The sequence below is a fragment of the Idiotropiscis lumnitzeri genome, unplaced genomic scaffold (assembly GCF_059441095.1).
Source record: "Idiotropiscis lumnitzeri isolate Australia: NSW breed Sydney's pygmy pipehorse unplaced genomic scaffold, RoL_Ilum_1.0 HiC_scaffold_24, whole genome shotgun sequence".
NCBI classification, from domain to species: domain Eukaryota; kingdom Metazoa; phylum Chordata; class Actinopteri; order Syngnathiformes; family Syngnathidae; genus Idiotropiscis; species Idiotropiscis lumnitzeri.
In genome coordinates this window covers 3,299,968-3,372,056 of record NW_028283562.1, presented here as the reverse complement: position 1 = coordinate 3,372,056, position 72,089 = coordinate 3,299,968, and the positions used below count along the sequence as shown (strand labels likewise).

Sequence of the window (72,089 nt, the reverse complement as noted above, 5' to 3'; positions counted from 1 at the left end):
TCGCGCTGTACACATTTGCTATGAGAGGCATTATCTCATAAGGGAAATATTGGACAATCAAATTAATGACTGCCCAGGCTTCAGGATGTCTTTTTACACTATATAAAGGTGGAAATTTACATTGGAAACGTTTAGTTTAGCTGTTAATGAAGTTTCGTTTTTTTAGTGCTGAAAATTCATTGTCTGCTGGCGCTGTACACTTTTTCTAAGTGTTGCAATATCTCATGAAGGAAATACTGGACAATCAAATTAATGACTTTCCAGGCTTCAGGATGCCTTTCTACACTATATAAAGGTAGAAATTTACATTGGAAACGTTTGGTTTAGCTGTTATAAAAGTTTGGTTTTTTAGTGCTGTAAATGCATTTTCAGCTCGCGCTGTACACATTTGCTATGAGAGGCATTATCTCATAAGGGAAATATTGGACAATCAAATTAATGACTGCCCAGGCTTCAGGATGTCTTTTTACACTATATAAAGGTGGAAATTTACATTGGAAACGTTTGGTTTAGCTGTTATAAAAGTTTGTTTTTTTAGTGCTGAAAATGCATTTTCAGCTCGCACTGTACACATTTGCTATGTGAGGCATTATCTCATAAGGGAAATACTGGACAATCAAATTAATGACTTCCCAGGCTTCAGGATGCCTTTTTACACTCTATAAATGTGGAAATTTACATTGGAAACGTTTGGTTTAGCTGTTAATGAAGTTTCGTTTTTTTAGTGCTGAAAATTCATTGTCTGCTGGCGCTGTACACTTTTTCTAAGTGTTGCAATATCTCATGAAGGAAATACTGGACAATCAAATTAATGACTTTCCAGGCTTCAGTATGCCTTTCTACACTATATAAAGGTGGAAATTTACATTGGAAACGTTTGGTTTAGCTGTTATAAAAGTTTGGTTTTTTAGTGCTGAAAATGCATTTTCTGCTCGCACTGTACACATTTGCTATGTGAGGCATTATCTCATAAGGGAAATACTGGACAATCAAATTAATGACTTCCCAGGCTTCAGGATGCCTTTTTACACTCTATAAATGTGGAAATTTACATTGGAAACGTTTGGTTTAGCTGTTAATGAAGTTTCGTTTTTTTAGTGCTGAAAATTCAGTCTGCTAGCGCTGTACACTTTTTCTAAGTGTTGCAATATCTCATGAAGGAAATACTGGACAATCAAATTAATGACTTTCCAGGCTTCAGGATGCCTTTCTACACTATATAAAGGTGGAAATTTACATTGGAAACGTTTGGTTTAGCTGTTATAAAAGTTTGGTTTTTTAGTGCTGTAAATGCATTTTCAGCTCGCGCTGTACACATTTGCTATGAGAGGCATTATCTCATAAGGGAAATATTGGACAATCAAATTAATGACTGCCCAGGCTTCAGGATGTCTTTTTACACTATATAAAGGTGGAAATTTACATTGGAAACGTTTGGTTTAGCTGTGATAAAAGTTTGGTTTTTTTAGTGCTGAAAATGCATTTTCAGCTCGCACTGTACACATTTGCTATGTGAGGCATTATCTCATAAGGGAAATACTGGACAATCAAATTAATGACTGCCCAGGCTTCAGGATGTCTTTTTACACTATCTAAAGGTGGAAATTTACATTGGAAACGTTTGGTTTAGCTGTTATAAAAGTTTGGTTTTTTAGTGCTGAAAATGCATTTTCAGCTCGCACTGTACACATTTGCTATGTGAGGCATTATCTCATAAGGGAAATACTGGACAATCAAATTAATGACTTACCAGGCTTCAGGATGCCTTTTTACACTCTATAAATGTGGAAATTTACATTGGAAACGTTTGGTTTAGCTGTTAATGAAGTTTCGTTTTTTAAGTGCTGAAAATTCATTGTCTGCTGGCGCTGTACACTTTTTCTAAGTGTTGCAATATCTCATGAAGGAAATACTGGACAATCAAATTAATGACTTTCCAGGCTTCAGGATGCCTTTCTACACTATATAAAGGTGGAAATTTACATTTGAAACGTTTGGTTTAGCTGTTATAAAAGTTTGGTTTTTTTAGTGCTGTAAATGCATTTTCAGCTCGCGCTGTACACATTTGCTATGAGAGGCATTATCTCATAAGGGAAATATTGGACAATCAAATTAATGACTGCCCAGGCTTCAGGATGTCTTTTTACACTATATAAAGGTGGAAATATACATTGGAAACGTTTAGTTTAGCTGTTAATGAAGTTTCGTTTTTTTAGTGCTGAAAATTCATTGTCTGCTGGCGCTGTACACTTTTTCTAAGTGTTGCAATATCTCATGAAGGAAATACTGGACAATCAAATTAATGACTTCCCAGGCTTCAGGATGCCTTTTTACACGATATAAATGTGGAAATTTACATTGGAAACGTTTGGTTTAGCTGTTAATGAAGTTTCGTTTTTTTAGTGCTGCAAATTCATTGTCTGCTGGTGCTGTACACTTTTTCTAAGTGTTGCAATATCTCATGAAGGAAATACTGGACAATCAAATTAATGACTTTCCAGGCTTCAGGATGCCTTTCTACACTATATAAAGGTGGAAATTTACATTTGAAACGTTTGGTTTAGCTGTTATAAAAGTTTGGTTTTTTTAGTGCTGTAAATGCATTTTCAGCTCGCGCTGTACACATTTGCTATGAGAGGCATTATCTCATAAGGGAAATATTGGACAATCAAATTAATGACTGCCCAGGCTTCAGGATGTCTTTTTACACTATATAAAGGTGGAAATATACATTGGAAACGTTTAGTTTAGCTGTTAATGAAGTTTCGTTTTTTTAGTGCTGAAAATTCATTGTCTGCTGGCGCTGTACACTTTTTCTAAGTGTTGCAATATCTCATGAAGGAAATACTGGACAATCAAATTAATGACTTTCCAGGCTTCAGGATGCCTTTCTACACTATATAAAGGTGGAAATTTACATTGGAAACGTTTGGTTTAGCTGTTATAAAAGTTTGGTTTTTTAGTGCTGTAAATGCATTTTCAGCTCGCGCTGTACACATTTGCTATGAGAGGCATTATCTCATAAGGGAAATATTGGACAATCAAATTAATGACTGCCCAGGCTTCAGGATGTCTTTTTACACTATATAAAGGTGGAAATTTACATTGGAAACGTTTGGTTTAGCTGTTATAAAAGTTTGTTTTTTTAGTGCTGTAAATGCATTTTCAGCTCGCGCTGTACACATTTGCTTGAGAGGCATTATCTCATAAGGGAAATATTGGACAATCAAATTAATGACTGCCCAGGCTTCAGGATGTCTTTTTACACTATATAAAGGTGGAATTTACATTGGAAACGTTTGGTTTAGCTGTTATAAAAGTTTGGTTTTTTAGTGCTGAAAATGCATTTTCAGCTCGCACTGTACACATTTGCTATGTGAGGCATTATCTCATGAAGGAAATACTGGACAATCAAATTAATGACTTTCCAGGCTTCAGGATGCCTTTTTACACTATATAAAGGTGGAAATTTACATTGGAAACGTTTGGTTTAGCTGTTATAAAAGTTTGGTTTTTTAGTGCTGTAAATGCATTTTCAGCTCGCGCTGTACACATTTGCTATGAGAGGCATTATCTCATAAAGGAAATATTAGACAATCGAATTAATGACTGCCCAGGCTTCAGGATGTCTTTTTACACTATATAAAGGTGGAAATTTACATTGGAAACGTTTGGTTTAGCTGTTATAAAAGTTTGGTTTTTTAGTGCTGAAAATGCATTTTCAGCTCGCACTGTACACATTTGCTATGTGAGGCATTATCTCATAAGGGAAATACTGGACAATCAAATTAATGACTTCCCAGGCTTCAGGATGCCTTTTTACACTCTATAAATGTGGAAATTTACATTGGAAACGTTTGGTTTAGCTTTTAATGAAGTTTCGTTTTTTTAGTGCTGAAAATTCATTGTCTGCTGGCGCTGTACACCTTTTCTAAGTGTTGCAATATCTCATGAAGGAAATACTGGACAATCAAATTAATGACTTTCCAGGCTTCAAGATGCCTTTCTACACTATATAAAGGTGGAAATTTACATTGGAAACGTTTGGTTTAGCTGTTATAAAAGTTTGGGTTTTTAGTCCTGTAAATGCATTTTCAGCTCGCGCTGTACACATTTGCTATGTGAGGCATTATTCTCATAAGGGAAATACTGGACAATCAAATTAATGACTGCCCAGGCTTCAGGATGTCTTTTTACACTATATAAAGGTGGAAATTTACATTGGAAACGTTTGGTTTAGCTGTTATAAAAGTTTGGTTTTTTAGTGCTGTAAATGCATTTTCAGCTCGCGCTGTACACATTTGCTATGAGAGGCATTATCTCATAAGGGAAATATTGGACAATCAAATTAATGACTGCCCAGGCTTCAGGATGTCTTTTTACACTATATAAAGGTGGAAATTTACATTGGAAACGTTTAGTTTAGCTGTTATAAAAGTTTGTTTTTTTAGTGCTGTAAATGCATTTTCAGCTCGCGCTGTACACATTTGCTATGTGAGGCATTATTCTCATAAGGGAAATACTGGACAATCAAATTAATGACTGCCCAGGCTTCAGGATGTCTTTTTACACTATATAAAGGTGGAAATTTACATTGGAAACGTTTGGTTTAGCTGTTATAAAAGTTTGGTTTTTTAGTGCTGAAAATGCATTTTCAGCTCGCACTGTACACATTTGCTATGTGAGGCATTATCTCATAAGGGAAATACTGGACAATCAAATTAATGACTTCCCAGGCTTCAGGATGCCTTTTTACACTCTATAAATGTGGAAATTTACATTGGAAACGTTTGGTTTAGCTGTTAATGAAGTTTCGTTTTTTTAGTGCTGAAAATTCATTGTCTGCTGGCGCTGTACACTTTTTCTAAGTGTTGCAATATCTCATGAAGGAAATACTGGACAATCAAATTAATGACTTTCCAGGCTTCAGGATGCCTTTCTACACTATATAAAGGTGGAAATTTACATTGGAAACGTTTGGTTTAGCTGTTATAAAAGTTTGGTTTTTTAGTGCTGTAAATGCATTTTCAGCTCGCGCTGTACACATTTGCTGTGAGAGGCATTATATCATAAGGGAAATATTGGACAATCAAATTAATGACTGCCCAGACTTCAGGATGTCTTTTTACACTATATAAAGGTGGAAATTTACATTGGAAACGTTTAGTTTAGCTGTTAATAAAGTTTCGTTTTTTTAGTGCTGAAAATTCATTGTCTGCTGGCGCTGTACACTTTTTCTAAGTGTTGCAATATCTCATGAAGGAAATACTGGACAATCAAATTAATGACTTTCCAGGCTTCAGGATGCCTTTCTACACTATATAAAGGTAGGAATTTACATTGGAAACGTTTGGTTTAGCTGTTATAAAAGTTTGGTTTTTTAGTGCTGTAAATGCATTTTCAGCTCGCGCTGTACACATTTGCTATGAGAGGCATTATCTCATAAGGGAAATATTGGACAATCAAATTAATGACTGCCCAGGCTTCAGGATGTCTTTTTACACTATATAAAGGTGGAAATTTACATTGGAAACGTTTGGTTTAGCTGTTATAAAAGTTTGGTTTTTTAGTGCTGTAAATGCATTTTCAGCTCGCGCTGTACACATTTGCTATGAGAGGCCTTATCTCATAAGGGAAATATTGGACAATCAAATTAATGGCTGCCCAGGCTTCAGGATGTCTTTTTACACTATATAAATGTGGAAATTTACATTGGAAACGTTTGGTTTAGCTGTTAATGAAGTTTCGTTTTTTTAGTGCTGAAAATTCATTGTCTGCTGGCGCTGTACACTTTTTCTAAGTGTTGCAATATCTCATGAAGGAAATACTGGACAATCAAATTAATGACTTTCCAGGCTTCAGGATGCCTTTCTACACTATATAAAGGTGGAAATTTACATTGGAAACGTTTGGTTTAGCTGTTATAAAAGTTTGTTTTTTTAGTGCTGTAAATGCATTTTCAGCTCGCGCTGTACACATTTGCTATGAGAGGCATTATCTCATCAGGGAAATATTGGACAATCAAATTAATGACTGCCCAGGCTTCAGGATGTCTTTTTACACTATATAAAGGTGGAAATTTACATTGGAAACGTTTAGTTTAGCTGTTATAAAAGTTTGTTTTTTTAGTGCTGTAAATGCATTTTCAGCTCGCGCTGTACACATTTGCTATGTGAGGCATTATCTCATAAGGGAAATACTGGACAATCAAATTAATGACTGCCCAGGCTTCAGGATGTCTTTTTACACTATATAAAGGTGGAAATTTACATTGGAAACGTTTGGTTTAGCTGTTATAAAAGTTTGGTTTTTTAGTGCTGAAAATGCATTTTCAGCTCGCACTGTACACATTTGCTATGTGAGGCATTATCTCATAAGGGAAATACTGGACAATCAAATTAATGACTTCCCAGGCTTCAGGATGCCCTTTTACACTCTATAAATGTGGAAATTTACATTGGAAACGTTTGGTTTAGCTGTTAATGAAGTTTCGTTTTTTTAGTGCTGAAAATTCATTGTCTGCTGGCGCTGTACACTTTTTCTAAGTGTTGCAATATCTCATGAAGGAAATACTGGACAATAAAATTAATGACTTTCCAGGCTTCAGGATGCCTTTCTACACTATATAAATGTGGAAATTTACATTGGAAACGTTTGGTTTAGCTGTTATAAAAGTTTGGTTTTTTAGTGCTGTAAATGCATTTTCAGCTCGCGCTGTACACATTTGCTATGAGAGGCATTATCTCATAAGGGAAATATTGGACAATCAAATTAATGACTGCCCAGGCTTCAGGATGTCTTTTTACACTATATAAAGGTGGAAATTTACATTGGAAACGTTTAGTTTAGCTGTTAATGAAGTTTAGTTTTTTTAGTGCTGAAAATTCATTGTCTGCTGGCGCTGTACACTTTTTCTAAGTGTTGCAATATCTCATGAAGGAAATACTGGACAATCAAATTAATGACTTTCCAGGCTTCAGGATGCCTTTCTACACTATATAAAGGTAGAAATTTACATTGGAAACGTTTGGTTTAGCTGTTATAAAAGTTTGGTTTTTTAGTGCTGTAAATGCATTTTCAGCTCGCGCTGTACACATTTGCTATGAGAGGCATTATCTCATAAGGGAAATATTGGACAATCAAATTAATGACTGCCCAGGCTTCAGGATGTCTTTTTACACTATATAAAGGTGGAAATTTACATTGGAAACGTTTGGTTTAGCTGTTATAAAAGTTTGTTTTTTTAGTGCTGAAAATGCATTTTCAGCTCGCACTGTACACATTTGCTATGTGAGGCATTATCTCATAAGGGAAATACTGGACAATCAAATTAATGACTTCCCAGGCTTCAGGATGCCTTTTTACACTCTATAAATGTGGAAATTTACATTGGAAACGTTTGGTTTAGCTGTTAATGAAGTTTCGTTTTTTTAGTGCTGAAAATTCATTGTCTGCTGGCGCTGTACACTTTTTCTAAGTGTTGCAATATCTCATGAAGGAAATACTGGACAATCAAATTAATGACTTTCCAGGCTTCAGTATGCCTTTCTACACTATATAAAGGTGGAAATTTACATTGGAAACGTTTGGTTTAGCTGTTATAAAAGTTTGGTTTTTTAGTGCTGAAAATGCATTTTCTGCTCGCACTGTACACATTTGCTATGTGAGGCATTATCTCATAAGGGAAATACTGGACAATCAAATTAATGACTTCCCAGGCTTCAGGATGCCTTTTTACACTCTATAAATGTGGAAATTTACATTGGAAACGTTTGGTTTAGCTGTTAATGAAGTTTCGTTTTTTTAGTGCTGAAAATTCAGTCTGCTAGCGCTGTACACTTTTTCTAAGTGTTGCAATATCTCATGAAGGAAATACTGGACAATCAAATTAATGACTTTCCAGGCTTCAGGATGCCTTTCTACACTATATAAAGGTGGAAATTTACATTGGAAACGTTTGGTTTAGCTGTTATAAAAGTTTGGTTTTTTAGTGCTGTAAATGCATTTTCAGCTCGCGCTGTACACATTTGCTATGAGAGGCATTATCTCATAAGGGAAATATTGGACAATCAAATTAATGACTGCCCAGGCTTCAGGATGTCTTTTTACACTATATAAAGGTGGAAATTTACATTGGAAACGTTTGGTTTAGCTGTGATAAAAGTTTGGTTTTTTTAGTGCTGAAAATGCATTTTCAGCTCGCACTGTACACATTTGCTATGTGAGGCATTATCTCATAAGGGAAATACTGGACAATCAAATTAATGACTGCCCAGGCTTCAGGATGTCTTTTTACACTATCTAAAGGTGGAAATTTACATTGGAAACGTTTGGTTTAGCTGTTATAAAAGTTTGGTTTTTTAGTGCTGAAAATGCATTTTCAGCTCGCACTGTACACATTTGCTATGTGAGGCATTATCTCATAAGGGAAATACTGGACAATCAAATTAATGACTTACCAGGCTTCAGGATGCCTTTTTACACTCTATAAATGTGGAAATTTACATTGGAAACGTTTGGTTTAGCTGTTAATGAAGTTTCGTTTTTTAAGTGCTGAAAATTCATTGTCTGCTGGCGCTGTACACTTTTTCTAAGTGTTGCAATATCTCATGAAGGAAATACTGGACAATCAAATTAATGACTTTCCAGGCTTCAGGATGCCTTTCTACACTATATAAAGGTGGAAATTTACATTTGAAACGTTTGGTTTAGCTGTTATAAAAGTTTGGTTTTTTTAGTGCTGTAAATGCATTTTCAGCTCGCGCTGTACACATTTGCTATGAGAGGCATTATCTCATAAGGGAAATATTGGACAATCAAATTAATGACTGCCCAGGCTTCAGGATGTCTTTTTACACTATATAAAGGTGGAAATATACATTGGAAACGTTTAGTTTAGCTGTTAATGAAGTTTCGTTTTTTTAGTGCTGAAAATTCATTGTCTGCTGGCGCTGTACACTTTTTCTAAGTGTTGCAATATCTCATGAAGGAAATACTGGACAATCAAATTAATGACTTTCCAGGCTTCAGGATGCCTTTCTACACTATATAAAGGTGGAAATTTACATTGGAAACGTTTGGTTTAGCTGTTATAAAAGTTTGGTTTTTTAGTGCTGTAAATGCATTTTCAGCTCGCGCTGTACACATTTGCTATGAGAGGCATTATCTCATAAGGGAAATATTGGACAATCAAATTAATGACTGCCCAGGCTTCAGGATGTCTTTTTACACTATATAAAGGTGGAAATTTACATTGGAAACGTTTGGTTTAGCTGTTATAAAAGTTTGGTTTTTTAGTGCTGTAAATGCATTTTCAGCTCGCGCTGTACACATTTGCTATGAGAGGCATTATCTCATAAGGGAAATATTGGACAATCAAATGAATGACTGCCCAGGCTTCAGGATGTCTTTTTACACTATATAAAGGTGGAAATTTACATTGGAAACGTTTGGTTTAGCTGTTATAAAAGTTTGGTTTTTTAGTGCTGAAAATGCATTTTCAGCTCGCACTGTACACATTTGCTATGTGAGGCATTATCTCATAAGGGAAATACTGGACAATCAAATTAATGACTTCCCAGGCTTCAGGATGCCTTTTTACACTCTATAAATGTGGAAATTTACATTGGAAACGTTTGGTTTAGCTGTTAATGAAGTTTCGTTTTTTAGTGCTGAAAATTCATTGTCTGCTGGCGCTGTACACTTTTTCTAAGTGTTGCAATATCTCATGAAGGAAATACTGGACAATCAAATTAATGACTTTCCAGGCTTCAGGATGCCTTTTTACACTATATAAAGGTGGAAATTTACATTGGAAACGTTTGGTTTAGCTGTTATAAAAGTTTGGTTTTTTAGTGCTGTAAATGCATTTTCAGCTCGCGCTGTACACATTTGCTATGAGAGGCATTATCTCATAAGGGAAATATTGGACAATCAAATTAATGACTGCCCAGGCTTCAGGATGTCTTTTTACACTATATAAAGGTGGAAATTTACATTGGAAACGTTTGGTTTAGCTGTTATAAAAGTATGTTTTTTTAGTGCTGAAAATGCATTTACAGCACTAAAAAAACAAACTTTTATAACAGCTAAACTAAACGTTTCCAATGTAAATTTCCACCTTTATATAGTGTAAAAAGACATCCTGAAGCCTGGGCAGTCATTAATTTGATTGTCCAATATTTCCCTTATGAGATAATGCCTCTCATAGAAAATGTGTACAGCGCGAGCTGAAAATGCATTTACAGCACTAAAAAACCAAACTTTTATAACAGCTAAACCAAACGTTTCCAATGTAAATTTCCACCTTTATATAGTGTAAAAAAACATCCTGAAGCCTGGGCAGTCATTAATTTGATTGTCCAATATTTCCCTTATGAGATAATGCCTCTCATAGCAAATGTGTACAGCGCGAGCTGAAAATGCATTTACAGCACTAAAAAACCAAACTTTTATAACAGCTAAACCAAACGTTTCCAATGTAAATTTCCACCTTTATATAGTGTAGAAAGGCATCCTGAAGCCTGGAAAGTCATTAATTTGATTGTCCAGTATTTCCTACATGAGATATTGCAACACTTAGAAAAAGTGTACAGCGCCAGCAGACAATGAATTTGCAGCACTAAAAAAACGAAACTTCATTTACAGCTAAACCAAACGTTTCCAATGTAAATTTCCACATTTATATAGTGTAAAAAGGCATCCTGAAGCCTGGGAAGTCATTAATTTGATTGTCCAGTATTTCCCTTATGAGATAATGCCTCACATAGCAAATGTGTACAGCGCGAGCTGAAAATGCATTTACAGCACTAAAAAAACAAACTTTTATAACAGCTAAACTAAACGTTTCCAATGTAAATTTTCACCTTTATATAGTGTAAAAAGACATCCTGAAGCCTGGGCAGTCATTAATTTGATTGTCCAATATTTTCCTTATGAGATAATGCCTCTCATAGCAAATGTGTACAGCGCGAGCTGAAAATGCATTTACAGCACTAAAAAACCAAACTTTTATAACAGCTAAACCAAACGTTTCCAATGTAAATTTCCACAATTATATAGTGTAAAAAGGTCTCCTGAAGCCTGGGAAGTCATTAATTTGATTGTCCAGCATTTCCATTATGAGATAATGTCTCACATAGCAAATGTGTACAGCGCGAGCTGAAAATGCATTTACAGCACTAAAAAACCAAACTTTTATAACAGCTAAACCAAACGTTTACAATGTAAATTTCCACCTTTATACAGTGTAAAAAGGCATCCTGAAGCCTGGAAAGTCATTAATTTGATTGTCCAGTATTTCCTTCATGAGAAAATGCAACACTTAGAAAAAGTGTACAGCGCCAGCAGACAATGAATTTGCAGCACTAAAAAAACGAAACTTCATTAACAGCTAAACCAAACGTTTCCAATGTAAATTTCCACATTTATATAGTGTAAAAAGGCATCCTGAAGCCTGGGAAGTCATTAATTTGATTGTCCATTATTTCCCTTATGAGATAATGCCTCACATAGCAAATGTGTACAGCGCGAGCTGAAAATGCATTTACAGCACTAAAAAAACAAACTTTTATAACAGCTAAACTAAACGTTTCCAATGTAAATTTCCACCTCTATATAGTGTAAAAAGGTCTCCTGAAGCCTGGTAAGTCATTAATTTGATTGTCCAGTATTTCCCTTATGGGATAATGCCTCACATAGCAAATGTGTACAGCGCGAGCTGAAAATGCATTTACAGCACTAAAAAACCAAACGTTTATAACAGCTAAACCAAACGTTTCCAATGTAAATTTCCACCTTTATATAGTGTAAAAAGGCATCCTGAAGCCTGGAAAGTCATTAATTTGATTGTCCAGTATTTCCTTCATGAGATATTGCAACACTTAGAAAAAGTGTACAGCACCAGCAGACAATGAATTTGCAGCACTAAAAAAACGAAACTTCATTAACAGCTAAACCAAACGTTTCCAATGTAAATTTCCACATTTATATCGTGTAAAAAGGCATCCTGAAGCCTGGGAAGTCATTAATTTGATTGTCCAGTATTTCCTTCATGAGATATTGCAACACTTAGAAAAAGTGTACAGCGCCAGCAGACAATGAATTTGCAGCACTAAAAAAACGAAACTTCATTAACAGCTAAACCAAACGTTTCCAATGTAAATTTCCACATTTATATAGTGTAAAAAGGCATCCTGAAGCCTGGGAAGTCATTAATTTGATTGTCCAGTATTTCCCTTATGAGATAATGCCTCACATAGCAAATGTGTACAGCGCGAGCTGAAAATGCATTTACAGCACTAAAAAAACTAACTTTTATAACAGCTAAACTAAACGTTTCCAATGTAAATTTCCACCTTTATATAGTGTAAAAAAGACATCCTGAAGCCTGGGCAGTCATTAATTTGATTGTCCAATATTTCCCTTATGAGATAATGCCTCACATAGCATTTACAGCACTAAAAAACCAAACTTTTATAACAGCTAAACCAAACGTGTCCAATGTAAATTTCCACCTTTATATAGTGTAGAAAGGCATCCTGAAGCCTGGAAAGTCATGAATTTGATTGTCCAGTATTTCCTTCATGAGATATTGCAACACTTAGAAAAAGTGTCCAGCGCCAGCAGACAATGAATTTGCAGCACTAAAAAAACGAAACTTCATTTCCAGCTAAACCAAACGTTTCCAATGTAAATTTCCACATTTATATAGTGTAAAAAGGCATCCTGAAGCCTGGGAAGTCATTAATTTGATTGTCCAGTATTTCCCTTATGAGATAATGCCTCACATAGCAAATGTGTACAGCGCGAGCTGAAAATGCATTTACAGCACTAAAAAAACAAACTTTTATAACAGCTAAACTAAACGTTTCCAATGTAAATTTTCACCTTTATATAGTGTAAAAAGACATCCTGAAGCCTGGGCAGTCATTAATTTGATTGTCCAATATTTCCCTTATGAGATAATGCCTCTCATAGCAAATATGTACAGCGCGAGCTGAAAATGCATTTACAGCACTAAAAAACCAAACTTTTATAACAGCTAAACCAAACGTTTCCAATGTAAATTTCCACCTTTATAGAGTGTAGAAAGGCATCCTGAAGCCTGGAAAGTCATTAATTTGATTGTCCAGTATTTCCTTCATGAGATATTGCAACACTTAGAAAAAGTGTACAGCGCCAGCAGACAATGAATTTGCAGCACTAAAAAAACGAAACTTCATTAACAGCTAAACCAAACGTTTCCAATGTAAATTTCCACCTTTATATAGTGTAGAAAGGCATCCTGAAGCCTGGGCAGTCATTAATTTGATTGTCCAATATTTCCCTTATGAGATAATGCCTCTCATAGCAAATGTGTACAGCGTGAGCTGAAAATGCATTTACAGCACAAAAAAAACAAACTTTTATAACAGCTAAACCAAACGTTTCCAATGTAAATTTCCACCTTTATATAGTGTAAAAAGACATCCTGAAGCCTGGGAAGTCATTAATTTGATTGCCCAGTATTTCCCTTATGAGATAATGCCTCACCATAGCAAATGTGTACAGCGCGAGCTGAAAATGCATTTACAGCACTAAAAAACCAAATGTTTTATAACAGCTAAACCAAACGTTTCCAATGTAAATTTCCACCTTTATACAGTGTAAAAAGGCATCCTGAAGCCTGGGAAGTCATTAATTTGATTGTCCAGTATTTCCCTTTTGAGATAATGCCTCACATAGCAAATGTGTACAGCGCGAGCTGAAAATGCATTTACAGCACTAAAAAACCAAACTTTTATAACAGCTAAACCAAACGTTTCCAATGTAAATTTCCACCTTTATATAGTGTAAAAAGGCATCCTGAAGCCTGGGAAGTCATTAATTTGATTGTCCAGTATTTCCCTTATGAGATAATGCCTCACATAGCAAATGTGTACAGCGCGAGCTGAGAATGCATTTACAGCACTAAAAAAACAAACTTTTATAACAGCTAAACCAAACGTTTCCAATGTAAATTTCCACCTTTATATAGTGTAGAAAGGCATCCTGAAGCCTGGAAAGTCATTAATTTGATTGTCCAGTATTTCCTTCATGAGATATTGCAACACTTAGAAAAAGTGTACAGCGCCAGCAGACAATGAATTTGCAGCACTAAAAAAACGAAACTTCATGAACAGCTAAACCAAACGTTTCCAATGTAAATTTCCACATTTATATAGTGTAAAAAGGCATCCTGAAGCCTGGGAAGTCATTAATTTGATTGTCCAGTATTTCCTTCATGAGATATTGCAACACTTAGAAAAAGTGTACAGCGCCAGCAGACAATGAATTTGCAGCACTAAAAAAACGAAACTTCATTAACAGCTAAACCAAACGTTTCCAATGTAAATTTCCACATTTATATAGTGTAAAAATGCATCCTGAAGCCTGGGAAGTCATTAATTTCTTTGTCCAGTATTTCCTTCATGAGATACAGCAACACTTAGAAAAAGTCTGTGTGACAGCCTGGAGAGACTGCTGACAGGAGGGAATAGACCCCACTGGGGCTGACATGGGCTAGCTACCCATGCTGGCAGTCTCTGACACTGTGTTCAGTTTGTTGGAGACACCCGCCAAGTGCTACAGAAAGTCTACAAAGAATGACACCCCTACAGCCTGCGAGAGCGGGGGCGCAAGATGGCTCAATGACTGACCACACGGTTACAGACCTAGGAACAAACATGACTACGAGCAAGAACACGGTGCATGAGACAATGGCAGCAGGACACTCACTTCAGGTCTGCACCTGTGGCTGGGCAAAAGTAACATCAGTTACAGGGTTGAAGATCCACCAAGGAAAGAAGCGGTGTTTGGGAAAGCCGAGTCAAGGGCCTCGCATTGACCAATACTTCTTACGAAGTAATGCGTCAAATCAGTCGAGTGAAGCACAGCGACGGGAAAAAACCCAAAGTTCGCAGAGCATCAGCCCCCCTGTCACTGAGGAGGGTATTATAAACACAGAATTGCAGGAGGTAGAACCCACCCAGCCACAGAGACCTCCCAAAGAGAACAAGATCAAAGGGCACAGACAGATTGTGAGGTGGCCCAAAACTATTGAGAAGAGAGAGTGGGAAACCGTCAATAACGACCTGGTGAAAATGTTGGAGCAACAAGTGGGCACTGCAGAGAGAAAGCTGGAACACATCGGTGACATCATCTACCACTATGGAGAGGAGCGCTTTGGAGTGAACAGCTGGAAAACCACCAACAAAATACCACCACCAACCAAACCTAGGAGGCAACAAGAGATAGAGAGACTGATCAGGGAAAGAAGGGACCTGCGGAAACAGTGGAGAAAAGCCTCTGATCCAGAGAGAGAAGGTCTCATGCTGCTCCATGGGGACATCAAGCTCCGGTTGAAAACCTTACGAAGAGCAGAGAACTTGAGGAAACTTCGCAGGAAGAAGGAACACACAAGAACCCTGTTCTATAAAAATCCCTTCAAGTTTGTCAAAGATCTCTTCGCTAAGGACAAAAGCGGGTTCCTGCAAACTTCAAAGAAGGAACTTGAAGAGCACCTGGAAAAGGTCTACCAAGACACGAAAAGGCATGAACAGCTAGCCATCCCACATGATATCCCCCCCATTCGACCACCAGAGGTCAACATCGAGACCGGCCCTCCAAAATGGAAAGAAGTGGAGAACATGGTGGGCGTGCAAGATCAGGATCTGCACCAGGACCAAATGGAGTGTCATATAAGCTCTACAAGAACTCACCAGATGTCCTACGCTATCTTTGGAGGCTAATGAGAATCGTCTGGCAGAAGGGGATAATACCAAAGGCATGGCGAAGGGCTGGAGGTGTACTAATTCCAAAAGAGAAGGACGCAGATATCAGTCAATTTCGGCCAATCAGCCTTCTCAACGTTGAAGGGAAAATCTTTTTCAGCGTCTTGACACACACCACCTACCTGGAGAAAAAACGAGTACATTGACACATCCGTACAAAAGGCTGGAATTTCTGGATTCTCTGGCTGCTTGGAGCACACCAGTATGATCTGGCATCAGATTCAAGCAGCGAAGAAGAACAAAGGGGATCTTCATGTCATCTTTCTCGACCTAGCCAATGCCTTTGGTTCAGTTCCGCATAGCCTTCTCTGGGAGTCCTTCAACTTCTTCCGCGTTCCAACATCCATCACTACCTTGGTAAAATCCTACTTTGAAGACCTGCAGCTGTGCTTCACAACACCCGACTTCAAAACATCATGGCAGCAAGTAGAAGTAGGCATCATGGCAGGTTGCACGATCTCACCCCTGGCCTTTACAATGGCCATGGAGGTCATCATCAGGGCCTCAAAATGGGTGGCGGGGTGAGCGAACCAGGAACGGGATCCGCCTTCCACCGTCCGAGTATATATGGACGACATGACCACTCTGACCACCACTGCAGCTTGCACCAGGCGGCTACTTGGTAAGCTGCAGGAAAACATCAGCTGGGCCCGGATGAAAATCAAGCCGAACAAGTCACGTAGCATCTCGATAATCAAGGGAGAGCTAAAAGACGTGAAGTTCTGCATTGGTGACGAACCAATACCAACGGTGGCAGAACAACCTGTCAAAAGCCTGGGCAGATGGTATGACTCAAGTCTTAAGGATAAAAACCAGGTGCAGCAGCTAAGACAGGATATCATCAACGACCTGAACAACATCAACAAGACTCCACTACCAGGGAAGCTCAAGCTCTGGTGTCTGCAATTTGGGCTTCTCCCTCTCGTGATGTGGCCACTCACTGTCTACGAGGTCCCACTAACAACTGTGGAGAAGATGGAGCGAGCCATCACAGTATATGTGAAACAGTGGCTTGGTGTCCCACGCTGTCTGAATAACATCAGCCTCTATGGCAAAGGAGTCCTCGAACTGCCCATCACAAGTCTCACTGAAGAATACAAGTGCTCTAAAGTGAGACTACAGATGACGCTGACGGACTCCAGAGACCGGACCATCAGTGAAACGGCACCACCCCTGTCAACTGCACGGAAATGGACACCATCCAGTGCAGTGCAGCATGCCACAGCAGCCCTGAGGCACAGCGATATTGTGGGACACGTCCAGAGGGGAAGAGGAGGCTTTGGCCTTACAGCAAGCAAACCAACTTGGTGTAAGGCCTCAACCGTAGAGAGGAAAAAAATGGTCGTGGAGGAGGTGCGCCGCCAGGAAGAGGCTGAAAGGTCTGCAAAGGCTGTCTCACTTGCCAAGCAGGGACAGTGGATGAGGTGGGAAGGCCTGGAGAAAAGAAAGCTTGGCTGGAGGGATCTCTGGGAGATGGAAGCTAGCAACATCAGCTTCATCATCAGAGCTACCAATGACGTGCTGCCATCCCCAAAAAACCTCCACCAGTGGTATGGCGAAGATCCAACCTGTGCCCTCTGCCCAACACCAGCAACTCTCAAACACATCCTGACTGGTTGTAAGACCAGCCTCACACAAGGCCGCTATACCTGGAGGCACAACCAGGTCCTCAAGAGCTTGGCAGCAGTGCTTGAAAGCAGGAGAACTACCATCAACTCCTTGCCCTTAAGAGCCACCACTACCATTACAGCACCAAAATTTGTCCGAGAGGGACAGGAAAAGCCCAACCATCCTTTTCTCAAGCCAGAAGTTGGTCAGCTAACCAAGGCTCGGGATTGGAAGATGCTGGTCGATATAGGTCAGCAACTAATCTTCCCAGCAGAGATTGCAACCACCACCCTAAGGCCAGACTTAGTGCTGTGGTCCCATTCATTGAAGACTGTCTACATTGCAGAGCTCACAGTCCCGTGGGAAAATGCAGTTGAAGAGGCCTATGAGCGTAAGAAGTTGCGCTACACTGAACTGGCGGCGGACGCACAACAACGAGGGTGGAAAGCCAAGGTCTATCCCGTCGAAGTTGGATGCAGAGGGTTTCTGGCCTCATCAACCATCAAGCTGCTGAAAGACCTGGGAATCCATGGACAGGCTCTGCGGCACACAGTCAGATCGCTCTCTAAAGCGGCTGAAAGAAGCAGCCAGTGGATCTGGATGAAGAGGAAGGACCCCTACTGGGCTCATAGATCAGCAACATGACCCCCGTCCCCCCTCCCCATCCCACCACTAATCTGCGTCATCCCACTTGAGTACCCAGGGCAGAACCATCCACCACAGTTAATTGGGCATGGGACATAAGCGCGGGCGTGATCAACCGGCCGCTGGCCACCATCGATGAGGGTGTCTAGTGATAAAGGCCGAAACACCCAGTGATTTGATGGAACACTACTGACGATGTGTCCCAAATTGACATCTTTCCCATTCCAACCATGAGACACAACCCCCATGCCACTCTCCATAGCAAGCCTAACCTCATGAGAATACCATCTATCGGCACAATGGACAGTTTACCATCACGTCCATGTTTTTATGATTCTGCTATGTGAGGCATTATCTCATAAGGGAAATACTGGACAATCAAATTAATGACTGTCCAGGCTTCAGGATGTCTTTTTCCACGATATAAAGGTGGAATCTTTTATTGGAAACGTTTGGTTTAGCTGTTATAGAAGTTTGGGTTTTTATTGTGCTGCAAATGCATTTTCAGCTTGCGCTGTGCACATTTGCAAAGTGAGGCAATATCTCATAAGGGAAATACTGGACAATCAAATTAATGACTGTCCAGTCTTCAGTATGTCAGTTTACACTATATAAAGGAAGAAATTTACATTGGAAACGTTGAATTAAGCTGTTATAGAAATGTGGTAGTTTAGTACTGCAAATGCATTTTCAGCTCGCGCTGTACACATTTTCTAAGTGAAGCATTATCTCATGAGGGAAAGACTGGACAATCAAATTAATGACTGTCCAGTCTTCAGTATGTCAGTTTACACTATTGTTAGGTTGAAGATATATTTTATCCCATATTTTACTCTATTAGTATTGCAAAAGAATTGTTCCACAGCGTGACCTATGTTTGACCATATGGATGAGAAGACTTCAAGAGAAGCGGATGCCTGAAGACAGGATGAACGTCTACAACATCAAAGGAGGTGTGCCGAGACACACCTCTGAACCAAAAGGACTGAGACTTTAGTGCCAGAGCACTAAAAGGCATATCTGCCTTTTCAATCAGTAAATGACTGCCATTGATGTCTGTCTTTCCTCTTGTGTCTGAAATGTTTACATGTTCCTGCTGGTGCTCCCCCCTTCGTTCCTTAGTGCAAATACATTGTATTGTTTAGGGACTTCCCAAATAAAATAGAGGGCTCGGCGGAGTGTGCTCCAGAACGAAGTTGGAGATGTAACTGAGCACACCTCCGTTCGTTCTCCTCGCGAGTAAAAGATCAACTCTTGTCTTCCTTTCATTCATTTTGCCTTTGTTCAGTGAATGCTTAGGTGATTGAACCTGACATTATTTTGGTCCTTCGAGCGGGAAGCCAAGATACCTGAGGATTCCAGCGGGTGTGGTGAACTCCAGAAAGACCATGGCCATGGCAGGCTCACTAGAGAGAGCCTAAAAATCCTTTTCCAGGACTGGACCTCACCCCACCAGCTGGGATCTGACGGTTGACGGCGATCCAATGGAGGGAAGACAACAGTGGTGAGATATTTTTTTTTAGGGGGGAAGTGACTGACTGGAGGTCATTGCGCGTTAAGAATAAATAAATAAGTGTTCAGAATAAATAAATGAGCATTAAGAATAAATAAATAAAAATAAAACATAAAAAAGAAAAAAAAGCAAAGAAAGACATGAAGTAGAGATGAAATAAGAAAAGAGAAAGAAAGAAAGATAGAGAAAAGAGAAAGAAATTGTGTATAGATAAGAAATCCTGTGCATACTAGTCGATGGCAGGTCCATGAAGGACAGTGGAGTGAGAAATAAAAAAACCCTGTGAATACTAGTCAATGGCAGGTATATGACGGCGGAGTCCGAGAAATTCCGTGGAGAAAGTAGGACGGCGGAGTCTGTGTGTACACTTAAATTCCGTGTGTGAATGTTTGCGCAAACCGTATGTAAAGTGAGTGAACGGTGTGATTGGGGATTACAAATACCACTTGGTATTTTATCCGATGTAATACAGTAGGGTTGTACACAGCAGACTGGTGTGGATGCAAAGGCAATAATTCTCCACCTGAAAAGGTTGAATTGAGAATTACCACAACAGGAAATTTGAGTTGCTGTCCTACTGATGAGAAACCAGTTTTTAGAACACCTTAGGTGTTGACAAACTGGTCCAAATTTTCTAAAATGGGGATATTAGGTAGTAAAATAAAACCCAGGGATACGCTGCAGTGTAGAGATTGGAAGTTCATCGAAAAACAGGATCCTGATAAAACTCAGTATTTAGATACATGGATAACTGAACATGGCTTTAATGGTCAGTTAAATACACAAAAAATAGCCGCATTGCAGGGATCAATCATAGGAAAGACGAAAAAGACCCCAAAAAGATGAAGAAAAATGGCTTTGAGGAAACAGAATATTGGATGAGGGTAGCCTTAAAAAGAGAAGAGGGATACAGGAAACAAAAAGAGAATGAAAACAAAATAAGCAAAGGAAAGGAATGCGAAAAGTCAGATAGAGCAAATTACACTGAAATAGGAAGAGTAAAACAAAAGGATGATGAGACTTTTGAGCAACACAAAGTGAGAATGACAGCTGTGTTTAAAAATCACAGCGGGCTACAGGAAAATGGTAATGTAAATGGGCCATTTCAACAGCAGTTGAAGAATGCTTTACATGCAGGCTCAAGAGAGGTAATTCATAAGTGGGTAAATAAACATTTCATTTGCCTGCCAACAGGTACCCTGGAGGAGTATGTAAATCACGCCCTCCATGCTGAGAAGATAGAAAATAAAAAGAAGCAGAGGTCTATAGACAGGACAGGTCAGGTAGGACAGGTAGGACAGGAGGTCTTTTATCGAGGTGGAAAGGGCCTAGGTAGCTTTAGAGGACAAAGGGGCAGACGACAGAAAGGAGGAAGAATAGGAAGAGGAGCAAACAGGCAAAATACATCAGGCTGCTGGCGTTGTGGTAAAGAAGGCCATATAGCAAGAGATTGCCCTGAGAAAAAGCAACCTTCAGCATGACTAGGATAGGAAGCATCTAAACAGGATTTAGAGGCTGATCAAGGAACAGATGAGTTTCTAGATGAAGAGGTCCTCCTAAATTTACAAGAGATATTGGCCTTTGATGAAATAACTGAGCTGAAATAACCTTATTGGTAAATGGGTCACCAATTGCCTTTTTATGTGACACTGGTGCATGTAGGATTGCTTGTAATAAATTAATTCCAAATGATAGAGCAAGAGAAATGTGTCATAGTCAGATTTGCAAGTGGAAAACTGTCTAGAGTAACAGAATTAGAACCTGCGTGGTTGAGGGACCCAGAAGGACACTGAGTTGGTTGCATGAATTGAAATTAGGTTTACTTTTACAGAACAATGAGAGCCCAAGTTGTGGGGATGTGATTAATTTACAGAAAAAGATTATTGATGGCACAATTTATACTTACATGATCCGACAGACAAGGTATATCATTCTGATGATGGGTTTTACTTAATTGTATACTTGTGTCTTTTTCAGAAAGAGAGGAGTAGGTGTTGTGAAATCTTAATTGAATGAAGAAGTGAGCATGAGAAACCCTTGTAGGAGCATAGGTGTTTCCTGATTTTGTAGTTTTTGATTTGATACCTTGATAGTTTTGAGTGGCTTTGGTAAGGCTACAGTGAATTTGGAAAATTAAAAAAAAAAAAGGAGTGAGGAAAGTTTGACAGAGGGCAATGGGTATTGGTGTAATCGTAACTCATGAGTGTGCTGTAACAAAGAGTTAACAGCTCTTTGAAGTTAGATGCTCGTTCCCAAGTAGGGGGAGGAAGTCAGAGAGAGAGTTTGGTGATTGAAGAAGGTGTGACTTGAACAAATGAATAAGGATAAGAATTAGGTTCTGCTGTAAGGATGATTTGAAGAAATAAATATGTTATGTTTCATACTTCAGTTGATGATCTTTCTATTAAGGTAACTGTAGTTAGTAACTGGAATGAAATGCACAGATGGAAATGACACGGGAAAAAAAGATGGTAATTTGATAAGAAGGGCTAGTATTTACATTAGAAATAGAAATAGAAATAGAAATAGAAATCCCTTTATTGTCATTGTACTCAAGTGTGCAACGAGATTAGAGGGCTCCCCTCTCCAGTGCAATACAACAATAATACAGACAAATATATAAATTAGATAAATAAATAAGACTGAATAGGGCATATAGAAACACATCACAATGCTGTTTTGCAAGGTTAGGGTGGTCTCGTGTGTGTGTGAGAGTTCAGTATGGAGATGGCTCTCGGAAAGAAACTGTTTCTCAGTCTATTGGTCCTTGATTTGATGCATCTGTAGCGCCTGCCAGAGGGCAACAGGTCGAACAGGTGTGAGTTTGGGTGGGTATTGTCTTTGACGATGTTGAGAGCCCTTCTGAGGCACCGGGCGGTGTAGATGTCCGACAGCGAGGGGAGAGAGCAGCCAATAATCCTTTGCGCTGTTTTGACTGTCCTCTGGAGCCTCACTCTGTCCGCCTCAGTGCAGCCGCTGTACCAGGTGGAGACAGAGTACGTCAGCAGGCTCTCGATGGACGAGTGGTAGAAGGCCAGCAGCAGCTTCCTGTCCAGGTTGAATTTCCTGAGGACTCTCAGGAAGTGCAGACGTTGGCGGACCTTCTTTACCACTGCTGTGGTGTTGTGACTCCAAGAAAGGTCATCGGAGATCTGTACTCCCAGGAACTTGAACGTGTGGACCCTCTCCACACACACGCCTTCGATGCAGGGGGGGGGCGGCAGCGTCTTGTTCCTCCTGAAGTCGACGACAATCTCCTTTGTTTTAGCAGAGTTAAGGTGCAGTCTGTTGTCCTTGCACCAAGTTGTCAGTCTCTTTACCTCCTCTCTGTAGGCTGTCTCGTAACCTTCCGAGATCAGACCGACCACTGTCGTGTCGTCAGCAAACTTGACGATGGTGTTGTTGCCGTGGGCCGGGCTGCAGTCGTAGGTGTAGAGGGCGTACAGGAGAGGGCTCAGCACGCATCCTTGGGGGGAACCGGTGCTCAGCATGAGGGTGGAGGACGTGTAGGGGCCGAGCAACACAGTCTGGGGTCTGTTGGTCAGAAAGTCCTTAATCCAGATGCGTGTGAGGGCAGGGAGGCCGAGAGTGTCCAGTTTGGCGACGAGGATGTCTGGGATGATCGTGTTGAATGCCGAGCTGTAGTCCACAAAGAGCATCCTTGCATAGCTCCGCTGTTGTTCCAGGTGGCCCAGTACAACATGCAGAGCAGTGTCGATGGCGTCCTCAGTGGATCTGTTAGCCCGGTATGCAAACTGGTAGGGGTCCAGAGTGGGAGGAAGGCAGTCCCTGATGTGCTGGAGAACCAGCCTCTCGAAGCACTTCATAATGACTGGTGTGAGAGCAACAGGACGGTAGTCATTCAGGTGGACGGCTGGTGACTTTTTGGGGACAGGAATAATGGTGGAGGTTTTCAAGCAGGAGGGGATGACTGCCTGAGCCAGGGAGCGGTTGAAGATCCTGCAGAAAACATGTGACAGTTGGTGGGCACATGCTCTGAGGACCTTGCCTGGTATTCCGTCGGATCCAGTAGCTTTTCCTGGGGTTGACCGTGTTCCTCTACGATGAGTGGGGGGGAGTTGGAGCTTGAAGTGCGGGGGTGTGATGGTTGGGGCGAGTCAAAGCGAGCGAAGAAGCAGTTAAGCTCCTCTGCCAGCGATGCACTCGGGTCTACAGAGGTCGTGCTGCTGCCACGGAAGTTGGTGATGCTCCGTAGACCCTGCCACACCTCCCGTGGTCTGTTACTGGCAAGGTGGGCCTCCAGCCTCCCCTTGTAGGTTGCCTTTGCTAGCTTGATGCCTTTGCTCAGGTCAGCACGAGCCACCCTGTACTGGGCTTTGTCGCCTGACCTGAAGGCAGCGTCACGGGCCTAGAGGAGAGCGCGAACCCTGCTGGACATCCAGGGCTTCGCATTTGGGAAGGTCCGTATAGTCTTTTGTTGGGACACAGTTTCCATGCAGAACTTGATGTAGTCCAGTACACAATGCGTGTAGACATCAAGGTCCTGATGATCAAAGAGGTCCCAGTTTGTGTCATGAAAGCAGTCCTGTAATTCACTCATGGCGTCGTCACGCCAGGTTTTCACAGTCTTTGTGGTAGGCCTGAATCTGCGCCTGAGAGGGGTGTACGCAGGTGCGAGCTGCAAGGACAGGTGGTCTGACTGGCCGAGGGGGGCGAGTGGGAGGGCTCTGTATGCGTGCTTGATGTTCGAGTACACATGGTCGAGAGTGTTGTCTCCCCTCGTCGGGCACTTGACATGCTGGTGAAACTCTGGGAGTACAGTCTTTAAATTGGCCTTATTAAAGTCTCCCGCTACAATGTGACCGCCATCAGGGTGCGCCCGCTGTTTATTGATGACGCACGCGAGTAGCGAGAGCGCCGTGCTAGTGCTAGCGTCGGGAGGGATGTAAACAGCTGTGAGAATCACTACCGTTAGCTCCCTCGGGAGAAAATAAGGCCGGCATTTAACGGACATGAACTCGATGTCGGGGGAAGAGTGCTTCTCGACGATCGTGCTATCGCCGCACCAGTTCTCATGCACGTAAACACAGAGCCCCCCGCCCCTCCTCTTACCGGTGTCCCTCGTCCGATCCGCGCGATGTAGCGAGCGCCCGGCCAGCTGGATGCTAGCGTCGGGGACGTCTGCGTGCAGCCAGGTTTCCGTGACGACGATCACACTGCTATCGCGCACATAGCGGTTTCCCAGGATTTGTAATCCCAGGTCGTCGATTTTGTGGACCACGGATCTGGCGTTGGTGAGGTGCAGACTCGGTAGTGGTTGCCTATGGGGCTGCCGTCGCAGCCGTTGCAAGACACCGGACCTGCAGCCTCGCTTCTGCTTCCTCTCTCTGCGTCGCCTGCGCCGCCTCCCGGTCCCGATGACCAGCCACGGTGAGCCGGGCAGCCTCGCCAGTTCGTTCGGAATTTTGCGATCATAGCAAAATTCCTCTGTGATGGTTATTTCGCATCGATATCCAATGTTCACGATGTCCTGGCGGGTATATCGATGTTGTGCCTCAGTTGATGCCAATAAGAGCAAGCAAACACTAATAAAAAGTAATAAGGAGCACTGTGAGGGGGAGCTGTTAGCCGCTGCGTCCATGCGCGCCGCCATCTTAACATCCAAGGAATTAAAGCAGAGAAGAAATTAGAGACTACAAATAACATTGATGTGTACTTGTTCACTTTGAGGTAGAACTGGTTGAAGTAAAATGAGTCATAAAGTTAGAAAAATAGGAAATAAAAATAAAATTAACATGCTTAAGATGAACAAATTATTGTAAAGTCTGAGTTCCAAATTATGCAGAAATTACTGTGCCACTGAGTAAAATGATGAATGAGGAAAACCTCTAAATGACATTGTCCTTACACTGGACTGATAAAGCATATTCAGCTTTTGTGAAAGGAAACAAGTGTTCGTATTAAGTATGGCACTGACCCTTTGTCCAGATGCAAAAGGCCTTAGTTTTAGTGTAGAAACATGGAGATAAGATGAAACCAATCGCATACTTCTATTCCAAACTAGACAACGTAGAATGTGCATTGAAGCACTGCATGAGAACAGTTAATGCAGTATCTATTGCTGTAGATATAAGATTAAGATAAAGATGGTCTTTTATTAGTCCCACAATCTGGAAATTGCAGAAACAAGTGCAACCATAGTTTTGTTCCATCCTCTGGTTTTGAGAGTACCACGTGCGGTTTCTGCATTGCTTTTGCTGATGAACATGACGTTTTTGTCACCGGCGGGACATTTATAGTGTATGAATACATTGTTATCAAAACCACATCTGATTATAGAGAGATGTACAACATTAAACCCGGCTGTCATTATTATGTCAGGAGGATGGTACAAAACTAGATTGTTATGAGTTAGTAGAAAAAAGTAACCAAAAGTAAAGGCATCAAAAAGATTCGCCTTCAGAAAACGGAGAAGTGCTATTTGTAGATGGAAATAAATAAATAAATAAATAAATAAAATACTGTAGTTGTATCAAATGACATTGGGAAAAAGAACTTAGCAGTTACTCCTCAAATTACTCAGCTCATGCAACAGAATTAGTATCTTAAACAAAAGCGTGTAAACTAAAGAGAGTAAATTGTGTTACTATTTACACATATAGTCGTCTTAAAATGTGTAGCGCATACATTGCATAAGTGTTTTCCTTGAATACACATTGCAGACAATACAGCTAAAGAAGCTGTTGCGGACATACACGTTTTAGTGATAGAAGTCCCAAAGTTAAACAAAGGCTTTGGAGGAAAATGGTGTAACATCGCTACGTGATCTCTGTATGACCAAACAATAATCTTTACAAATGGGCTGCTATATTGAGTCATGGGATAACACATGTCTCAACAGGGGAAATGGTGCATCAGATATTACGTTATTATACGGCTTACGGCTTTAATGCTTATTCGAAACATTTTTGTAGGGCATGTTTAACGTGTGCGAAACACAATTCACAAGGTAATTTGAGTCCACGCAGAGGACGCTTTCCTACACCACAATATCCATTTCAAATTATTCATATGGACTTATTTGATAAAAACCAAAGTGAAGAAAAAAAATAAAATAAATGTTTGGTCATCATAGATGTGAATTCGAAATGGTTAGAACTCTTTCTAACCAACAAATCCAGATGCATTGACAGTGGCAAAAGTACTTTGTAAGGATATCATTCCGAGATATGGTATTCCTGAAAATAATAAACAGTGATAATAGTACCCATTTTGTTAACTAACTTGTGAAAGAGATAGGAATGTTTCACGTTGATTTGAAAGATAATTGTGCTTACCACCCTCAAAGCTCTGGATTGGTGAAAAGAATGAACAAAAAAAAAAAAAGTGAAAAGGCTATGCATTGAGGAAACGGGGAGGCAGTGGACACAGTGTATGGAAATTAGTAAAACTGTTTGTAAAAACGACAAGCACTGTGACTTTCCATTGAATGTTATGCGAGTCGCCTCTCTGTCCACTTTTAAACCTCGCTTGAAGATGAATATTCGGGCCTTTGACTCAGCATGAGACTGTTGCTGTTCTGTTGTTTTTCTGGTATCTACTGTAAATGTGTTTATGTGAGTTAATTTGAGTTATATACAGAGAGTTGCACTGTATTGTATTTCATTGTATTTAGGACCGAGACGTTGTAAAACATTGCTTGGAAGGCCTTATAGAATACCTCAAATTTAAGAACAAATGGGAAATAGATGCTGAAGCAACTTTAGCTGACTACATGTGAAAAGTGTTAGAAAAACAAAGACAGGCACAAATTTAGAGTGGTGAGGATCTTTCTGTCTCCTAGCAGGGCACTAAACTAGTGGAGCCAGGAGACTGGATGCTTGAAAGAAGTTTGAAGATAAGACATATGTAATTACCCAAGGGGGAATGCCATGTTTAGTTTTATTGACAGCTCTCACAGCTGTAAATATAGTAGAAGAGTCAACATTGGTTCATTTGACACATGTAAAAAGGTCATTTTGGTTGAAATCTCCTACAAAGGAGATGAGCGGAAGTCTGATGATAGGGTGGTCTTATTTCATAAGACACCAGACTAAGTAGAGGGGATATTTCAGACAAAATGACCCTGAAGTGGTTAAAAGCAGCTGTTCTATGTTGGATGTATACAATTTTATTCTGATATTTTTGTTGTTGTGTTATATGTGGGAACAACCCAGAGTTACATAAACAAACTATGATGTGACTATAGTACAATACCAACAGTAAGAATCCCAATTACTAATCAAAATGGATTTGCAAACACCAAGCAGATAATTGAAAAAAAAAAGTGATGGGACATATTTGTGGAGCTTGGACGACATGTTGATAGATTTGAGTTGGAACCATGAGTAATACTCAAGTGGGCAACTATTGGTCCACAGAACAAAGTTACAGGAGAAAGTCTGTACTTTCGTGAAAAGATAGCAATTGGACAACGAGATATCCAAAATAAGCAAATGAAATTGTATTATTGATATTATATTAATGCTTATCTTGATAATACATGTATGGATTGGGTCAGCGTGTATCCTGTGACTAGAGTTGATGTAGATGAACATGTTTTCTATGATAGTTGCTCTTGAAAATTTAAATAGCATTAATGTTGCTGACAGAGCTAAGCGGTTAGGAATCTTTTCACCACCACTGTGTCTGGTTTTGATAGTGGTTGAAATAAACTTCAATCCACTATCAAGAGGGGAAATCTGGTGGTGGTGTGGATATGATAGATCATTTGATAAATCACCCAAAAATGTAAAAGGTTTTGAGACTTAGTGCATATCTGTATGTGTTTTTCATAACTAGGCCCTGCTTATAAATTATTGGTAGTTTCTGGAGAGTGCCATTTCACAAAATGTAATTGATTGATCGTAAATGGTATGTTTTATATTGTTTGTTAATAAACTGTGTGAACTGTCCAATGTCATGACAGGACATCGGTGACGTTAAAAAAGAGAAAGCAGAGTATCACGGCAAAAAAAAAAAAAAAAATGATTCAACATACATGGAAGCCATCGGTGTTCTCCTTAGTGTAAGTAAGTAAGTAAGTGTAAATTAACAGATCAAGTAACAGGATTTGAGTCCTCGAACGAAGAACAAAGAACGCAGACAGGTCAACTGCATCATCACAACGTGCAAAAATTAGGTAATTGGACGCAAAGTGGGTTTGAAACTGTGCATGAACGGCTATCAACCAATCTCTAATGGCATTCCGAAACAGGATGACTGTTGATGTATTGTTGGATGAGAGAGGTGGTGTTTGTGCTATGTTCGGTGAACAATGTTGCACATTTATTCCCAACAACACAGCGGTGGGTGGTCGTCTAACCAGGGCCATAGAGGTCTCAGGACTCTTCATGGTAAAATGAAAGGACAACTGGTCTGTGTATATATATATATATACACATATATATACACATATATATATATATATATATATATATATATATATATATATATTTGTTACTTTGGAATAAAGACATTAAATTGATGTAATTTTGTTTTAGAAAAATGCTGTAGTTTTTCTTCTCTGAATACAACCTACAAACGGTTAAAAAGGACATTCTGAAATGGGTTTTTTTTGGGCTATCAAATATTTAGTTTGACACTCAAACCGCACACTATTCGTGTCAATTTGTTTGGTTCTATCTCCATGAGTATTTTTTTGTGGTGCATCAAAAGCGTGTTTTAACTTACTTAGGTAAGACAGGTTTAGTGGAGAGATGAGGCCAAACAGCATCACACATCTATGTGCAAGAGATGGCAACTGACAAAGAACCTTCACACCTACAATAACTGCCCCGATGTAATGTGGTGGCTGAAGATCCTCTTCCTCCCGGACAACAAACACCACCATGGTGCACTTGGCAGGCTCTTGATCCAATTCATCCTACAGACCACCATGATAAAAGACAAATTCATTAGAGTTATTTAGATGAAATTTTTTTCCACCATGAAAAAAAAACAAACAACATATATATGTGTGTGTGTGTGTGTGTGTGTGTGTGTGTGTGTGTGTTATATATATATATATATATATATATATTTTTTTTTTTTTAAGCATCTTTCAGGACACTCAAGGCCGCTGTACAGAGTAAAATACGAAAGTAAAAACACAAATACGGGTAGAAACACCAACACGTAAATCAAGCAGGATAAAATACAATAAAGTGGATGAGGGACATATCTGGAATTGGAGAGAGTAATTAAGGCGGAACAGATTGGTTTTGAGTTTAGTTTTAAACACAGGGAGGGTGGTGCAATTACAGAGGTCAGGTGGAGAGAGTTCCAGAGCTGGAGAACCGAATCGCTGAAGGCTCTGTCCCCCATGGTGGCAGGCAAGGGGTGGAGTGAGGAGGATGAAGACCGGAGAGCGCGGGATGGAGTGGGAATATGGATGATGTCTGAAAGGTAGGGAGGGGCGAGGTTGTGAAGAGATTTGAAAGTCATGTGTCATGTCATTATCCACACCGCTTATCCGGTACAGGGTCACGGGAGGGTGCTGGAGCCTATCCCAGCTGACTACGGGCGAAAGGCGCACTACACCCTGAACTGGTCGCCAGCCATAGATTTGAAAATATATAGAAGAATTTTGAAAATGATTTGTTGATTGACTGGAAGCCAGTGGATCTGCTGAAGGATGGGGGGTTGATGTGATAGGTGGAAGGTGATTGGAATCCATTGCACATCCTTGAGGCACCCTAAAGCTCCCGTATGTCTGTCACTGAGTCTTGAATTTTTACTTAGTAAACTGAATTTGAGCATATGCAGTATTGAATTTTTGGTGAGGAGACCTTTTTTTTGAGGAATTAAAAACGCATTTTAAAGTCCTACATTCAAGTTTATTGGGATATAGTTCTTAACAAAAACATTATGATCGAAAAATTCAGAATCAAATTAAAAATATACAATTTATGTAATTCGAATTCAGTTTTTCAATTCAATAATTCAGTGTTCAATTCAAAACATTCAGGTTTCAATTCAAATATCAAAGTTAAGATATTCACATTCAAATAACCAATATTCAGATTTAGTTTCAAGTGGGACAAATATCAGACCATAGTCCAGCAATTAATCCAAACTCTGTGTCAAATTAAGTGATGATTGTACTGCCTTTATTATTTTAGAGGAGGAGTAATACCTGCTGCTGTATCTTCTAGTGCTGGACGATTAATCAAAATTTAAATCGTGATTTAGATTTCTTAATTTTGAAAATGTTCTAATTGAGGGAAAAATGTTTCAGATTAAGAAAGAGTTCAAACAAATTACATATGTTCAATTTGAGAGAACCTGGCTAACCAAGATGGAACTTTACACCCTGGAATTGAAGGAGATACTTGGAAAAAAAGGCCGAGTTACTGGCACTGAAATAAGACCTATGCTCAGTTCACTCAGTCATGTAAGAGGGTTGTGTTTTATTACTGCAAATAGAATTTGCATCAAACAATTTTGGATAAGTCCATCATAAGCATTAACAGAATAAAACAATAAAAGATCTGTTAGAGCTTATGGATATCTTGCTATTTTTTTTATTTAAAGTTGAGATGCACTTTTTGGGATGTAAGCAATGCATATGTGAGCTTTTATTTATTTAAGACACTTAATCATCTTGTGTCTTTTTAAATAGCAAAACGTTGAAGCTGGAAGGGAGGGCATAATCCATTCCTTGATGAAATTCCTCGGACAGTCTGCAGAGGAACTCATCACGGACTACCAGGTAAATTACAACAGTATTACGTTTTTAAAGCTGCAATTAACTCATAGACTGTGCAGCAAACATTTTTATTTGTCACAATATTCAAATAAATTAATTGCTGCCAGTATGTGACCTGCTCTGGCTAAAGGGTTGGCATTTGGCAAAGGTTACTTTCGGGTAATTGACAAAATAAATCAGAAGGTCCAAAGTTTCGATTTTGAGATTTCTACAAAAATCCTATCCTTGAGGTTGAGGTTTCTATTTTAATTTCCGTTTTCATTGCCCTTTTTATTTATTTTTTGATTCTCATATATGCTGTTATAAACATGTAATGCAGATTGCAAATACTGTCACATATCACTGGTGTCCGGCTGAAACATGTTGTCATAATTTGAGTAATTTCATGTTTTTCTAGATCTAATCTATTGGTCAATCCACACGAGTGGGTGTTACTTGTAAATATTACTGACCAATCTCAAATGTTGAAAATGGTTTGCTCTCTTTGGATGATGCAGTGTTAATGATTGCAAAAACGTGCCATTGGAAGTCTCCTGCAAGGTGAAGATTCTGGAGCTTCTTGGATACTGCCTGAAGACAGCGATATTCAGAACTATAAAAAGCAAACACAAATTTGGGACATTATGCACCTAACCATGGATGTATATGCTCTTTCAGGAAGTCAGCAGAGAACAAGCAAAAGAGGACCAGGCCAAGCAAGTACTGAAGGTCTATGTCAGGGGTGTCAAACTCATTTTTATGGACGGGCCACATCGTAGTTGTGGTTTCCCTCAGAGGGACTGTGAACCCATATAAATTGATTGGAAAGCCAGTTTTGAAATCAGAAGCTAGTAAGTAATTGTTCAACAATTTTTCAATTTATTTTAAAAGGGGAGGATTGGTAACAAATAATTGGCAATATCTCATATCTCAGTGTTGTTGTGAAGAAAATATGCTAGAAACAGGAAGTTGATGCAGATGATTTGCCCTTTGCGGGCAACATAAAATTAGGTTGTGGGCCAGATCTGGCCCCGGGCCTTGAGTTTGACACACGTACTCTATGTCTTCCAAGCAAGTGAGGGACAAGAAGACACATCCCATGCCTCTGTTTCCATTGTTGCTTAAGAAAATGAGGTTGTGGAAATGTTGCCAGTCTCCTGCTCATGGGAATTAACTATGCGCTGAACTTACTAAATTTGCAGTACCCGTTTGAGGTGCATCAGAAGCTCTTTCTTGAGATAGATGGCCTGAAACTTGCACTCGGAGTCCATTCCCTGACTCTCCATTGAATGTTAGGCAAGCCCCCTCTCTGTCCACTTTTAAAACGTTTTGAAGACACATTTTTATTCTTTAGCTTTCGACTCAACATGTGACTGTCGTTGTTCTTCTTGTATCTACTGTACGTGTTTTAATTTGTGTTCTAATTTCCTGCTAATTTATACAACACCGTATGAAAAACACTTTGTTACAGCTCCAACTATTATAATTGCAAGTTATTTGTACATGGGTATTTCTTGTTTCGTGGACTAATACTGTGCGCAAATGCAAATGCTCGGCCTTTTATCACAAAAAATGTCCGAAGGGCAAGATCTTAATTCCTCCTCTAATATAAAACCTTCCCGAAGAACAAATCGTATAATTCTAACTTGCTAGATTTAGTCCAATGCACGATACATTTAGGCTAACTCGACGTCGCTCCAGTCAGTAAAGCACGCTTTATAGTTCACCAAAATGCATACCGTGAAATTCTTACCTTGTTTATGCGACGAGGATATTATCCCGTAAGGAGTTACACTGACGCTGTACTGCTTCTTTTTGTATTTCTCTGTTCAGGTCGTCCCTCCCGCATTTCGCCCAAAGTCAGACGGGATAGGCGGCAGCACCTCCCCGCAAGCCAGTACAAGATAGGCGGTGTGGAAGATAAAGATAACACGTCCCTCCGTTTGGATCGGGTATTGTGTTTTCTTTAGAGCTTTTGGTTCGTGTGCACTGTGCAACACAGTCTGAGCGCAAATACAAATGCTCGGCCTTTTATAAATAAAAAAAAAATCCGAAGAACAAGACCATCCTCGTCTAATATAAAACCTTCCCGATGAACGAACCTTATAAAACTTGCCCTCCGTCACAGCAAAACAATTTCTGCAACAATTTCATAATCCATTTGTAAAAAGACAACGGTAAGATTTCGTCCAGTGTACGATCAGTTTAAGCAAACTGGGTTTAGCTAGTCAGTAAAACACTCTTTATAGTGTAGCAACGTTAGTAACGCTAAATTCTTACCTAGTTTATGAGACGAGTGCTGTACTTGACTATTTTTTGTAATTTATTATTATTTTTTTTTTTTAATGCTTTATAGAGCAAATTGCACCTATGACAGTTGTTATTACCACAGAAGCCATCTCAAATGGTTGCAAACTCTGAGGGTGACTTTGAACCGGAAGTCCCGCCTCAATCGTCATCTGATTGACAGCGGAATCCTGGAGCCAGAGAAGAGAAAAGAATCAGACACGAAGTTGAAGAAGCGAAAAAAAATAAACATCGAATCTCCAAGTTCTCGCAACGAGGGTGACTGTTGGGGTCTGGAGAAGTGACCGGGAGATGGAGAGCCCCGTATTTTGGTCTTGGTAAGAGGGTAACTCACTTGATGTTGACGAGGGAACCTATGCCGCTATGCTATATACCGACGTGAAAAAACTACGGCCCGGGGGCCACATGCGGCCCGTTAAACGTTTTAATCCGGCCCGCCGAATTTGAAAAAAAAAAAAAAAACCTTGTTAATGTTTTATTTTCAAAATAGTGTGGTTTTTCAAAGACAAGCTTTTGTTCACTTTCATTTAAAATTAAATGTATTTTTTTTCTCAGATGAGATGAGGTTACCAAAACACTCCATCCATCTGCTCCTGGTCCAGCCCCTCTGTCAAATTTTAGAACCCATTGTGGCCCGCCAATAAAAAAGTTTTCCCACCCCTGCTATATACTATAAGCTATGTTAATGTCGTCAGGCCATTATAGAGTATTTCTTCTGACATTTTGAAGGAGAAATAATACTCAACGTTTTATTTTTTTATGATGTTTGAGGCATTCTGACTGAAATACAGTTCAATTGAGGTTACCAGTAGTCATTTCCATTACCTGTCAATGTAAATTAGAATGTAACTTACTACAGTGAACCCTCGGTTATCGCGGTTAATGGGGACCGAGACCACCCGCGAAAACTGAAAATCCGCGAAGTAGCGGCGCACCTTCAAAAATGCTTAAAAAAAAAAAAAGTGCGAAGTAGCGGCGCACCTTCAAAAATGCTTTAAAAAAAAGTGCGAAGTAGCGGCGCACCTTCAAAAATGCTTAAAAAAATAAATAAATAAAATAATAATATATATATATATATATATATATATATATATACGGGTAGAGAGAGAGAGGGTGAAATTCATGTTATAACAAAAAAAAAAAATTATTAAAACATTTTTTTATTCCCCAGCCATTATTTTTGTATTTATTCAATTACTTCTTTTTGTATTTATTTAATTACTTCGACTTTTACCTGCTGGTACGCCGTCCGGTGTGCCCTGGCATTCTTCATTTATTTATTCATTTATTCATTCATAACTGACAGCCTCGCGCTCCGCTCATGCCCGGGCGGAAGGTGTTCCTCTTCGGCTTAACAACCACGCACGCCGGCCGGTCTCCTCCGGAGCTCTCGCACGGTCCCGAACGGAGCGAAATGTCGCCCCGCTAGTGCCCGGGCGGAAGTTGTTCCTCTTCGGCTTAACTGCCACGCACGCTGGCCGGAGCTCTGGTACGGTCCGAACCGCGCGAAACGTCGCCCCAAATCGTGCCCGGGGGAACGTGCTCTTCTTTGTCCACTCTCCTCTTCGCCCACGTTCTTCTTCGGCGGACGCCGGCCGTCTAACCACTCCAGCGCCCCGTCGTGCCGCTCGGCGAAACTACAATGCCCCCGAATATTTTTTAGACCCGCGAAGCACTGAACCCGCGAAAGGTGAACCGCGAAGTAGCGAGGGTTCACTGTATTGCAACCAGATACCTATAAAATGTCATTTAATTTGCACTGTTTTGATCGCCACTGTTTTGCTCATTGAACAACAAATGAAAAGATGAATCATACACAGTGTTTGTAAAGATAATTGTCAATGTTTTATTAAATGAAATTCCAATGTAAAATTGTGTAATATTGTGTTATATAATGGGTCTACAACATACATTTCTCACAGACAAGTAGAGCTTTTTCTCATGAAATGTGTTGAAAAAAAACTAACATTTGAACATTGTTTTGCGTTACAACATCCGTGTTTACTGGTCATAAATTATTAACTTAAGTTTAATATACACTACACGAGCTGGGTAGCCACCACGCCTCAACCACCATAACAAGTTCGCTAACCCTTTAAGTCGAACGAGGTAGCTAACATATCGGGTTCAATTTGTACCAAAAATATGCTGTTGTGCCTTGTGTCTCTGTATATGTCGTCATGACGTGTCATTTGACAAAGCCTTGTGTCGATGTTAGTTGTCGATGTAACAGTCTATGTTAGATGTCAATGTATGTCTATGTTAGATCTCAATGTGTCGATGTTAGATGTCAATCTATGTGTCTATATTAGATGTGTTTATGTTAGATGTCTATGTAAATGTTTGTTAGATGTCGATGTGTGTAAGATGTCTATGTAGAGGTTGGTTAGATGTCGATGTCTATGTAAATGTTTATGATGGATGTCGATGTGTCTGTTAGATGTCCGTGTTTGTTAGATGTGATTGTAATGGTTTATGTTATAGACGTCAATGTAAGTGTCAATGTTAGATGCCCATGCATGTTTGTTAGATGTCGATATATGTGTCATTGTTACATTTCAACGTAAATGTTGTTCGTGCAAGTTTCCAGTCCTCCAGCCACGTGACATCATGCGCGTCAAAGTGATAACTCGTACATTTCACGGAGGAAAAAAAAACAGACACCATTGGTAGTTTTGACCGGGAAAAAAAAAAATCATTTATTTTTTTCGAACACCTCATGTCTCTTTCAGCGTAAGAATAAACATGACACGACCAAAATAAAATATACCAACACAGGCAAATATTTAAGGAGCACTCAAGAGATACACTTCAGCTCATTTAATCCCACCTATTTTTACTAACGCAAACCCTTCAATTCTAGCGCCCACAGAATAGTGTGCTATAATGCTATAAAAATATGGAGCCTTTACCTGACAGCGTTTGAATATAACTGAATTCCCATTGCTCACGAAAAACTGAGAAACTAAGAACAAACATTTCAAGCACAAGCTTGACTTGACTTCAACAGTTCTATTTTTTCTTTTGTGACAGCTCAGACATCAAAATAATGCTTTCCTTCTATAAAATAAAAACAGCATGACAAAAGGTGCTGAAATAAACTATATACGGAAGTGCGTGAGTGACAGTGTGTGCATGTGTTTTTGCAACGCATGTGTACACCCCGCCATACAAATTACACAATTCGTTGGGTATGTGGTATACACTTAAAAACAATTGCCTTGGAGCAAGTGAACACAACACGTCTCACACTGTATACATGCTGTAGAAGGGCTGGGCGATATGACCTCAAATCAATATCGCGAGAAATCGAGCAATTTTACCTCGATAACGATAAATGCACAATAAATTCCCACGTGGACTAAAATCAAAATAAATGCAGGAATTGCATATTGACTGTTTTTTTTATTGACCAACTGGTACACTTTACTTTCAATGAAAAATAAAAGTACAAAAATCATTTGTATGAACATTCCAAATAGCTTGCAGGGTTCGCGGTTAACTTTAAAAACTGCTTGCCCATAGGGCAAGTGCCACTAAAATTTGCCTTGCCCGAGTGGCCAAATTACTTGCCCGACTTGGGCAAGTGACAATTTTTTTTCTCTAAGAATAAAATGTTTATGGTTGTAAAATGTGCGCCACAAATGTAAATAAACATATAATCTGATAAGCATAAATTAATCTTGTTTTCATCATCAACCATGAAACCCTACTCACAAGAGCAAATGTATCATCCTGTGCAGTTATTGAAAATGTTAATTGTAGTTTTAATAATTAACAAATCTGCATGTTAAATTGGGAAAATGATATTACAGCAATCCAGATGATCAATTTTAAGTCCAGGAGAGCGTATTAATTGAGGAATCACATGAGTAAATTATGAGTGTGGCAAATTTGTGTATTCCTTTAAGACCAGTGCCTGTGGTGCTGCCTCCATAAGTTTCATAGCATAAACAGAACACAGTCACTGACACTATGTCAGGTCACATCATGGAGCTAATGAATTAACAGCCAATAATCAAATATTACTCCCTTCCTTACTCACAACTGAATTGTCTACTTAAAAATATTCGAGCTATTTTAGTCATGTCAGAGGAATCCGAAATGTTCGGATTTGAACGAACTCGTCGCCACTCGTAAACATGCGCAGAAGGTAAGAAAACTTCCGGCTGTCAATTTTCGGCCAAAATATCGTAGGTTTTTGTTGTGTTTTTCAAACTTCAAATGAGGATGCTACGACAGCGAGTTCCAATACTGCGGGATTTATTGACGTCCACTTTAACTCGACATTCACTGAACTAACTGATCCCCGTAGCGCCCGCCCATTACCCCCGATAAGGCCAATGGACCATACCAAAACATAAGGGGTTGTCTGGGTTAAACCATCACCATACAGTGCACACAAACAGATCACACCACCGTTTTCGTCAAAATTAAAGATATTTGGCTGCTTTAAAAAATGCTTGCCCGGTCGGGCAAGTTGCCCATAATTTTACCTTGCCCGTGGCCAAATTTCACTTGCCCCGGGCAATCGGGAAGCGGTTAACCGCGAACCCTGAGCTTGCTTTGCATGACTTGAACAATGTCACAAAGAAAAATGGTACCTCTTGCGAAATCTTTTTCTGCAAATAGATTGCGCCAAGATGCTCTCATGATGTAAATAATGGCAAATAAAAAAACGCGAAATAAAATGAAAGAAAATGTCAATGCAAGCCAAATAAACAAGTGGGTATTATCGGGGAAAATGTGCCGTCTCAAGTACTCTGCTGCGCAGTCGCCACTTGTCATCTATGTAATGCACAGTTAGGCTCAATCAGGGATCCATGTTGCGACCCGACCACAAGTCGGATGTAGATGCAAAATGCTTGACATGTCTAAGCTACCGGCCCGATGTAGTCCATATCGGGAAATACGGCTTTCGTGAAGCGTTTAAATCCTGTGCGCGCCACGTAACTAGAGGAGCTTTATCTTTAGCTATGTGCTAGGCTATCGCGTCCACCTCTGAGACGTTCTCTCGTATGGTGTCGCCTCCGTTCATGGGCTGTTGTCACTTGTCGAACCTTGCTTCTCACTTTGAACTTTCAGCACAGCATGGTTGTGTTGTGGGTGGTGAGAAAGCTTCTGGATTTGAATCGCCAGCAACGAGAGCGACAGACGGGTGGAGTCACATGACTAGAGGCGCTGTAGCGGTCTTAAAGGGGCATGAACATTGCCGCAGACAAAAGGCTTTTCTTTTTTTATTCATCGAATTTACCGACATGGGCAAAATGATTTCGGTCATTGTAATAAATTTCGGTAACGGTAAATTTTCGGTTTATCGCCCAGCCCTATGCTGTAGCATGGCTTTCTTTGCCGTGGGTGTCAAATATTTTACTTTGTTTTCAGAGTGCTTACAGACCTCTTGGTTTTGCCTCAAAATAATTGTCTGCAAAGCAGTCTGTGCCATCCGCATCATTGATGTGCAGGAGTAGCTTGTTGGTAATAAATAGCTGCAAGAAGTCCGCTGTTTGCCGCAGCATCCAGTGGTCCAGCGCTCGCAGTGAAAGTCTTGTCTGGCAGCCCGAACCATCCCCAAACATTTCGAGATGCACGCCCACTAAATTCCAGAAATATAAACATGGACAAACTTGACATTCTTCCAGATTCTGTCTCTTTGCATTGTTTTGAAGTTACTCCTGCAACTTTTCCACTTCTTCGATCCTCCCCATTGTCTGAAAAAGAAGTGTATATTTTGATTTGAAATAATGACCTCAACATACCAATACATTTGTTTATCATCTGAACTGGATTATTTTGAAACAACATTTGGGATGGACATCTGGGATTTGTTGTTGTGTATATTCAGAGTAATCCTTTTCTTGTATATAGCTAAAGCAATAGTCGCTGGCCTTGAAAATGGGTACAAGACTTGACCAAATTAAGATGCCATAAGGTCTAATTTGCCCCTTCTCTACCACAACCGATTTAGAGGCCATTAGTAACAGATTTGAGAAGACCACTTTTAAAGATATGAAGCCAGAGCTCGGCACCGGACCCATTTTTATTATTTATTATAATTTTAATGTATTATTGAGCAAATGACACAATATGTCAGTAGTGATTACCACAGAAGTCATGTCAAAATAGTGCAAATTCTGAGGTCGACTTCAAATCAGACAGGCGGAGACGAGCGCCAGAGAAGAGATGAGAATCAGAAGAGATGTTGAAGAAGCTAATAACAAAAAAACACATCAAATCTCCATGTAGTAGCAACGGGGATGGCTCATGGGGTCAGGAGAAGTGAGCGGGAGATGGGGAGTATGAGGTGCCGTTGGGGACAAAAGTCAGGAATCGCTTCACACTTCTGAAATGCACTCTTACACACCAGTGAAATTGTTGTTGCTCATGCATACTTATGAAACGCTATCATACATACGAGTGAAACGCTCTCATACACACTAGTGAAATAGTTGTTGCTCATACACTCGTCAAATGCGCTCATACACATAGGTGAAACATTCTCATACACACCAGTGAAAGGCGCTCAGGCACAATTGTGAAATTATTGTTATTCATAAATACAACTGAAACATGCTCATGCCCATACACGAGTGAAATGCTTTCATACAAACACCCACACTGTTGAAAATGCTGTCATGAACACAAGATCGCTTACAAATACTAAAATGTAAAAATTAATCATTTATTTAGCAGGGATGCATGGTGGGCGACTTGTTAGCACGATGGTCTCACAATGCAGAGGTCGCGGGATTGATTCCGGCTTTCCTGTTTGGAGTTTGCATGTTTCCCACACGCCTGCGTGGGTTCTCCGCCCAGAGAATCTTTGGGCTACAGTGACTGAATTACATGCACTTGAGTCACTCATTTGACCTCCAGGTCATTAATTGGTAATTTGAAGTGGTTTTTGTGTTTAACTAAATTCCTGGACACTGCCTGATTTTTTTCAGAGCTGTACAACCACTAGAAAGGGTGGTTCCCACAATGTGAGTTTTGCTCAGGTGGCCCAACAATGTCACAAAAACAAGTAGGGGGGTGTGTGTGTGTTTGTATAAGCTACATGTTGGGGACCAACATCGGACAGCACACCCACTGTAGGGGACCAAAATTTTTGTGGGGACCAAAAATCTGGGCCCCACAAAAAAGAGCATTGAATTCAGTGATAAGAAGCTCAGGGGGAGGTCCTGTCAAAGTTTCAGGGCTTCCCAGGAAGGTCACAAAAACAAGACGAGTGTGCTAGAAATGTGTGTGCGGAAAAATTACTCAGGATCGCTGTCTAGTGGTCGGTCCCGGTACTGCACTTACGCACACTTCACACACTCGGCTGGTCTGCGCATGTGCAGGACAGTCTGCTTTATGTCAGGCAGCCACCCTCCCCTCCCCCACAGCCCAACCCGAAAAATTGAGATGTTAGTTAAGTATTTATTCCTATTATTGAGTGAGATTACATATTTTTACTTGGCAGCTGGCACAACAGCTAAGCTTGGAGCACAGTTATTGCAAAATAAAATAAATAAACAGTAACAACAATAACGATTGTTAATATTGTTATACTTTATAGCGTAACCTATTTATACTAATTTTCTGTATGCAATTTCAAGTGCAACTAATATAGTTGTGCATATAGATAGCCACCAAACTCCATACATTAGATAAAAATAAGAGCCACGATGTTAACCAATTAACAGTTCAAGAAAAAAGCAGACATCCAAGAACTTGCTTTGTTACTTTTGCGTGGCCAGAACTACAAACCCCAAAGCAGAGCAAACCCAAAACATCAGAGAAAGTACAATACTTTTGTCAAGGAGTGGTGCTGCTGCTTTGCGATCGCTGCCACCATAGTGAACGCGCTCCCACATTCGTGCACACGCACACATGCCACACACCTGTTTTCCACGTCCTGTCAGTCCACTCCGTCGGTCCACATTTATTTCGTTGGTCAGCCATCACGGTTGGGTGCGCACTAGATCGCTGTTAAACCATCTTCTACGCCACAGTCCTCGTGTTCAACAAACATTTCTCCCGAATTCGCCTACCATGCACAACTCTCCACTTTCAAACCGAGCGCCGCTGTTACTTCCGGGTTTTTAGCGCCAAGCACTTGACGCTAGCGTGTGACGTCATGGCGAAATACTAGGTTTTAAAATAAAAATTTTCTTTTTTTTGTACAGTCTAAGTGCATGGGGTTATGATAGATCGAATGAGTATACCTTTATGTACTCACTAACATTTATGTTGATCATAAAATGTTGTTTTGATGAAGAAAACTGTTATTTTTTAGAATCAATTGGCTTAGGGCACTTGGGCAAACTACGGCCCGGGGGCCACTTGTGGCCCGTTAAACGTTTCAATCCAGCCCCCCAAACTTGAAAAAAATTAAATGAATAAGCCTTGTTAATGGTTTATTTTCTAAATACTGTGGTTTTTCAAAGACATATATATTGTTGTAATGCTTTTGTTCACTTTCGTTTAAAATTAAATGTATTTTAGGACTCATTGTGCCCCCCCCCCCTCCCAATCAAAAAGTTTGCCCATCCCTGGCATAGTGGATGGGCCGAGGAGTTTAAAAGGCACACATCATGCATTTTTCAGTCAGTTTTAGCCAGGGCTTGGTATGGGGAAGACCAGCTGGTTTACATGGAATCATTAAATTTTCCCAAGTTTTATTTAAGTTAATTGGACAAAACAAAAAAACGCAATATTCTTCTGCCAGAGAGTATGTAATATTCTTCTGCCATTTTATTGTAGAGGGCCATTTTGAGCCCCTAACAATATTATTCAACCAAGAGATCATGAGTCGTCGCCCAATTACTTTCTGAAGTCAGCTGGGATGTCACGGCTGTGACCCTCGTGAGGATAAAGTGGTTCAGATGGAAAAGTAGGACTAAGGGCTTTTTCTCAGGTTTCCATGCGCAAATCCATGTATATTAGGTTAATTGGAGACTCTAAATTCTCTACTCATCAAATGACATTCGTGACCCTGATGGATAGATAAAATAGATTATTAATCTGCCATGGGAAGTCCAAGGTGTCTGGTAGAAAGAAATGCATTCATACACTCATTACACAGTCAACCAAGCAAAGACACAAAGCCTAGGGCAGGGGCGGGCAAACTTTTTGATTGGAGGACCACAATGGGTTCTAAAATATGACAGAGGGGCCGGACCAGGAGCAGATGGATGGAGTGTTTTGGAAACCTCACCTCATCTGAGAAAAAAAATACATTTAATTTTATATGAAAGTGAATAAAAGCATTCCAACAATAATATTTGTCTTTGAAAACCACAGTGTTTAGAAAATAAAACATTAACAAGGTTTATTCATTAAATTTTTTTCAAGTTCGGCGGCCCGGATTAAAACTTTTAACGGGCCGCATGTGGCCCCCGGGCCGCAGTTTGCCCTCGCCTGGCCTAGGGCATAAACACATACATGTAATATCCAATCCGCTTATTCTCACAAGGATAGCGTGCTGGAGCCTACCCAGCTGTCAACGGGCAGTAGGCGGGGCACACCCTGAAGTGGTTGCCAGCCAATCGCAGGGCACGCAAAGACGAACAACCATCTGCGCTCAAACTCACTCACAAATGCAACCTCCACACAGGAAAGCTGGGTCCCGGGATCGAACCCTGAACCTTGGGACTGCGAGCCGGATGTCCTAACCAGTCTTAACTCATTAAATACCAGCCATTTTCACTGGAGCAACCCACTCAATCCCAGAGTTTTCCTGGGTTTTGACTAATATTGCAAGGCCCACAGAATATTGTATTCTAATGCTATATAGACATGGAGCACACCCGAAGAAAGATGAGACTCTCTTCTTTCAACAGAAAAAAAATGTTTGTTCCTATCTTTTTCCATTCTTGAACAATCGGCATTTGAAAATAGCTAAATTTCATGAAAACTCCAATCCCTGGGGAAAAAACTGAGAAAATGAGCTTTTTGTAAACTGATGCATTTTGACCATAATTTGAACTTTGACACTATTATTTATGGCTTTTATGACACCTCTAACATCTAAATAATGCATGCCTTCTATAAAATAACAAAAAAAAGCACAAAAAATATGTTTTTGATAAAATAAATTTATTTGCACATAACACTAAACGACTGAACTGTTGAACTATGTACAAAAATGAAATACATCAGTGTCATACATACTTTTTTTTTGTGTGATATAAAATAAAACAGTTGCCTTGATGCAAGGGCACACAACATAGTTCACACCACATTCTTGTTTCACTCCGTTTGCCTTTGCGCAAACAGACCCGACACTTTCGTTGTGGTCTGGCTTTGCTGGTCCGTGGAAAATAGGCGAGCTTGTGTTTGTCCACTGGGGTTTGTGTGAAAATAATTGTCTGGGAAGTGATTGCTGGCATCCGCGATGTGCTGCAGAAGCTCATCCATGAGAAACAGCTGCAGGAAATCAGCTGGCTCCTCAGACTCCAAATGGGCAGCGGCATTCAGTGGTCCAGGGGTTGCTGTAAAGTCGATTTTCCTCGGTTGCCATCCAGTGTGACGCCATCCGGAACCACTGCTTCCTGATGCACAACCTGTAAATTACAGAAATATAAACAATTGGAAATATATATTTATTGCTGCATTTTATTGCTGGCGTGTGAAGTTTCATATTATAATTTACCTTTCTTTACACCAACAAGACGAGGAGGAACTTTCTTGCCGCGGGATGCACAATCTGTGAATTTTAGAAAGTATGCATGATTACCACACCATTCAGTATTGTTGTTTCCTCGTCGGGGAGGAGATACGCTTGCGTCTAACTGCACATTTATGCGACATTTTCTGCCCGCAAGATGCATGATATGTACAATAAAAGCATGAGGGGTAAAACCACATGTTCAATGGTAACTTGCGAGCGCTTACCTCCTCGTTCGGGGGGATCTGGTGAGGACTCTCAGCTGCTTTGGCTATTGTCCGAAGGCAGGCGATGCAGGCCGCAAGGCACGCGCACCCTCTTTAAACGCCTGTTTGTTGTGACGACGACAAAGCGTCATCCTCTCAACCAAAGCGTCTCCATCGCCTTGATGCTTTTAGGAAGCTTTTTTTTACAAAAAAGCATTCCTCGATCGTCATTTGCTTGGAGGATTTCATTGCTAACGCTACTAATGCGACTGCTGCTAGTGCTGCCGATGCTGCTGCTACCCACGCTGCTCTCCACACTTATAAGTCTACCCCAGGATCCCGCCCCCCATTTGTACCTCTGGCGCAGATTCAAGGCGGATCTTTTGCACCTCTGCCCCCTGCTGGGTGATTTTTACATGATTCACAATGCGGACATGGCTGATTCTCAGTCAGAGGTTGCATCAGACCCTTATGTACACTATGACGTAAAAAAGACAGGAAACGTACTTATACGTCTTTGGTAGAGGGCGCCATTGCATTAAAAGACGTCTTTGTACGTCTAAGGGAGTAAATGAGTTGAACAAAGTACAGGGTCCTTCACCTGACTACAGATGATCTTCTGGGGACTTTATTTGGTTTTAATCACTTTTGGGGTCTGTATCTATGCACACTCCCTGGTTTTGCTACCTTCCCGGGTACCACATACACACTGCTTAGTTTCTCTGCCTTCGTGGGTACCACATACATATTGCTTGGTTTCTCTGCCTTCCTGGGTACGACATACACACTGCCTGGTTTTGCTACCTTCCTGGGTACCAGTCACACAAACGTCAGACGACTCAGCACATACCGACTGTCTCAGCACTACACACTTTCACTCCAAGGCAGTGCTGTGAACCAACTTACTGACAAGAGGTAGTATTTAGAATTTTAAAAAGTGCTTGAAAGGTTTTGTTCATGTAAAACCAACAGATTATGACATTATTATTATTATTTAAATCAGTATTAAACAGCATCAGCATAGGTTAAAGATATTATACAGACTATATACGATAAAAAAATACTAAACCACCCTTGCTTTTCCGTCATTTCTTGTATAAGTTAACACACAGATGTATAACATTTGTTTATACAAATATAACGATTAAAAAGTAGCTGATTAGAGTTTTAATTTTGTATTCATTAATCTGTAATAAAAATGGACATATTTTGGTTAATAAAATTAACAAGAAATAAAAGTAAAGGGTGTTCTAATACTTTTTTCAAGATTGTCCTAACATACATTTAATGTTTACAGTATATGTCTTCGGAAGAAGCGCAGCATTAGATTTTTTTTTTTGTTCTCTCTCTTTGACTTCTGAATTTGAATTTCTGTCACAGATGTGCTTGAATTCTATTTTGGATGATTTGTGTTAAACTGCACAAATATTTGAAGAGCCATAGAATTCAAGAATCACACCAGTGCTGCTACTCCTCCGAACGGGTGAACGCCCTTGATTAACAACCTGCGTTGAGGTGGCTTTTGAGATTCGTGGTGTGGGAGAAAAATCTCTGAAGGCATTCTTAGACTTCAAGAGAGGGTCCACAATTTTCAAAGATTCACTTCCGTCTGAATCAGAGGCCTCACTTGTATCCGGAATATATTCATCTCCACTGTCATCTGAGTTGGAGTAATAATGCTTATCCATTCCAAAGTCAGCCTGTTTTTTTAATCTAAAAAACAACAACAACGAAATATAAAGGATAGAAGGCAGGAGACCAATAAAATATATGCAATTTGCTTGTAAGATTCCCTGAAATCTATATGGGTTGTTTACCTGTATACTTTTGGTCCTCCTGAGCCTTGGGATAGTAATATGGTCTGGGTCTGAGGCGCAAAGTTCAGGGGCAGGATTTGACAATGATTCGTCAGAATCTGTGTCGTTATTCCAAGGAAGATTCAGCCCATATTTTTTGTCCAAGGGAGGAGACTGGGTTGCATCAGAGTCCAAGAGAAAATTGAGAACCCATTAAATACTTAATCCCCAGAGGAATCTGCACAGAAAAAGGTCTTAATTCTATTTGAAAAAAAAAAAAAAACTAAAATATTGATGAATGATATGACAAAATAATGTAATAACAAAATTAATTGACCGTAACAAAAAGCTCCCGGGAGGAAAACTACATTAAATGTTTTTTTAACAGGGCAGTGAAAATATTGGAAAATAAAAACGATAATAAATAAAATAATATAAAAAAAGAATTCAATGTGTATCGATGGACCCATATGAAATACTTATATCGCTATGTACTTATCAGCCATATCGCCCAGCCCAATATGTAACTGCAACTTCAAAACCTCGGGCCATAACAGGATTGTAACATGGGATGCATATCTTCATTCCTAAATTTGTAGATCCCGAGGAGGCTGCTCAATGGTCCTGGTAATCTAAACCTCAACCAATTCGGTCACAGCCAATGTTCTCCATCCTTGTTAAGAAGTTTTGAAATGATTTAATAGATATACTATTGCAAACTATACCAGAATTTTAGACATTTTAAACTTTTGATCACAATTTTACCTATTTTCTAAAAATCTGAAGAATCCACATGCCAAATCACCTGCTGTAGACACATAGGTTCTGTTCTGACAGATAATTCAGTTACAGGTTGTGTACTTAAAGCCAATAAGAGGGCAATGCAGCAGTCGACAACCTGACGAAAGCTTAAGTCTCCCAATGAGAGAACTGTAGTGGCTGGTAGGTTCTTAGATTGTAACATAGTAAAGACATATACTAGGCATAACTGTATATCATATGATGATGAGGGAAAATATTATTAGCTACGATTTATGTCCAGATATATTAGAAAACTTGTCCAACCAGCACAGGTCTATCTAACTGTAATTTTAACATCTCAAGACACGACAGGATGACCACATGATACGCATACCTCCTTTTCAGAGTCTGTCAAAACTTGAGAAGGCTGCTTCGATGTTCTGGTGGCATCAACCTCAGCCGATTCAGTCATTGTCGGTTGTCCTCCATCCTAATGAACAAGTTGAATATTAATTTAATGAATTAAAAAAAGAAAATGGATCAGAATTTTACACATTTTAGGCTTTGGCCACCCAAAACAAAAACTAACAAGTTCACGAATGAAACAAAACCAATTACTTTAGCGCATGACAATTAATCTTCAGTAGAGATATGTTGTGACTGATATTTCAGTCACAGGTTGTCTTTTGAACGCCACCAGGGGCGCAATGGAGCACAGGACAGCCAAAAGTCTTCTTGTCGGACACCTGTAGTGGCTGGTAGGTTCTAAGATTATAACATAGTAAAGGCACATACAACTCCTAACTGTATTTCATATGATAATGAAGGAAAAGATGATTAGCTATGATTTATGTCAACAATAAAAATGGCTCTACGGGGTCCCCACAAACACAAACCTGACAGTTGGGTGTCAGATGGCCAACATACCTGACACGCAATTCAACTCAACTGGACCCCACAACACAAGAAAAAGCTGAGTGAGCCTCAAACCAGACATACACATTCACTGACAAATATCCTGTGACACCAGATATATTAGAAGTCTTGTCTAATCAGCACACGTCTATCTAACTGCAATTTTAACATCTCGAGACACGACAGGATGAGTACACGATACGCATACCTCCATTTCTGAGTCTGTAAAGCCTGGAGGAGGCTGCTTCGATGTTTTAGTAGCATCATAAATTTATTGAATTAATTATATTTGAGGTTGGATTAGATTTTTACACATTTTAAGCCTTAGCCACCCAAAACAAAACATAAGCTCATGAATGAAATAAAACTAATTAATTTCGCCCATGCCAATTAATCTTCTGTAGACACGTGTTGTGACCAGTGTTGTTTTTGGCAGGCATTTTAGATTTTGTCCAAGTCATTTGGACAAAGTGCTGATTTGTTTACATCACATTTAGTCATCCCAATTCGTTATAGTTTTAGTCCAGTTTTAGTCAACGAAAACTAAAAAAAGGGTTTTAGTCCAGTTTTAATCGACGGAAACGCAAAAAAAGTTTTACCCTAGTTTTCGTCAATTTATTCACAAAGGTTTTAGTCCAAGCGGCACGGTGGCCCAACTGGTTAGCAGGATGGCCTCACAATATTGAGGTCGTAGGTACGATTCTGGCTCCGGCCTTCCTGCGTGGGTTTCCTCTGGGTAATTCGGTTTCCTCCCATATTCTTAAAACATGCATGGCAAGTTGCTTGGACACTCTAATTGCCCCTAGGCATGAGTGTGAGCGTGGATGGTTGTTCGTCTATGTATGCCCTGCGATTGGCTGGACACCAATTCAAGGGTGTACCTCGCCTACTGCCGAAGACAGCTGGGATCGGCTCCAACACCCCCCGCGACCCTAGTGAGGAGAAGCGGTACAGATAACGGATGGATGGATGGATGGGTTTAAGTCCATTTGAGTTAAAACAAGGCATTCAAGGTTTCCACCCAAGACCCACCCCAAGACTTTTGGATGGACTACAAAGGATTCTTCATTACAAACAGAAAAAAGTGGCAACAGTGGAATCAATGCTCACTGCTCCAAAATAAGCAGAGAAGCAAAACATTTTGTTGGGCAACTGTTGTGGCTTTATTTCACTAAAAGCAACATAAAATAATTTATGAACCACATGCTAACAATTTTGTCTCGTCAACGAAAAAAATTCATGTACATCACGTCATGTTTTCGTCATAAAAGAACCTCGTTTAGCTTGTCATCGTCATTAAAAAAGGGGCGTTAACGAAGTATTTTCGTCATAGTCATCAGTGACGAAAACAACACTGGTTGTGACTGATATTTCAGTCCCAGGTTGTCTCCTGAACACCACCAATTGGGCAAGGGGGCGCAGGAAAGCCTGGGGTCTTCTATTTTTACAGTATAGAAAGGCTAAATATCAAATTGAAACAGTGTTTTATATCATGAATATACAGGGTTGGTGCTGGTTCTGGTAGGGAAACCACAACATAAAGATGTCCTTAATTAGTCCCACAATGGGGATATTTGCAATATGGCATATGATGGCCTAACAGGGCCACCGCCCAGAAAAGAGTAACGCAGAACTTTGTAATACTGTCACTCCCTGACCAGTTCGTTGTTCCTGAAGAGCCAAACTTTGACTCAGACCCACAAATTTGAATTACAGATAGTGGACAATGGAGAACTCCCCCAGTCAGTCAGCATGTTCAACTTCCATAGAAACCTCAACATACATTTATTAGATTGCCAAACTAATTGGAAACTACATCACCAGAACACCACAAGTGGGCTCTGTTATTGTACTTAAAGATGCATCTTACAAACCTGTGTTCTCCAAGGCCAGCTGGTCCATAGTCTTAAGTTATTTCTTCGCCAACATCAATGTCTCGGAGCGCAAACAGACAGAGGTGTGGTCTGTCCTCTGTTGTCTTCTTCTTCATTTTACAGTTGGGGTGCATGTGGTCATCATTAACCAGTCTTCCCAGACTGCCATCTTCTTGAGCGGCATCAACACTTAAAATAGATTTAAAAAAAAAAAAACAATTATTCAATCAATGTCAGAAATTAATCTTTGAGACAATCTTGTGTACACAAAACATAAAAATAGGAAATCCACAATTTTTAAATCTTCTAAATCAAATCATACAAGAAATTTCTATTGGAATCAGACCCTATTAACAGCTTGTCTTTGAGACTTCATGGTCTATATTTTCATTTGTACAGATTCAACGCATGAATAAAAGTAATTACCGTATTTTCGCAGTCATAAGCAAACAAAGCGCCCTGTCAGTCGATGCGTCCATTAAATGGACAAAGTACCACTCACGTCCATCAGCCCTTGTCATCAACGAGCTGTTGGAAGTGCATGTTAGCACACCCTGCTGGGCAAAGAGTGAGTTGTCCATGCTTACAATCGACCGTGACAAATACACCATCTGACTATAATGTTTGGGTGATGGTGTTGGAAAAAGCTGGACAAAGGGCAGCTGTCCACAATGTTTTAGTCTGTCTTATCATTTATGTTATTGCAAGCAAGAAACGTCCCAGGTTTAGACAACAGACAAAAAGTCCAAAGCATAACAGCACATCTCTTTAAACAACCATGCAAATCTCTCTAAACAGCTATGGGATTGTGGGTCTCTGCTCCCAGAATGCATTGCTTGAATTAGCTAAGGCTGAGTGGCTTTTGTATTATTTTCATTTTTTTGGGGTATATTGATGGCATGAGAGATACATGTTTGTGTTAATCTTATTTCTATGTTTCATTGTTTGCTTGTATGATGAGTTTTTTATTTTTTTTTGAAACCGTGACTCTAAGGAGTGTGGTGAGCAGCCAAGTCCCTCCCCTGACGTTGCTTTGTAGGCTATTGCCAATGCACCTAATATTGGCCTGAGCCATTGTCAGCTATTGTCAATAGAGACTTGGCGTCTGCTGCAACAATGGGGTGATTGCTCATGTTATTGGGGCATAGTAGGCTGCTATCGGCTGTGTCAGTGTGGGCAGCTCTGCCAAGTTCATGCTATGCTAACAGCAGCTGTGCTATCGTCTTGTCAGGCGGTGCGTCCAGTATATGTTACAAAGACAGAAATAGCGGCCTCAACAGGTGTTGCGCCCTTTGACACGGCGCGTCTTTTGGGTGCGAAAATACGGTATACATTTTTGCTTAGAGAATGATTTTTCCCCTAACACTTATGGGATGAGTATGTGTTGATTTTTTTAAATAAAAACAAAAATAAGATAACATCTCAATCTTTGCCTCACCTCCAAAAAGACAGTGCCTCTTCCATCCATCTTCCTGCGTTGAGATTTATCAGAATCTATCAATTTTCCTCTGTACTCCATAATAAAGAATAAAGTCATCTTTCCTGAAAGGGGCCTTGGTAAATACTCCTCGACCTAGTTAACAGGGAAATCAAGATAGCTTCGTCATATTTTTAAGCACACAAATAAGGAGTCATCATATTCATTTGGGCCACTATACTAATGTAGGGTGGTTTGAAACATTGCTTCTTGTGAGGGATAGAGCAGAGCCCTTCTTTATGATTTTAAAGGAACAGACCAGCCAAAATTCATTTTCCAGCATTGCATTAGCCAGTATGTATTAGGACTGAAAGTACAAATGTCAATGGCACCTGGTTACGTAAAAAAAAAACTTTAAGATTATTTAGTTTCATAACAATGACATACACTGTATACACAGTCATATTGGATCGCGTCACGTGATCTCTGTGACGTATAACGTGCTTTACACTAGACTATCAATATCGGACTTGTTCACCGGTCTATTGTGGTATAAAAATGCCGGAGGGCGTCATCAAGTACAGCCTTAATTTAGATAGAACTCCTACCATCAGGTTTCACGCTCACTGAAATAACTTGAAACTGACAAAAGAAAAGTTCAAGACACTCTTAATGTAAAATAACCACTTAAAAAACGATGTCAGCTTGGTTATCAGAAAACAATAATATATCTTAGCAAAAGCGTTAACATCATACCTTTAAATGAGTTTATATACTTCGCTTCTAACTCTGCAGTCTTGTCCAGACCCTTGACTGCATGTTCAATAGTATCCTGCTTTGGGGACTTCCTGCATCTCAGGGAAGGCATTGTTTATTCTATAAAGAAAAAAGACAGTTTTGTGTTGAGAATTATTAATACTATAGGCTAAATGGAGTTTTAACAATATCAGTGTAAGAAAAATAAATTATAAATTAAAAAAATATCAATCCCTCCATCCCAATTAACGATTTCAACCATAATAGTTTATATTGAAGTTTAAACAACAGACAGACAGATTTATGCAGTGTGACTACAAAAATCTTACCAAAATTGCATTCACAGTAACCTTTGCTTTAAGAATCATGTAATTAACCAGTGAACATCGTGTCTTACACAAAAATTAATGACAGAAATTATCATGGTACTTGCATTCTGTTGTTCTATAACAAAAGTGCAAGCTGTTAGCTCCGCAAAGCTAACGCAACTAGCTAGCGTCCCTCGTGCTCACATTCAATGCAAACCTGACCACCGGATGAAAATACGCGTCGGTTTAGTTCTTTAAATGAGTAAAAGCACCATGACGTTTTATAATTATTCAATGCTTAACTGGAGCTCGTCAATTATGTCGATGTAGGAGCACATGTTTGCTAGGCCAGTGTTGTAGGCCCACATCCATGGTGCTACTTTGTATAGTGTTTTCCACACAACTATCTCTAACCATGAACAAATGCACTCGAGGCATGTTTTGAATAAAAACAAACGAAAAACACTTACCTCTCCGTTTCAACAGCAGTTCGAACTTCGAAGTGGTGATATTCTCCAGCGTTAAGCACCTGCTCGAACTGCGAATAGGTCAAATTCAACAGCGTCTTTTTTCTGTCTTAATAAGGACGCGATGAGAGGAGGAGCGCTTGCCTTTTCGTCAGCACGCCCCGCGCGGGAGGTGCTGCTTTATCACTCTCTATCTGTGCCCGCCCGCCGGCATGTCGATAGAAAAATAATATTCCTTCTAACATTACTTTCATCTTCTTAACGTTTTGTAGTGAATTTAACAGGTTCACCACTTTTTTCAAATACACCAATGGAAAACAGGTCTTAATTGAGGAAACATACAAAGAGCGTCTCACAAACACCTTATGATGAGCAATGTAATTTGATCACGTTTTTTGTCACTGCCTGGACGTCGGTTCACTGGCCTGGTGGCAGTGGCTTGTAGACACTGTCACTGAGTGGGAACGGATCTCAAGGTGGGTCAAACTAACCCAAGCAGTGGATCGGTCCGTTTTTTAAATTTATTAATTTTTTTATTTTATGTATTTATTTATTATTTAATACAAGGGCTTCGGCTCACTACCAGTGGGCGGGACCAAAGAATTTGGGTTTCCTTTGAGCTAGGAGGCAGTCAAAGGCAGTCCAATCCCCGGCAACATAAAGCGCCTAGCTCTGGGGACATGGAATGTCATTTCTCTGGTAGGGAATGAACCCGAGCTGGTGTGTGACTAGACCAGTGGTTCTCAATTATTTCCTGTCATGCCCCCCCTACCAAGAAGAAAACAATTCGCACCCCCCCCCACCACAATTTTTTTTTACATTTCGTACTAATGTACATGTTCTTTGCATATTAATGTTAGATTGTCAATAAAATATCTTACCTTAACAAAGCTAAATTGATAAAAAAAAATATCATTTTGAGAACGACTATTGTGAGGATCTCGAAACTCAGTACTCTGTGGTGCTAATATTGATGAGATGATAAATATGTTGAAGCCACAGAACAAAAAGATTAGATATTGTTTGGAAATTAATGACGTACATAACAAAGGAATATCAGCCTTGATTGGAGTACATTACTGCATTTAAATTTTTAATAAAAACGAAACAATTATTGATGTTATGACCACTATGAAGAATTTAAAAAAACAATATATAGGGATAATTATAGTTTTCATTTTGTTATGTTTAGTCTGTTCATGTTGCATTATTTTTATGACAAAGATGATGGTTAATCGTAGGTTTGTTGCCCAAATGTACCGTTACAACCTGATTAATGTTGAGAATGACGAACTCAAACTGGACACTAAAACGTAAAAACACATGGACTTCTTGCCCCTGTCCACACACGTGCACACACACACACACCATACACGAAGATCCGGGAGGTAAGGACGGCTGTCCTCTCCTACAACGAGGCAAGGGCCTCCACCAAGTCACCCCAGGGACAAGTTTTATTCCCTGATGGTCATCAAATTATGAGGATCTCATTCTACGCCGGAAGGGAGGAGGGGAATTTTTCCCTAATGTGAGGTTTTCGCTCCTCCACTGATGATCACACTGTTGTATGATTTCATTATGATGATCTGTCTTAAAGCCGTAAGGACATGATTTTTAAATCCACAACAGGGGGGAAATGTAAGATGGGCTGAGGATAGGTAATCAGTTTGTGTATTCATAATCATGTTTTTATACACTCATTAATGTTTAACACACACAGAGACACTTACTTGTTATTTTAACACACACACACACAGACACCGTATCCTGAAGATGTGTTTAGTTAAACTGACCTTGGGTTATGATTTTCTGCCTGCTGGAGTCCCTGGTGATTAGTTATTGATGCTTTAGTTAAACTGACCTTTATACCGTGAGTTATTGATGTTTTCTGTCTCTTGGTGATTAGTTGTTGATGCTTTTCTGTCTTCTGGTGATTAGTTATTGATGAGTTAGTTTCAATAAAAAGGCAGAACGGAGGGTGAGAGTCAGAGGGTGTGCGGGATTGAACTGGCAAGACGGCTGTTTCGCCTCCTGGCTCCCTCTCCCATTCTGAATGGCACAAAACGAAAACTTTAGTAAGTTATTTCAGTCTAAAAAAGGCGTCAGGGCATTTTTAAACCGGACAGTAAGTCGTCACTGTCTTGGTTCCTTTTTGTGCCTTGACCCATCCCGGAATTATTGAAAGGATGCAGTCCTATTTACAGGCCCCAGTGACACCCCAGGTTTCTGTTGTTTGTACGAGGGCGCTTAATAGGTACTGCTATTCACAATCGTCTTAGGCTGTTTCTTTGCAGAAGTTTATGGACAATGTGTAGTGCTGTAGGATGCAGTCTAGAGCATTCTTGACATTGAAGCTTTTGTTTCCAGCAACTGCTAATGCGACCGTGCATCAAACATGCAAAACACAGACCCTTGCTCCTCAAGAAGTCAATCTTATCCTTGTGATGCTTTCTCCTAAATTCCTTACAAATTGTGAGACTGTTGCTCTCCATTACAATTAGCACATGGTTAGGCAATAGCATCCACTGAAACAGGTTCTGCCTTTGGCGTGGTGGTTTTGTTGTTTTCCATCTTGGCGGGCACAATGACTGTTGTGAAGACTTTCTTTGATTTTGGTGTTTCTGTGTGTTGTGATTTTGTTTTCTGTTTTATAGAATCTTTCGTGCTTGTCAACAAAGTCAACAAAATCCTTAAACTTCACTCTTCTATTTGTTCTTTCTTGGAGATTGCAGGCAAATTTTCTCCAAGATTCTATAAGTCTGTATGGAAGTTTGTTTGCCAATGCCTTTATATTAGCCATGTTGTCCAAGTCCTCCATGTAATTAACATCTGCCATTATGTTCAAACAGCCCATAAGGAATAATGTGAAAGACTGAAGTGCAACACCATCTTCAGACTTGATTGTTGGCCAATCCATGGCTTCCTTTAAATATGCTTCTGCTATCATGAAGTCATCACCATAAAACTCCTTCAAGATTTGTTTTGCTTTGGTATATCCTGTCAGAGGTTCCATATGGATGCAGCTCTTCACCAACTCATGTGGTTGTTCACTAGTATACTGCAGCTAAAATTGAAGATGATCACGGTTATCACTTGTACGGCCTTCAATCCCATGTTCAATGGCACCTATACAGGTTTTATAATGCAGAGGGTCGCCTTTAAACGTAGGAATGGAAAGTTCGGGAAGTAGCGATGCTTTTTGACTCTTTGCTAAGTATTCTGCGACACTGGCTTGCTGTGAGATTGCTTGGCAAAGGCCATCAAGCACATGTCCCTGTTGTTCTCTACTTTCTGTCTGATGTGGAAATCTAGCCATTGGAATAGTCGAAGTGGGAGCATTTCAGGTCAACACTGCTTGTTGCTCTGATAGGCTGTGATGGTAATTGAATGTTTTTCCTTGTTTAAATTGTAACACACTCATCAGGAATGTGGATACCATCCTCCTGGGTATTTTCATATCTTCTCAAGACATCCAATTTAGCATCAGACTCAGGGAGTGCCGTTTGCATTGCATGCATTTGCTTCTTTGCCTTAATTGCAGCTTCTTCTTGCTCAAGTGCCAACCTTTGTTGTAAATCAGCAGCCTTTGCCTTTAAACATGCTCGTTCCATTTGAGCCTTTAATTTAATTGAAGACGTTGACAGAAGTGAGCTTCTGTCTGTTAGATTCTTTACTTCTACTTCTATGGGTGTAGTTAGTTGATGCAGATCTACTATCATCAGGTGATATTTGTTTATTGCATCCTTCCTCTGCACGTTTCAAAACGTCCTTCTTCCATTGCTCACATTTCCATTAATTACATTTTTTGGATCAAACCAGTTATTTTGGTCATCGGAAAAATCCTCTTCAGTCTTTAAATTTTGCACACCGGAATTGAGGTCCACAAATTCTTGCTCCATGCCGCTAAAGCAAACACGAAGCTCAGTTTTTTACAGCGTCAACATTTGCATCATCCTCCATCAATTGTTCAATTTGACGTTGCATGGAGGTCAATTGAGCAAATTTGCACCTGCGTGCCTGCATCCGTTTAGGCTTGTGATCTTCTACAGCTTTTCTCCGTCATTTTTAATGTCCGCTTTCCACTGTCTTGTTCCTCCATGTCAATCCACAATCAAGCAAACAAAAACGTCAAACTGACTGTAGCGTCTCAATTTGTAGGTCAGCTGAATGACGATCAAAGTTTTAAGCAGTTTACTCACGCACCTGTTACGTGCACGTCCTTGTTAACTCGCGATGCTTGTCAAGTATGGACGCATGCTAACAGCTAGCAGCTCATTGTCCCGACTGGAAAGTTGCTCCTTAGCTGTGATGTGCCTAGGGTTACACTATCTATCATTAACAAACACAGCCAGCCCTCCTCTTTCCTCTTTCCAGTGTCCTGTCCGCAAGTAGTATTTGGAAGCCGTCAAATTCCACGACGGTGTCCGGCGTTAGGTCTGTTAGCCATGAATCCGTGAACATCAGCAAGCTAGCTCATTGGAAGTTCCTCTCGTGCCGCGTCCATTTTCTTGGGAAGGTATCTAACATTTCCCATAAAAACGGACAGGAGGACGGGGTGGTCACGCCTCCTCTTTGCCTGGCGTTTCGCCCCCGCGCGACATCCCCCGTCTCTTCCTCCTCAACTCGTGGGGGATATCGGGTCTCGCTCCGGGAGTCGGCACGGGGTTAGCACGAAGTGCTAACAGCTGATCTCTTGTGTAAACGATTGATCCGTAGCTCCCAGTGACATCTCCGGACACGATCACGCAAAAAACAGCCCCCAGCAGCAATAAAACCACCGCAATTTGGATGTCCATTGCTGCGATGAGGTAAAATAAATAAAACTGGGTAAAGGAAAAAACACGCGAAAAAGGCTCAAATAGTGAGCCGTGCTGCTTTAGCAGGTAGCCACTCGCGTGGTGACGGAACCGTAAAAACAAATGTGGTCCCATCAAAATCTGATGGGATATTTAAAAATAAAAGCGTGAAAATTTGCTTATTTGTCTGTCGTCACCAATGATTAAAAAAATTAAAATCATTACAAAATCCTCAAGCTATCGTGATACCAGACAAGTTCTGCGGGACACCAGACCACCCCAGTTGTCCACAAAAAGTGGTCACTTCAAAATTTGATGTGGCATTTAAAAATAAAAAAATCACCTGAAATATGCACTGTGATCAACACTGATTTAAAAGAAAAATCTTTAAAAAATATCCTCAAACTATCGTGATACCAAACCAGGATTGGGGATACTAGACCACACCAGCTGTCCACCAAAAGTGGTCACATCAAAATGTGATGTGGCACTTCAAAATAAAAGTAGCCTGAAATTCGCTTATTTCACGGTCATCACCACTGAGTTAAAAAAAAAATAGCTCGAGCTATCGTGATACCAGACCAGTTTTGTGGGACACGAGACTACCCCAGCTGTCCATAAAAAGTGGTCCCATCGAAATCTAATTTGTAATTTCAAACTAAAAGTTGCCTGAAATCTGCACATTTCACTGTCATCATGCCTGACTTTAAAATTTCATTAAAAAATATCCTCTAGCTATGGTAATACCAAACCAGGTTTGGAGGACACAAGACAACACAGCTTTCCACCAAAAGTAGTCCCATCAAAATGTAAGGAGGCATTTTAAAATAAAAGAGCTGGAGCTGTCGTAATACCAGACTAGTTTTGTTGGACACTAGACGACCCCAGCTGTTCATCAAAAATGGTCCCATCAAAATCTGATGTGTAATTTCACAATAAAAAAAAAACCACCTGAAATATGCACATTTCATTGTCATCAACACTGATTTTAAAATAATCATTTCAAAATACCCTCGAGCTATCGTGATATCAGACCCATTTTGGGGAACACTAGACAACCCCAGTTGTCCATCAAATGCGGTCCCACCAAAATGTGATACGGCATTTCAAAATAAAAGTAGCCTTAAATCAGCATACATCACTGTTATCAGGCCTGACTAAAATATCATGACAAAATATCCTCCAGCTATCATGATACCAGACAAGACATATTTCACTGTCATCACCATTGATTTAAAAAAATTAATTAAAAACTAGAGCTGCGAGCAGCTATAAAGGGCCCTCGCCACCCGGACAACGTTGGGGTACTGGCACGTTGGAAATGTGAAATATTTCCGAGAAATAACGTGAGGAATCTTCAAGAGGAATTTGCTTGTAGTTAAAGTTAGAGCAGCTTTTGTTTTCAAAGCCTCGTCAATGTTTGAAGTAAATTTGTTGGCAGGCACTACAGGTGCATCAAATCAAAGACCAATAGACTGAAAAACATTTTCTTTCCGAGAGCCATCACCATTCTGAACTCTCACACACATGCACACACACACGACCACCCTTACCTTGCTGAACAGCGACGTATTGTGTTGTATTTCTCCAATTTCATACTATTTTCCATCACAATATTTATTCTCTTATTTATCTAATTTATATATTTGATTAAATTATTGTTGTATTGCACTGGAGAGGGGAGCTCCCTAATCTTGTTGCACACTGTACAATGACAATAAAAGGATTTCGGATTCTGATAAATTTAGAATGGCCGACTTCCTGTTCAATTTAGCATACGGCTCCATGAGACTTTTTATTAGGTCTTGGCTTTGTACACATCAAATTTTCAGTTTGGTGAAACAGAGATATGGGGCTGTTTTTTTTTGTTGTTTTTTTTTCTAGGGGGCGATAGCGAGCCATTTTTAAACAACTGTACGACAAAATAATAAAATATTGTGAATATTGAATCAACTCCCGGTTGAGTGGACGCTGGCACGTTTGGCTGCCACTGCTCACCGGTAACTCTCAGAAATTTTTTGGATCCGCTTGTTGTACCTGCTTTAGCAGTTTACAATCCCTCCAGTTACAGTGATTTTATTTATTATTATCTGTATGTTGAGCGATCCCGATTCTCATGAATGCCACCCACCGATTGCATAGTCGCTGACGCGTCTACTGTGGCTAAAGTTTAGCTTACCTATCAAAGTTAGCACCTGTCTGCCATGTGGACCCGCAGGCCAGTCTGCTTCTCGCACTTCTGCCTGTTCCTGTCATGTCATCAACCTGTGTTAGGACAACTTCAATCCACTGCCGCTGAACTCCGCTGGATTTACCGACACATGCCCGAGGGAAACGCACCACCACCACTGCTCCTCCTCCCGAACATCGCTCGTCGACCCTTGAAGGATTGTATGGCAATTACCGGCATTTTAAACATTTATGGGACAGAATGTCAATTATTTAATTTAGCAGGTTTATATTTACTGAATATGCTATGATCGCAAAATTCCGGACGAACTCGCGAGGCTGCCCGGCTCACCGTGGCTTGTCATCGGGACCGGGAGGCGGCGCAGGCGACGCAGAGAGAGGAAGCAGAAGCGGGGCTGCAGGTCCGGTGTCTTGCAACGGCTGCGACGGCAGCCCCATAGGCAACCACTGCCGAGTCTGTACCTCACCAACGCCAGATCCGTGGTCCACAAAATCGACGACCTGGGATTACAAATCCTGGGAAACCGCTATGTGCGAGACAGCAGTGTGATCGTCGTCACGGAATCCTGGCTGCACGCAGACGTCCCCGATGCTAGCATCCAGCTGGCCGGGCGCTCGCTACATCGCGCGGATCGGACAAGGGACACCGGTAAGAGACGGGGCGGGGTGGCTCTGTGTTTACGTGCATGAGAACTGGTGCGGCGATAGCACGATCGTCGAGAAGCACTCTTCCCCCGACATCGAGTTCATGTCCGTTAAATGCCGGCCTTATTTTCTCCCGAGGGAGCTAACGGTCGTGATTGTCACAGCTGTTTACATCCCTCCCGACGCTAGCACTAGCACGGCGCTCTCGCTACTCGCGTGCGTCATCAATAAACATCAGCGGGCCCACCCTGATGGCGTTCACGTAGTAGCGGGAGACTTTAATAAGGCCAATTTAAAGACTGTACTCCCAGAGTTTCACCAGCATGTCAAGTGCCCAACGAGGGGAGACAACACTCTCGACCATGTGTACTCGAACATCAAGCACGCATACAGGGCCCTCCCACTCGCCCCCCTCGGCCAGTCAGACCACCTGTCCTTGCAGCTCGCACCTGCATACATCCCTCTCAGGCGCAGATTCAGGCCCACCACAAAGACTGTGAAAACCTGGCGTGACGGCGCCATGAGTGAATTACAGGACTGCTTTCAAGACACAAACTGGGGCCTCTTTGATCATCAGGACCTTGATGTCTACACACATTGTGTAGTGGACTACATCAAGTTCTGCATGGAAACTGTGTCCCTACACAGGACTATACGGACCTTCCCAAATGCGAAGCCCTGGATGTCCAGCAGGGTTCGCTCTCTCCTCAAGGCCCGTGACGCTGCCTTCAGGTCAGGCGACAAAGCCCAGTACAGGGTGGCTCGTGCTGACCTGAGCAAAGGCATCAAGCTAGCCAAGGCAACCTACAAGGGGAGGCTGGAGGCCCACCTTGCCAGTAACAGACCACGGGAGGTGTGGCAGGGTCTACGGAGCATCACCAACTTCCGTGGCAGCAGCACGACCTCTGCAGACCCGAGTGCATCGCTGGCAGAGGAGCTTAACTGCTTCTTTGCTCGCTTTGACTCGCCCCAACCGTCACACCCCCGCACTTCATGCTCCAACTCCCCCACACTCACCGTAGAGGAACACGATGTGAGGCGCGCGCTCCTGGCTGTTAACCCCAGGAAAGCTACTGGACCCGACGGAATACCAGGCAAGGTCCTCAAAACATGTGCCCACCAACTGTCACATGTATTCTGCAGGATCTTCAACCGCTCCCTGGCTCAAGCAGTCATCCCCTCCTGCTTGAAAACTTCCACCATTATTCCTGTCCCCAAAAAGTCACCAGCCGTCCACCTGAATGACTACCGTCCTGTTGCTCTCACACCAGTCATCATGAAGTGCTTCGAGAGGCTGGTTCTCCAGCACATCAGGGACTGCCTTCCTCCCACTCTGGACCCCTACCAGTTTGCATACTGGGCTAACAGATCCACTGAGGACGCCATCAACACTGCTCTGCATGTTGTGCTGGGCCACCTGGAACAACAGCAGAGCTATGCAAGGATGCTCTTTGTGGACTACAGCTTGGCATTCAACACAATCATCCCAGACATCCACGTCGCCAAACTTGACATTCTCGGCCTCCCTGCCCTCACACGCATCTGGATTAAGGACTTTCTGACCAACAGACCCCAGACTGTGTTGCTCGGCCCCTACACGTCCTCCACCTGCATGCTGAGCACCGGTTCCCCTCAAGGATGCGTGCTGAGCCCTCTCCTATACGCCCTCTACACCTACGACTGCAGCCCGGCCCATGGCAACAACACCATCGTCAAGTTTGCTGACGACGCGACAGTGGTCGGTCTGATCTCGGAAGGTGACGAGACAGCCTACAGAGAGGAGGTAAAGAGACTGACAGCTTGGTGCAAGGACAACAGACTGCACCTTAACACTGCAAAAACAAAGGAGATTGTCGTCGACTTCAGGAGGAACAAGACGGTGCCGCCCCCCCTCTGCATCGAAGGCGTGTGTGTGGAGAGGGTCTACACGTTCAAGTTCCTGGGAGTACAGATCTCCGACGACCTTTCTTGGACTCACAACACCACAGCAGTGGTAAAGAAGGTCCACCAGCGTCTGCACTTCCTGAGAGTCCTCAGGAAATTCAACCTGGACAGGAAGCTGCTGCTAGCCTTCTACCACTCGTCCATTGAGAGCCTGTTGACGTACTGTGTCTCCACCTGGTACAGCGGCTGCACTGAGGCCGACAGAGTGAGGCTCCAGAGGACAGTAAAAACAGCGCAAAGGATTATTGGCTGCCCTCTCCCCTCACTGTCGGACATCTACACCGCCCGGTGCCTCAGAAGGGCTCTCAACATCGTCAAAGACAATACCCACCCAAACTCACACCAGTTCGACCTGTTGCCCTCTGGCAGGCGCTACAGATGCATCAAATCGAGGACCAATAGACTGAGAAACAGTTGCTTTCCGAGAGCCATCTCCATTCTGAACTCTCACACACACACGAGAACACCCTTACCTTGCAGAACAGCATCGTGATGTGTTTTTATATACCCTATTCTGTACTAAATTCCATTGCACTCTCTTATTTATTAATCTAATTTATATATTTGTCTGTCTTATTGTTGTATTGCACTGGAGAGGGGAGCCTTCTAATCTCGTTGCACACTTGAGTACAATGACAATAAAGGGATTTCTAATTCTAATTCTAATTCTACTACGCATAGGAATGACTGATTGTAGTCATGGTCTTTACTGATTTATGATATTATTTTCACATGCTAAAGTTATATTACTTAGTTTATAAATGTGTGAACATAGTATTTTCATGACCTACACTCACATTCACATCATACATATTCAGTCTGCACATTACAAACTGATGACAAGCCAGACAGCACTTCATGGACAAATATGACAAAGCACATTCTCCACATAGGACATAGAGATGCAAACATACCAAATTGGGCACTGGATTTAGTTTTAAAATCGCTGCATTGGCTCCCCGTGTGTTTCAGGATTGATTTTAAGGTTCTTCAATTAGTTTTTAAATGCCTTAACGGTCTTGGGCCATCCTCGCGGACCCTGAGGTCCTCTGGCACCGGCCTGTTAATTATTCCTCGGGTGAGGACTGGAACACATGGCGAGGCTGCATTCAGCCATTCTGGTCCTCGTCTATGGAATAGCCTGCCGGAGGACATCAGGTCCGCAGAGACTGTTGATATTTTTAAAAGGAGGCTCAAGACCAGACCTGGGCATTGCACGGCCCGCGGGCCACATCCGGCCCGCCGGGTGGCACTGACTGGCCCGTTTGACAGACCTGGGCATTGTATGGCCCGGGCCACATACCTTTGGTTGACTCTGACCGCGAGTGTAAGGTTAATTGGAAATTTCAAAATAAACATACTTTTTAATTTCACCTCATTCATGGGCGAAAGCTGCACTGCTTTTATTCTGAAATTGTTTTTTTTTTTTATTCCCGCACAATGTGCGTCGCACATAATGACGTAATGCGTTTATCAAGACATGCGCGCGATTGAATCACAACAAGACAACGTTCGTCCTCAAAAATGTCCGCTCAGGCTACAAAAAGAAAGGTAGATGCCGAATGTAGAATTTTCAACAAAAATTGGACAGCGAAGTATTTATTTACTGAAGTTAGAGGTAAAGCTGTGTGTTTAGTTTGCGGGGAGCAGATCGCCGTGTTGAAGGACTACAATTTGAGTCGGCATTACCAGACGAAACATGCAGAGAAATATAAAAACGGCACCAGATAACAATGAACTGGGACACTTTTTCTCAAAATCACAGTTCAGTGACAGTCAATATGTTGTATCATGCTTAATGTTTGGTGCAAAAAGACAATATTGTGATGTCTTTAAAATGCTCAGAACCTTTACACAACTATCCAACAGTATATGGAACTCAAAATGTGTTTTGAAGTGAATGTGACAGAATATGTTTACTAATATGAGTCACAAATAGTAAAAAATGTTAATATTTTGTCTACCATTGTGTTGAGAAATTTGAATGAATACATTTTTGTAAGGCAACCTCATTTTTTCAGTTTATTTGGTATTTAGTTTCATTGCTTAACTTTAATGCCAGCTTGTCAAAACAGTGCTATTTACTGCTTTTTAAAAAAGAAATACAATTAATATTATGCAGAATTGAGTTCAGCCTTTTGGCCCGGCCCTCCACAATATTTAATGTTTCTTATGTGGCCCCATGGAAAAAATAATTGCCCACCCCTGCTCAAGACTCACCTTTTTTGTTTGGCTTTTAAATAATTTATCTTAGTCTTTTAATTCAGGATTGTCATTTTATATATTATCATTGTCTTTAATTTTTTTTAGCTTCTTTGTCTTTTAGTATCATCATTTTTCTTATATATTTTAGCTGCGTCGTTTTATATTATTGTCTTTTAATTTTTAGCTTCTTCTCTGTCTTTTAGTATCATAATTTTTCTTATATATTTTAGCTTCGTCTTTTTATATTATTGTCCTTTAATTTTTAGCTTCTTTTTTGTTTAGCATTATCATTTTCTTTTATATATTTTAGCTCCAGTGTTTCCTCAAGGGGGGCCTCCGCGCTGGGAGGTGTGGCTGGCCTTCTCACAGGGGGCTTCATCCCGGAGGCTCCTTAGGCCCGGCGGACCGGGGCCCTCTGCACTATGTGTAGGGTCTACCCCGGTCAGTCTGGGCTAGGGGTCTGTGTGTTGGCGCAGCTCCCTGTGGGCGTGAGCCGTCATCCCTCTCAGCGCGGATGACCTACCCTGGGTACATTTTCTCATATGGTTTCTCTGTGCCTTACCCTGTCTTTCTACTAAGATGGTTTATTAAGTTGTGTGAATGCGAGTGTTCTGTGTGTGTGCGAGTTCAGGCGTGTATGTGGATGTGTCTTGTGTTTATGTTGAGTGGGTGGAATGGGTTTTAGTTTTTCGTTGTAATTTGGATGTTTTTATTGTACAGCACTTTGAGCCGCATTTTATGTATGAAAAGTGCTCTTATAAATAAAATTTGATTGATTGATTGGAGGGTTCAAGGGGACGCCATTGCAAAAACACATTCTGAAAGACATAATTTGATTTTGGAGCACACATACATGCACACTGACAAGATTACAGGGGAATACCAGCAGGAGAGACGGAGAGACTGCCCGCCGGAGAAGGCCAGCCGTGGAATACCAGTCTTGGGGACCAGCTGGGAATCAACCATCCAGACAATGATTAATCTGGAGAGGACCTTCCCTTGGACGTAGACCCGTGCCGGGGGAAGAATGTGAGGCTGGGCTGAGATAACGCACGACTCTTTTCGACTGTGCTTGCCCAAGTACATTTTCTCATGAGATTAAGAAAAAGCCGCTCAGTACTATTTCCTGAACCTCCGCCCTATTTCCTACCTACCATTCATTTCAAAAGTCCTAGATAATGTAGTCGCCACTCAACTCCACTCTCATCTCACCTGCAATAACCCTTTCAGTCCGGTTTCCGTGCACTTCACAGCACTGAATCAACTCTACTCAAGGTCACCTCTGCTCTCCTCATTGCAGCTGACTCAGATTCATTCTCCATTGTCATCCTTCTTAACCTGACTGCGGCCTTTGACACCATCTCACACACCATCCTTCTCAAAAGACTTTCTTCCATCGGCATCACCCACACCGCCCTCAACTGGTTCCATTCATACTTCAAAGACCGCACTCAGTTCATCCAGCTTAAATATTTCTCATCAAAGTCCCTCCCAGTCACCTCAGGTTTGCCCCAAGGCTCGGTCCTGGCCCCCCTATTATTTATCATATACCTCCTTCCCCTTGGCAGCATTTTCCGAAAATTCAATATCGCTTTCCATTGCTTCGCGGATGACACCCAGCTCTAGTTCTCCTGCAAACCCAGCATATCACTCCCTCCCACCTCCGTCACCTCCTGTCTATCTGAAATCAATGACTGGTTTTCTAATAATTTCATGAGGCTTAACAGCGACAAAACAGAAGTTATTCTTTTCAGTACAAAATCAATACAATCCAAAGTTGGCAGTTTTCCCATTCCTGTTGGCCCCTCCATTGTTTTCCCATCCCCTCAGGTCAAGAGTCTGGGTGTCATCCTTGACAGCACTCTATCTTTCCATAAGCATAATAACACAACCCGGTCAGCCTACTTCCATCTGCACAATATCAGTCAACACCGCCCCTCCCTTTTTCCCTCATCCACTTCTATTCTGGTCCAAGTCGAGTCAAGTCAATTTTATGTGTATAGCCCTTAATCACAGACAGTCTCAAAGGGCTTTACATAACCACAATCAACATCCACTGATCTTAACCCCCAGGAGGGCAAGGAAAAACTCAAAACCCCATTGGGGGAAAAGTGAGAAAACTTGAGAAGGGACCACAGATGGGGGGGAAACCCCCTTCCAGGATGACCAGGCTGCTTTGGATGCCAAGTGGGCAACATTTGACACATACAATGATGCTATACAATGTTAGATGAGATAATGTGAGAGTCAATTAAATGAAGTGCTGCAGGAAGATGACTTTAGTGGAGTGGGTCCTCATCCAGGACCGTAATCGCCATGGCAGCATATCCGAGGTTGAGCCTTTGATCTTGAAATAGTCAGTTTGGGGTAAATTCAGAACAGCCACTTCCAAGTGAATCACCATCACCTAATTCCCAAGCCGTGGAATTGGGAACAGAAAAAAAAGAACAGAAATAGTAAACAGGCCAACAAGTAGTTCAACGAAGTGCTGAAATATAGGGAAATCAGAAGAGGTGCTGCATGAAGACGACTTCGGCAGAGAAGGTCCCTCCCCGGTTGGTCAGTGCCGTAATCTTCATAGCAGGTCACCATCACCTAATTCCCAAGCAGGGGAAGAGGGGGCAGAAAAGAGGAGAAGCGGCAGTAAACAGGCCAACAAATAATTAAATTAGATGCTAAAGTATATAAATAAATGTCGCGCTGCAGGAAGACGACATCACTGGAACAGGTGCATGCCCAGTTTGTCAATGCCTTAAATTTCCTAGTGGGTCACCGTCACCTAATCCCCCAGCCGGGGAAAAGGGGGCAGAAAAGAGAAGATAAGAGAAAAAGCGGCAGTAAATAGGCCAACAAATAGTTCAACTAAATGCACAAGAGTATAAATGCGTCTTTAATAGTGTTTTGAACATTTCTACTGAGGTGGCGCCTCTAATACCTGAGGGTAGTACATTCCAAAGCATTGGTGCCCGAATAGAGAACGCTCTAGAACCTGTGGACTTCTTTTTGGCTCGCGGGATCACTAAAAGACCAGCATTTTGTGAGCGAAGGTTTCGGGACGGAACATATGGTACCACGAGGTCAACGAGATAGGAAGGTGCTAAGCCATGCAATATTTTATAGGCAAGTAGCAGAACTTTAAAATCACATCTCAAGTGGACCGGAAGCCAATTCAAATTGGCAAGTATCGGGGTAATATGATCAAACTTTCTCGTTCTAGTCAAGAGTCTAGCTGCTGCATTTTGAACTAACTTTTAATACTAGACATGGGGAGACCCGAGAGCAAAACGTTACAATAGTCGAGGCGAGACGTAACAAACGCATGGATTAAGATTTTTGCATCACAAGTTGATAGAATTGGGCGAATTTTAGCAATGTTACGCAGATGAACAAATGCAGTTCTAGTAATATTTTTAATGTGCATTTGAAACGACATAGTTGTGTCAAATATAAGACCGAGATTTTTTGTTGAATCCTTTTGGGCAATTTATCGATACTCATAGTGGTGTCTTTGAAAAAGGTACAGATGACGCGCTGGTCCAATGATCAGCATCTCGGTTTTATCTGAGTTAAGACGCAAAAAATTGAAAGACATTCATAGTTTAATTTCGGCAAGGCATGCCTCTAATTTATAGCAATCACACGGATTCGTTATATCCAACGGCATGTATAATTGCGTATCATCAGCATAACAATGAAAACTAATGTGATATTTCCGTATAATATCACCAAGCGGTAGCATCTAGTACCAATCCCTGCGGAACTCCGCGTGTGATCTTACAAAGATCAGAAGACGCATTGCCATGAATTACACGGTGCGTCGTCTCCGACAGATACGAATTAATCCAAGAAAGCGCTGAACCTGAAATGCCAACACAAGTTTCAAGGCGTTTTAATAATGTTATGATCAAGTGTCAAAAGCGGCGCCAAGATCGAGTAAGAGTAATACAGTGAACCCTCGGTTATCGCGGTTAATGGGGACCTCGTAGCGGTCGCTGCTCGGGCCCTAATAATAATAGTGCCCAGTTGCTGTTCGGCGGCTTGCTCCATCCTTCCGAGAGGGGTGTGTTTGCCACGGAAAACCCTCTTTCCAACTGTGGTCTTTTGTTGGTACATTGGAGTGTACGTGGTGGAGATCCTCTCCAAGGGACTTGCGTCGCTCAGCCTTCAGCAGGGACCGGAGAAGCTTGCACTGCGACTGATGGTTCCAGCCGCCACGCCCCTCGACCTTTGCTGCCGTCGGGGTCACTGCAATCACCTGATGAGGGCCGTCCCAGCGTTCACTGTCCCAACGAGGTCGTTTCAGCACCTTGAGGAAGAGTTGGTCTCCCACATGGACGTGGTTTATCTGTGGATCAAAACACACTGGCCAGTAATTGTGGTCAAACATGTCTTTCATGTGGACTGGGACAGATGTGCCAGTTGCTGGTGGTTCTGATGAACCTGAGAGTCTATGTGTGAGGCCATATAGGATAAAAAGGGGATAGTGTCCTTCCTTCGGCTGGCACTATCCTCATTGCTGTGATTGAAACACAGTCTGGCCATTGTCTCTTTTTTTTTTCTCTTTGTCTTGATAAGTCAGTTCCATTCGTGCGTTCCACAAGTCCTGCAGACTGTATGCAAAATGACGCTTTGAGTCAATTTTGCAACAACTGTCCCACTTGTTACAAACATTATTCACAAAATGCATCATTTTCACTTTAAATCACTCTTGAAATTCCAAATGTCAGGATAATTCGATTACACAACACTTTTTCCAACTGTTTTAACATCATCATGTGTTGTTGGAAACAACGTAATCCATTTTGAAAACACATTAATTATAACCAAACAATATTGCAACCCAAACAACTAACACTTTGTCTAAAAAAAAGTTTTTTGTTGAAAAGTCTATATGTGGGAACAATTTCATATCATACTTCCCCCTGTTGACACACATGTGTCACTCATGTTACTCCTCTACTCCTCAGCAATGTTTGCACCTTTTTTCTCCCAATGTGTGCATTCAATTAGTGGTGTATTTTTCCCTGGCGTGAGATCAAATTGTCAAGTTGATTTGCTGCGTGTGTGTGTGTGTGTGTGTGTGCATTACCCCTTGCTGCATTGTCAGCGAGGCAGTATTCAATTGTAATCGTTTCATTTTCTGTTCAGAAAATTTTGCATTTACAAATACTTATTTAGACGTGCTTTATGCACAACTTTTCTTTCATCTTTTGTGATTTTTTAAAACGCCGTTTGCCCAATGTCGACAGAACACATAAACATATATCTTGGCAGTCAGTCCAAATTGTAAAATGTTTTTTTAGAAAACATCTTACAATTCTGGATCAGCACAGAAGTTTCTGCTGCTTGTCCTGCACATACAGATTTTAATATCCATTGAAACAAAATGCTTTGTTAAAAAAAAAATTCCCACCCCTTTGCGGCCGTCAAAAAACTGTCTCTCCAGTCGGGAGAAAGGTGTCCAAGAGGTCAGGTCGCTGTTTGGTGGTAATTTGGACTCGGCTTCCACAGTCGTGTGGTGTGCCTTCTACTGGTGCGGGAAAAAGTGACGCTGGGCTGAGCGCACCTTATCAGTGTAATGTGACAATTAGGTCGCCGTGCAATGTGAATGTGGTGGGTGAAGGCTGCTTGATCCAATTGTTGTGACTAATATGCAAGTGATTTCATGAGCCCTGCGCGTCTGCAGCCACACAAGGTCATGAAACCATTTTTTGCAGTCACTGTTTGCTCAAATGGCTCATAGTAATTTGGTAGTGCTAATACATCTTAATCAATGAGTTCACACTTGACAAGTTCAAAAGCTTGTCAACCTCAAGTGTTCAAACATTTTTTTTTTCCTCAAATGTCATTGGCTTGTCATAAATGATGTCCAGCAATAGTCGTGTGATTTCTAAGTACTTTGCAATCCATGCCTGGCAATAATTGCGTACACCTATAAGGGACATCATTTACTTCTTTGTTATTGGTTTTAGGGCTCGGGCAACGCCTTCTTTTTGCTTGTCACCAAAAATGCGCCCCTTTTCAGTCAAAATGCGGCCTAAATATGTGACTTCCTTTTTTAACAGCTGCATCTCATCGGTTCAGTTTGATGACGCATTAAGTAATTCTCGAGGTCAAACATATGTTTAATATCTTCCTCAATGTCCTCACTGTTGTCACTGTCAGAGGGGGAATCCAGAGGTTTGGACATCAACTCGCAGTCCGAAGCCCCACTGGGGTCCCGGCCTAGTCATTCATTTTCCCAATCGTACACTTCCTTAAAACAAGTTCTCAAACCCTTCATTCATTATGTAAATTACTCGTCTTCTCCTTGGCCGCCCTCGTGTGCAAGCCTATCCTAGACGCTCACAGCAGAAAAAGAAGGGAGGGGGGGGGCCTCACTGTTCATACGCCAATCACGCGGTCCCCAGGCAACCAAGCTGCCAGGGGTTACGCCCCCTACCAAAGGCTCCAGTTTACTGGCCACTCCTCCCTGCCAATTTACGAGCAGGCAATCTCAAGCCAATGGCAACAGCTCCTTCCCCCTAAACTTTCCGCTCGTTCCAATTCACTTACGCTTTCCTTCTGGCATCTGCCCAACCTACTTTACCTCTCAGTCATCTCCAACCCCCTCTTAACTTTCCGCACATCCTATTTCACTTACGCTTTTCCTTCTCAACCTACCTTGCCTCTCAGTTAGAGAACCAAATTCTGCCCCCGCACCTCAGGTTTGACACCACTTAAAATTCAAAATCAGGAAACACCTATGCTTTTGCAAAGATTCCTCATGTTCACTTTCAAAACCTTCATTCCATCTTTCATAACACCTACTTCTCTCTTTCAATTCATGCAACCAACTCAGTGTCTTACATCCCTCAACCACATAGGTTCTCATTCTGTTACTCTATACAGTTTTCCACTTGCAAATCTGCCTATGACACCTTTCTCACTTGCCCTATCATTTGGACTTCATCAATCCTTTCTATGGAACATTAATTGTTCCTTTCCCTTTTCTACACATTCTTTTTCTTTCTTTACACATTCCTTTTCTTTTCTTATTAACTTCCAATCTCTACACTGCAAAGTTTCCCTGGACTTTACTATACTACCCAATACCCCAATTTTAGAAAATTGGACCAGTTTGTCAACACCTAGGGTGTTCTAAAAACTGGTTTCTCATCAGTAGGACAGCAACTCAATTTTCCTGTTGTGGCAATTCTCACTTCAACTTTTTCAGGTGGAGATTTCTTGTCTATTACATCCACAACAGTCTGCTGTTTATAATCCTACTGTATTACATGGGATAAAATACCAAGTGGTATTAGTAATCCCCAATCGCACACACTCCAGCTCACTGACTCAACCCCCACCCTTTCTCTTCTTTGTTCTCACACACACACATAGTCAGACTCAGACATATACACGGGCCCACAAAACAACACACACAGTTCTCAACATTGAACAGCTACAAACGAGAAGCTAATCAATATTTTTCAATTTCAACTAACCTACATTTTTCCTTTATTTCAAATTCGGAAAGTTGACAGTTAACTTCCTTCATCAATTCTGCCGCCATTTCTGACAGTCTTAATTGTTATGGTGTCTAGTTATGGTTCCTCAGTGTT

General features: G+C 41.0%; 1 long non-coding RNA gene across 2 annotated transcripts; it reads right to left on the bottom strand.

Moving 5' to 3' along the window:
* Positions 1–46,014: 46,014 nt before the first annotated feature.
* LOC148316050 (uncharacterized) lies at positions 46,015–52,871 on the bottom strand. 2 transcript variants are annotated; one of them, XR_015840415.1, is made up of 7 exons: positions 52,709–52,871; positions 51,931–52,050; positions 51,196–51,330; positions 49,758–49,946; positions 47,363–47,458; positions 46,249–46,465; positions 46,015–46,144 (listed from the first exon to the last, which is right to left on the bottom strand). It is a non-coding gene; the product is annotated as an uncharacterized LOC148316050 (long non-coding RNA). The 2 variants fall into 2 exon arrangements; XR_015840414.1 differs by having other exon boundaries at positions 46,249–46,401.
* Between the last annotated feature and the right edge of the window lie 19,218 nt (positions 52,872–72,089).